This window comes from Saccostrea cucullata, unplaced genomic scaffold, assembly GCF_032062105.1.
Source record: "Saccostrea cucullata isolate Sc308-1 unplaced genomic scaffold, CSIRO_AGI_Scuc_v1 ctg456, whole genome shotgun sequence".
NCBI lineage: Eukaryota > Metazoa > Mollusca > Bivalvia > Ostreida > Ostreidae > Saccostrea > Saccostrea cuccullata.
In genome coordinates, this window is record NW_026927684.1 from 122,439 (window position 1) to 194,527 (window position 72,089).

The following is a 72,089-nucleotide window of genomic DNA, read 5'->3' on the forward strand; positions in this document are numbered from 1 at the left end:
TGTTTCGGTATAATAAACAATTTATTGCATAATAGTGAGGGAAATATGAAGACTTATTCAGCCAAGAAATATCATATTCCCCTCGGGCGAAGCCCTCGGGGAATATGATTTTTCTTGGCTGAATAAGTCTTCATATTTCCCTCACTATCATGCAATAAATGTATAATATCCACAGAATTTGCTTTTGAATTCGTCCGTTAATTACGAGCATTTGTATGTTATATTTGTGGTAGGGTAAAAAAGACATACAACTCCTGTTTTCTTTTCCATTAAGTATCAAACCATCCTTTAAAAAACAAACAAAAAATGAAGTAAAGAAAAAGTTCAAATATCGCTTAAGAAAACCTGGTTATGTCAATAAAGTAAGAGCTTCACTATGTAAACAATACTTCAACTTTCTAAACAAATATACCGGCCACGTATGGATTTTTATTGTTTGTTTGTTTTTTTGTTTTTTTTGGGGGGGGGGGGGGGACACAAGTATGCTTATTTACAGCTTTCCATTTTTTCGTCAGTATATTGCTATACATACGTATTATAGTGATTGAAATACACTACATCTGATTTATTTAGATTGCTTTCACGGTATACCTGTTATCCAAATACAACATCCTAGCTGAATCGGATTTGATATAAAATGTGTCACAAGACCTTTTAGGTGGGCATTTTCTGTTGTGACGATACATGTATATACCAAAATGTGTCCTCGTAAATATTAAAATGATAAGCGGCTTATGTATGAAGAAAATGTATGCTAATATATATTAACCGGGTATAACGAAATCGATTCAGTCTGAGTTTAACTGGCGATTTATTGAAACGTGGTCTCTTTAATTGATTATCCCTGACAAACTTCGTAAAAATTGCTGGCAATGTCTGTACCAGATAATAATTGGCTAAAATAGCGATTCAATCAAGGATATCGCAGACATTGATCGGTCACAATCAGGAAGATAGGAGGAATTGCATTGCTGAACGGCGTTTTCAACTCATGCGAATGAAGGTTGTCAAATATGACAGAAATCATCGTTTAAGATGAAAAATGTCTATACATATCTATTATTCAGAGCATGATCTTTATTTTCTGAGCGCAATAATAATTTTGATAGAAATATTGTAAATTGAGACTATTTTTAAAGACAAAAATACCCCAAATAGCTTTTTTGCTCACACAAGAAAAAAAAATTCAAAAGTCTGCATTTTTTTCGCTCATAAAAAGCTTATATCGATGCTTTTTAAAAATAAATGCTGCTCACAGATACTTGAATGAATTTAGCGACTTAGATTTTGAAAACATTAAATCTATTTAGATGAGGTTATTTTGAAATTTAAACCTTGTAAAGTAAAGTTATTGTTAATTTTTTTTATAATGGACTTTGTTACATAGCATAGCCCCGTAAGTTTAGTTGTACACCATGAATATGCTAAAAATAAACATGTGGTCACTTTGTGTGTACATAGAAAAGTGACCGCTAAACAATGGATGTGCTGGGTGTTGTGGACATCAACGCCTGGATTTTACTTATTGTTTTTGCATTGATTGCTGTTTACATGTAAGTACAGTATAAGTTAATGCAATATTTACTTTGCTTATATCAGATAATTTAACCTGCATATTGAACCCACGTTGATTCAACACTGGCACAAAAGTGAACTTGCATAGTGTACGATGGAAACATTGAATCTACCTGTAATATAACGTCTTACTTTTTAATTTTTGGTCATGGATGCATTTGTTTGAAATATTTAGCTGATTCACTATTCATTGCTATGGATAATGTCTGCATTAATCTGCATTTTTATACACAGAATCTAAAATTGTGGGCAAGGGCTTGGTATGGAACGCCATAGATGCCTTATGTCGTTATTTAAATGATGGTTGAGCTGTTAAGCTGATGCAGAAAAAAGTAATATTCTGCGTAAACGTAATTACATTCTTGAAGAGGTAACATTCATTCCAGAAATGGGATTTAAATGTCCCATGCCAGTCTTTATCTTATTTGATTTCTGCATAAAGATTAACTGAGATCCTGTTTAATGTTTGTTTTCTAGATACATAAGATGGAAATTTGGAATTTGGCGTCGTCTTGGAGTCCCTGGTCCTAATCATTTTCCATACATTGGAGGAATTAATGAAATGAAAGAATTAGTAAGAAAAAATACTTTAATAAAAACGTTTTTAAAAATATAATTTGAAAATGTTTTGCATTTCTAATAAAATTATAAAAGCCACTCATTTATCACCCCTTTTTTCTTATATTGCCCATATGTATAATAGTGTCTTTTATTCATTTTCAATCTGAAGTTGAAAATGATTCAATGACAAATTAACTTCAGATTGAAAATTAATAAAAGGCAATATGTTCGGCCTTTTTAATTAATTATTCCATGGAATACCATAAACCACTTTCGTATTTTGACCGAATAAATTCAAACCATGGTATTTCGATATCCATGCTACTTACCCGAATAAGTCAACGCTGAGAAACATGTATATTGATGTCCATAATGAAAATAATTGATATAATTCTCCCAATCTCTCACCAGAGGGCGCGCTCCGCTTACACCTCTGTTGTCGTCTAAAAAGTAGCGCAGATTGTCAAATAATCATATTTGTCGACAAAAATTGTATAAACATTGATTAATTGTTTTGTATGATTTCTCAACGATGTTACGTGTTTGAAGCTCTTTGGTAGTAAATATTTCCTGATTTTGTCTCCTTGGTTTCAGAATGAAAATATGTGTAAAAATTCAGAACAAAATAGTGCAGTATATATTATATATTGAAGCTATTTCAATATATATCCAAATTTTGAAAGAACAAAAGAAATACTACAGATTGATAGATCTAATTTCATTTTAAAAAATTGCCAAGTTGGTAGAAATCTATAATTTATTTTCGTTTTACAAGATTCTTGTAATTTAGACGATAACAGAGGTGTTGGAGCGGACGCGTAAAACGCCCTCTGGTGAGAGATTGATAATTCTCCTATAAATAATTGATTTTGAGTTTAGGTAAGGGCACCCTAAAGGCCGGTTTACACTATGCATATTGACACATACATCTAAACTCAAGCTTCTATTTTGCCTCATATGTCTTCTTACACTATGTTTCTTGACACATGCATTTTAGAATACTTTATAATGAAAGATGAAATTTATCTACTTAAAAAAATAACGAAACCTTCAAATTTCCTTTCCAGATGTGTTTTAGCTGAACAAATCATTCCCAATTTCCCTTTCGTGATAATTCTTTGAAGATATTATTTATATATATTCCAAAAAAGCCTCCTCTTTATAACAATAAACAAAGAAGTTTTTCTAATTGTAGTTTTGATCAGTATTTTCTTTGTTTTGTGTATCTTGGGATGCACTTTTTGCAACCATATGGAGGAAAATAAGGCTTATGACTCAATCTCAACTCTGACCTTTCTTTTCATTGGTCAGTTCTATGCATCTTGACACACGGAATATAGAACAAGTTCTATTCGATCTGTCAAGATGCAACACCTATAAAATCTGACACAAGTGGTATTTACACTGTGAATCCAAGATGCATGTGTCAAGAGGCATAGTGTGAACCGGCCTTAAGGCTTGCTGTACATTGTTAAATTGGAATTCAGGACTGGAATTAAATTCAATATAAGCTATAATAGTAAAAATGATAGCGTTAATAAATTAACATCATATTTGTCCTTCTTTAACAAACAGTGCCATAATTGTTGATTCAATACGAACACATATTGCCAGTAAATTTTACTGGTTTAATACATTAAAATAAACCATGTTTGGGTACATGTAAAGATTCGGTTAAAAGGGAATAATTTAAATGAACATTTTATATTGAAAAAAAAAAATAGATTGATTTTAAATTTCTACTGTTTCTTATCTTATCTACATTAAATAAGATTTTAAAAAATACCACTGGCTTTAAAAAAAAACATTTTCCACATACCTGACACACTATTGAAACTTTGCGGAAACTTACTTTTAAACATACCTATAGTTTCCAAAAAGTTTCTGTACTGAAACGTCAAGTGTCCATAGTGCGGAAATCTAAGGTATCCATGAATACAAATGATTTCCGCAACTGAAACGTGATGAAACTTACGATTGTTCCTCTTAAAAGAAAAACACTACTCTTTTTTTGCCCATTGACATGCATTTTTGCTCGCCTGAGTTCAAGGCTGAAGAAAACATTGCTTATTAAAATTTGTCCGTTGTCTGTGATATCGTTGTCGAGATTCAGTAATGCTGAAATAAAGGGCTATAATCTCTTCCAAGGTTGTATCATTTAGAAATACCGGTAGTAAAAATATTTTGTTGGGTAATAATACGATCAGTAGGGTAGGGCTACAATCGGAAAAGTTTTATCTTGTAATGTCTGGAGAAAAAAAGACTCTGCTGATGAAGAACAAGAAGGGACATATTTACTGAGGTGAGCTTGTGGTCCATAGGCCTCTTGTTTTACACATTATTCCTTTTTCTTACACAGTTCTTTCAGCATAGTACGTATGTATGTGTTTGCTGTAAAACATCGTATACATGTACTAGCAAGTAATTAAATATAATAACGGTGGTGATCATGATAAACGGTCTTTTTTAATTAAAAAAATTATGAAATTGCAATTATGTACTTTTAGGGAGTCCATGGATTTGACCAAAAGATGATCCAATCTTATGGAGGACTTGTCGGGTAAGACTAAGTTTTGGTATTTTACATTTTAACATGTCTTGTGTACATTATGCAGCTAAAATATAAACAAATCAATATCTTGATTTCCAGAAATATGATACAGTTTACATGCATATATTCTGGATTTCTAAGCCTTTTTATTAACGTTGAAAACCTTTGAATTGTAGTCTCTACTTAGGGTCTATTCCTTCTCTACTGATAGCAGACCCCGATATAATCAAGAAAATAACAACTAAAGACTTCTCAAAGGCTCCAAACAGATTGGTAAATATTATCAATATCTATAGAAGAACAAATAATTTTCACATAAATTTAATTTAAATTGTAGTAATGATTAATGCTATTTATTTGAAATGCAATACAAATTTAATTTTTGATTGGCAAATGTAATAAAATTAAATAGAGTTGAGGTATCCTTTCTGCGTTTCACGGAAAAGGGGTTTACATAGACTAAAACTGAGTTAAATTTGTCTGCAGTTAAAGTGAAAATATTTGAAATATAATCAATCGTGTAGTCATTTCACAATTTCGTTTCTGTCTTTACCAATATAATGTACACATATGTAAAAAACAAAAGATATTCCATGCTTTGCTCAAATTTTCCACGTAGTTTAATTCTTAATAGTCTGTGAGCCACCCCAAAATTTCGCTCATTAATCTCTCAGTTGAATTGTATTATGCTAAATTGTTGATAGACTGGGCTCGCAAGGTTACATGTATTTATGTTTTAACCATGGACTTTCTGTCGACAACACATGTACGAGGGTCATTCAAAAAGTTCGTAGACTTTTGTCGTAATTCTTAATTTAACATTATATTACATCCATATTTGATACACCTATTTTAACAACAAATTCGAATAATTTGAGTTAAAAACATGGAAAATATTTTCATATTTGATAAAACTATCAAAGATTTAGAACAGCAAAAATGGGGTCACGGAGCAACGTCAAAACTGAGTAATTTACTAATTTTTTTAGAGCAGCTATAGCAACAACTCTAATGAATGGAGCTGAAACGAAATAAAATTTACATTATGTGTGTATAAATTAAGTGTTTCTGTACTACTTAAGGTGCTATCAGGTAATGTAATATATTGCTCCGTTTAAAAGATATCAAAAAAAGATTTTAAAAAGGCAACCAAAAAAAAACCCTGACGTTGTATGACGTCACGGAGCAGCGAGTGGCAATAAAAGTTTGCTTTGCATTCGGGCAAGGGTCTCTAACAAACCTTAAAAATTCTGTATAAACCAGGAAATGTATGAAAATTAAGTCGTGTTTTTGTATAAAATGGAAAATACAATTTTTGATTGGTAGCGAGTTTGAATCGGACGATGGGTGGTCGGCAAAGAAACAAGTTAAAGCTCTTGCCAAAAGAGTTAGGAACGTCATTAAACGTGATGCGCGCCTTACTGTTGCGGAACTAATAGAGTAACGTGAAACACTGACAATCTAGTTCAAGCTATTGGCACAATTGTTTGCAAACTAGGTATCAAATGTTATGGATACTTTTTAGCTCACCTCAACGAAGTTGGGGGAGCTTATGTGATACCCTCGGCGTCGGTGTCGGCGTCGGCGTCCCAGGTTAAGGTTAAGTTTTTTGGAGCAGTTTTCTTTTTAATTACTTCTGTGTCCTACACTGATTAGACATGCATGGAAGATGGTTTTAGTGTATTTTATTGTACCAGACAAAGTTTCAGATGCTGCAATTTCAGCAAAGGAATTACCAGGTTAATGTTTTTGGAGCAGGTTAACATTTTTGGTGCAGTTTTTGGTGTGGGTTTCATTTCCAAGTAACTATAAGCCCTATGTTGACCAAACTTGCATGGATGATACATCTAAGGATGCATACTACCGGGCTTGCTTCGGATGCTGAATCTGACCTACATTTTCCGGTTGAGTGAACAGGTTAAAGTTTTTGGTGCAGGTTTCATTTCCAAGTAACTATAAGCCCTATGTTGACCAAACTTGCATGGATGATACATCTAAGGATGCATACTACCGGGCTTGCTTCGGATGCTGAATCTGACCTACATTTTCCGGTTGAGTGAACAGGTTAAAGTTTTTGGTACAGGTTTCATTTCCAAGTAACTATAAGCCCTATGTTGACCAAACTTGCATGGATGATACATCTACGGATTCACTTTACAGGGCTTGCTTCGGATGCTGAATCTGACCTACGTTTTCCTGTTGAGTGAACAGGTTAAAGTTTTTGGTGTAGGTTTCATTTCCAAGTAACCATAAGCCCTATGTTGACCAAACTTGCATGGATGATACATCTAAGGATGCATACTACCGGGCTTGCTTCGGATGCTGAATCTGACCTACACTTTCCAGTTGAGCGAACAGGTTAATGTTTTTGGTGCAGGTTTCATTTGCAAGTAACTTTAAGCCCTATGTTGACCAAACTTGCATGGATGATACATCTAAGGATGCACACTACCAGGCTTGCTTCGTATGCTGAATCTGACCTACATTTTCCGGTTGAGTGAATAGTTAAAAGTTTTTGGTGCAGGTTTCATTTCCAAGGAACTATGAGTTCTTTAATGACCAATCTTGCATAGATGATACATCTAAGGATGCATACTTCCAGGCTTGCTTCGGATGCTGAATCTGACCTACTTTTTGTGGATGAGTGAATATGTTAGTTTTGATGCATGTTTCATTTCCAATAAACTATGAGCCCTATAATGAGCAAACTTGCATGGATGATACATCTAAGGATGCACACTAATGGACTTGCTTCGGATGCTGAATTGGACATACATTTTTCAGATAATAGACAAGGTAAAAGTTATGGTTACAGGTCTATTACCAAAAACTATAAGGCTTATATAACATTGTATAAACCAAACTTGCACAAATGCTGCATCAAGAGATGAAAACTCTCAAATTTGCTTCAGATGCTGGATTTTCATTACATTTTCATGAAGAAGAAGTAGTTTAAATTTTTTATGTAGGTCTATTTCAAAGTATCAGATCAAAATTGCTTTTAAAAATATTTTCATTTTTGGAATATACTTTTTGTTGGTTAATTGTGTGACTTTGCCTTACTTAAAGACGACATTCGTTGAGGTGAGCTCTGTAATCTCTGATTACCTATCGCAGTGGCGGATTTAAGGGGCGGCGCACCCGGCGCGCGCCCCCCCCCTAAAATTGTCAAAGTTAACGTAAATCACAGTTTCGGCTAGAAAATGTGAATATGTATACTTGGTAGACCTCATTTTTACCCTACAAAATCTCTAGAATCTAGGAGCTTCCGGGGGCTTCGCCCCCTGGGCCCCCACCAGGGCTTTGCCCTGGACCCACTGGGGGCCTCAAGGCGGCCCCCAGACCCCTTGCCTACTTTTGGCGCCCCCTCTAACTTCAATTCCTGGATCCGCGCCTGTATCGTCCTATGTTTTATGAATGAAGAAGACGCTACACACCGTGTATGAAATTGAAAAGCAGAGTTATTTTGAGAAACTTTCTCGACGTTGTTTTTGACGTTACAGTGTTATTTAACCGTGCTCCTTGGCAAAAAAATGTTGCTTTAAAAATTCACTAACATGAGTTCTATTTAATCGAATTGAATGAAACTTCACACTTTAACAAAATAAATGTTTTTATTTACAAAAATGTGTTGATCTATACGATGGGGAACACTGTGTAGTGTGTACTGTTATGGGTCAGAATTACCCGAAATGCCAGCAAAGATCAATAACAAAATTTAAACTTAACAATAATTTATTTACAGTAATATATAATAAGTATATGAAACATAAAGTACAAACTTAGCAAGAATCTAAAAAAATACATACATCAGAGTGTCCGTTGCTGCACACAATGTCCCAGTGAAATTATATCCCAGTAATACCTCAATGATGCTTATACGACAAATTATCCACCATTCTTTATGCATCGAATTGACTGGGTATTTATACAGTATCATAAATCTAGAATATTCTAGAAATTGTTAAAACATGATATTACTGGAACAATCTGGACATACACAAAATTCAGGAATGTTCTAGAAACAATGACCGAACATATTGACCACTCTGGAATGTTCAAGAAACATAATGTTACTAATTATATACATAATGAAACAATACACATCTCACAACACCTCCCCCCTTAAAAAGTTTGAATGTCAATGAAAACTTATATTATTAAAATAAAAGTTATGTACATTAATACAAAATCTAATATGTTTACGATACTCTTGACAAGGCGTCTGCAATAACATTGTCTTTGCCTTTGATATGCTTAATTGTTATGTTGTATTCTTGTAAGAACAAACTCCATCTAGTCAGTCTTTGATTCTTGTTTGACAATTTATGCAAAAATGTCAGGGGGTTGTGATCCGTATATACAAGAATTGGATGCAAAGTAACATTCAGATAAACATAAAATGTTGTAAGGCTAACAACAAAGCAAGGCATTCCTTTTCAATGGTGGAATACTTTTGTTGACATTTTGTAAGTTTCTTTGAAAAATAAGAAACAACTCTATCTACCTTATCACTATGTTCTTGAAACAAAGCTGCCCCGATTCCAACATCACTAGCGTCAACAGTAAGCTTAAATTGCTTAGAAAAATCTGGAGTTGACAGAACTGGGTTGCTCATAAGGACAGATTTGATTTTTTGAAATGATTTTTCACAGTCCTTTGTCCATTCAAAGTTAACCCTCTTCTGCAAAAGATTTGTAAGTGGACTTACAACTGAGGAAAAATTTGGACAAAATTTTCTGTAAAACCCAGCCATGCCCAAAAACCTCATTAACTCTTTCTTGTTTGTAGGAATCGGGAACTTTGCAATAGCTTCCACTTTAGCCGTAATTGGTGTAACATAACCTTGACCTACTTTATGACCTAAATACTCTACATAAGCATGACAAAATTCGCTCTTCTCAAGATTCACAGTTAAGTTTGCTTTAGCTAAAATGTCAAATAAAGCACGCATGATTCGAAGATGTTCGTCCCATGTGTCACTGTATATGATGACATCATCAATGTACGCCTCGCATCCCTCAAGGTCTTGAAGAAGGGAGTGAATCATTCTTTGGAATGTAGCTGGTGCGTTTTTCATGCCAAAAGGCATTACTTTATACTGGTAAAGTCCATCTGGTGTAGCAAAAGCAGATATTTCTTTTGCTCTTTCTGTTAACGGCACTTGCCAGTAGCCTTTCAACAGGTCAAATTTACTGACAAATTTCGCGTTTCCAATATTGTCAATACAGTCATCGATTCTAGGTATTGGATATGAATCAGTTTTGGTAACAGAATTCACCTTTCTAAAGTCTGTACATAATCGGTAGGAACCGTCCTGTTTTGGTACAAGAATACACGGTGAGCTCCAATTACTTTTACTAGGTTCAACAATGTCATTGTCCAACATATACTGCACTTCCCTTGTTAGGTACTGCAATTTTATTGGATTGAGACGGTATGGATGTTGTTTGATAGGCAGAGCGTCGCCAACTATAACATCATGACAAGCTGCATTAGTTTTCTTTGGAACATCCGAGAAGATTTGATGATACTCATTCATCAAGTTTTTAACTTGTTCTTTTTGGTGAATGTTCAAATGTCCAAGTTTGGCATCAAAATCAGCCAAAATATCTGAGTTTTTCAAGCGGACACTCTGATTACAATCTTTCTCATTCATCTCTACACTCGTATCACTCTCAATACAATTTTGAACAGTCTTAGCGTTGGCTAAAGTGGAAACTGGTTTTACAGAATTTCGGTCACACCTTTCAAAATACTCTTTTAACATGTTAATGTGACAAACCCGTTTCTCTTTACGTCGACCTGGTGTCTTAACTACATAGTTTACATCACTGATCTTGCTTTCAATTTCATAAGGGCCATAAAATCTGGCCTGTAAAGGATGACCAGGAATAGGTAAAAATACAAGAACCTTATCACCTGGCTTAAATACCCTATTTCTGGCATCTTTGTCATACCACATTTTCATTTTCATCTGAGAATTCTTCAAATTTTCTTGTGCTAATTTACAAGCATTGTAAAGTTTTTCTTTGAAATCAGACACATAATCTAAAAGATTAAGATCACTAGTCTCAGTCAGCCACTTTTCCTTCAACAATTTCAAAGGACCTCTAACTGTATGACCGAACACCAATTCAAAAGGACTGAACCCAAGAGACTCCTGGACTGCTTCTCGTGCAGCAAATAGTACAAGATGAACCCCTTCATCCCAGTCTTTTTCATACTGGTAACAATAGGTCTTCAGCATTGTTTTTAGGGTTTGATGAAAACGTTCTAGCGCTCCCTGAGACTCAGGATGATAAGCAGTTGATCGATACTGCCTAATACCCAACTCATGCATGACTTGCTGGAACAACCCCGACATAAAATTTGAGCCTTGATCCGACTGAATTGCCTTGGGTGCTCCTACAAAACTGAAAAACTTGGTTAGGGCCTTAACTATGCTCTTTGCCTTTATATTCCTAAGAGGTATGGCTTCAGGAAACCGAGTGGATGTACACATAATGGTAAGTAAATACTGGTTTCCAGATCTAGTCCTAGGCAAAGGTCCTACACAATCCACCAACACTCGACTAAACGGTTCTTCAAAAGCTGGAATGGGTTGGAGAGGAGCAGATGGTATCTTCTGAGTTGGTTTACCTACCATCTGACAGACATGGCATGACTTGCAAAACTTCGAAACATCCTTTCTTAGCTTAGGCCAATAAAAATGACTCAAAATCCTATTATAAGTCTTATTGATACCTAAATGACCAGCCATAGGTGTATCGTGAGCTAAACTCATGACATCTCGACGATAAGCAGCTGGGACCACTATCTGGTGAACAACACGCCACACTTCATCTGGAGAAGCGTCAGGTGGTCGCCATTTTCGCATAAGGATGCCATCTTTCATATAGAAGCATTCTCCAACTTTAATAGCCTCTTCTGGTGGAAGTGCCCTCTTACTAAGTTGAATGATATCTGGGTCTTTATGTTGTTCAGAGAGTAAACGTTCTCGGCTGAGGATGTCCTTGCCTTGGTTAACTAGTGGATGCAACTCATCATCCTCACCACCAAATTTTGGTAAAAGTTCTTTCTTCTCTTGCTTCTTGATATTGTGTGGTTCCATGCTTGTTTGAGTGCCATCAAGGTCAGATAAGAAAGTGTCATTCAAATCAATATCAACAGAGGAATCTGTCTCGTCAAAGGCTTGAGTATGGTCTGCCTCCATTTCTCGTCTTCTGGCCATCGCTCTAGTAACAGCACAGGCTGGATAAATGTCATCATCTTCATCATCGCACATGACTTTGGAAGTGATTTTCTCACAAACTATAGGATCAGGTACAACCTTCCCACCAGCTAAATCGTTGCCTAACAACAAAGAAATGCCTGGAACGGGAAGAGTAGGTCGAACACCTACGATAACAGGTCCAGTAACTAAATCTGACTTCAAACTAATTCTATGCAAGGGAACATCAATGACGCCTAGCTCCACACCCTGTAATAAAACTGACCCACCAGCAGAAGTCTGCTCAGACAAAGGAAGCACGCCCTCTAACAATAACGTCTGTGCAGCACCAGTATCTCTCAAAATCTGGACAGGTTTAATTTCGCTAGAGTCACCGAGTGAAACAAATCCCTGAGACATAAAGGGCTTATAATCCTCCATAGAATCAATAGAACTGGACTGTGAACCCTGGACATCAGGAGTGTCAGAACAAATCGAAACTAAGGCTTCTCTATCACCTCTAACTGCCGCACAAGCATTTGGTTGAGTTTTATCAAAGTCATTTTTTCTCTTAAGTTTAAAGCATTCACTGATCAGATGACCTTTTTTCTTACAATAACTACAAGTAGGAAGCGACCCTATTCCAGAAGATCCTTCAAAACGTCCTGGACCGGACTTAGAACCACCTTGGGATGGAGACTGGGAACTTGTGAAAGACTGAGACCCTGAACCACTCTTTTTATATGTGTCTGAATTGGTAGAATTACTGCTAGTCTGAGATCTTGATACAAAATTCTTTTTATGAGACAGAGCATAAGTATCAGATATGACTGCTGCCTACGAAAGCCATGAAAGGACACGGCGATTTTTCAAAAAAGTAAATATTAATTTGAGATCTCGATTTACACAATCCGTTCCCACGGATTATCAATTCGTTCTCTCGGTTTATAATTCGAGATCTCGAATTACACAATCCGATCCCACGGATTACTAATTCGTTCCCTCGATTTATGATTCGAGATCTCGAATTACACAATCCGATCCCACGGATTACTAATTCGTTCCCTCGATTTATGATTCGAGATCTCGAATTACACAATCCGATCCCACGGATTACTAATTCGTTCCCTCGATTTATAATTCGAGATCTCAAATTACACAATCCGATCCCACGGATTAATAATAATTCGAGATCTCGATTTGTAACATAAGTCTTATGATTTTGGCAATCAAAGCTCGCGAATTTTATTACATGTACTCTATATATGTATACATGTAATGTTGGATACCTTCAAATCCAACGATTTGAATCAATTAATGCGATTCATGTAATTTGTTTTAGCAACCGCGGTCGTTCCGAACCTCTTTTATAACTAATTCAACATATATTTATTCAGATAAAAAATAATTACACAGGAGCCATATTTACTTTTACTATATAGGACTTTCAATTATTCTAATATACACGTAAAACAAAACCCAGGACTTTTTTGTATAAATATCAGTTCTAGAATATGGATTTGAGTCATGTTCATGTAATTTTCTCATTTTGGACCGTAATATATAATAAAAGGTAGGATGTAAACAGCTACAATATTCTAATCATTAAACACGTATTGCCATATCCGATATGTACAGATAGCTGATATTAATGAAATCATGAGAAGGGTTTACATTCCGAGGGAACGAATTGTTTAAACTGAGAGAATGAATTACAATCCGAGATAACGGATTGTGTTATTTGAAGGAACGAATTGATAATCTGTGAGAACGAATTAATAACCCATGGGTACGGATTGTGTATTTCGAGATCTCGAATTATAAATCGAGGGAACGGATTGTGTAATTCGAGATCTCAAATTAATATTTACTATTAGTAATCCGTGGGATCGGATTGTGTAATTCGAGATCTCGAATTATAAACCGAGAGAACGAATTGATAATCCGTGGGAACGGATTGTGTAATTCGAGATCTCAAATTAATATTTACTTTTTTGAAAAATCGCCGTGTCCTTTCATGGCTTTCGTAGCTGCCTCTTCAAGAGTTTTCACATTCTTATCTTCTAAATGTGTTTTCAAATCTTGAGAAACACATTCCTTAAACTCTTCTACCAGGATGACTTGGCGCAGATTATCAAAAGTTTTATCAAGTTTCTTAGATCTAAACCAGTGATCGAATAAATCTTCTTTCTCTCGTGAAAATTCAACAAATGTTTGATTATCAAACTTTCTATACTTTCTGAACTTTTGTCTATACGCTTCAGGTACTAATTCATAGGCTTTTAATATTGCTGCTTTGACCTTCTCATAGTCTGAACTCTCAACTACCCCTAGTGCAGAGTATACCTCAGCCGCTTTTCCAACAAGTACACTTTGTAACATTGTTGACCAAACATGTTGTGGCCATTTAAGATTCTCTGCGACCTTTTCAAATTGGGGAAAATATTTGTCTACAGATTTTTTTTGAAATTTTGGAACTAATCTGATATTTTTTGCTGCGTCAAATTCAGTTTTGACAACTGACGGTCCTGGTTTGTTCTGTAATTTTAATTTCTCTAATTCAAAGTTCATTTCACGCTCTCTTTCTCGCTCTTGTCTTTCTCTTTCTCGCTCTTCTCTTTCTCTTTCTAATTTGTCTAATTCAAATTTCCGTTCACGCTCTCGTTCTTCAAATCTCATTTTTTCCAACTCTACTTGATACTGAAATTCTGACATATTAGAAGATTCTGATTTAAGTGTATAATCTGGAAGATCATATTTTCCAAAGATGTTTTCTTCAACTAGTTTGTTTGCAACCTTTATTCTAATGTCTTGCTTTCTCTGTGAAGATTTAACCTCTAACCCAAGATGCAAACCTAACGCGATCAAGTCATCCTTTTTTAATGTATCTAAAACCTGAACACTTGGCGAATTAAGAAAGTCTGTGACCGAAAATACCATGTTGATTTCTGCTGGCTTATAATCAAATTTAACGGTTTAATTAACAAAATTTTGACAATAAACTGCAAAAGTGCAAGAAATTCTTTATCCCGGACGAGCCCCCAATTCTGTTATGGGTCAGAATTACCCGAAATGCCAGCAAAGATCAATAACAAAATTTAAACTTAACAATAATTTATTTACAGTAATATATAATAAGTATATGAAACATAAAGTACAAACTTAGCAAGAATCTAAAAAAATACATACATCAGAGTGTCCGTTGCTGCACACAATGTCCCAGTGAAATTATATCCCAGTAATACCTCAATGATGCTTATACGACAAATTATCCACCATTCTTTATGCATCGAATTGACTGGGTATTTATACAGTATCATAAATCTAGAATATTCTAGAAATTGTTAAAACATGATATTACTGGAACAATCTGGACATACACAAAATTCAGGAATGTTCTAGAAACAATGACCGAACATATTGACCACTCTGGAATGTTCAAGAAACATAATGTTACTAATTATATACATAATGAAACAATACACATCTCACAACAGTACGTATTTTTTGAATGACCCTCGTACACGCATAATAAGATTTATTTGCAGAACGTCGTTCGAAACAATAGTGAGCTCCAACATGGCTTGTCTCTGGTTGAAGATGACCACTGGAGATTCATGAGAAATACTCTCTTACCAACATTTTCAAGTGGGAAAATGAGAAAGGTACAACTCTTTAACTTTAGCTCAATTAAGCTTTAACCAATTAAATTATCAGTATATTGTATGAAATTATTATTTTAGATAGAAGTGACGCTTTGATTTATAGCTCATCTCAACCAAGTAAGGGTGTGTGTGTGTGGGGGGGGGGGGGGGGGGGGTGTTATGTAATACAGCTAGCGTTCCAGGTTAAAGTATTTGGAGCAAATTTCATTTCAAATATGTCTATGTTCTAAATGAACATTAATCAGAGATGAATGAAAGATGCTCTCCAGCATAATTCATTGTAATAGTCAAGGTTTCAGATGCTGCAATTGTAGCAGAAGAATGACCAAATGAATGTTTTGAGCAGGTTAATGATTTGGGAACAGGTTAAAGAATTTTTAGCAGATCTCATTTCCCAGTAACTATACATAAGCCCTATATTGACCAAGCTTGCATGAATGATACACTACTATAATTTCTTTATATGTTGGATTTGACCTACATTTTCTATTTTACGGATGAGTAATCAGGTTTAAGCTTTTGGGGCAGATGCAATTTCCAAGTACTTTACAAAGCCCTGTATTTATAAAACTTTTGTAATACATGTTCGTTTTTGGAGTAGATCCATTAGTAAGATATTATAAGGCCTTTCTGAATCAACCTTGCATGGATGATGCATCAAGGGATGCACACTAAAACTTGATAAAGATGCTAGTTTTGACTTACATTATTGTTTGAGTGATCATGACTAGTTTAAAGTGTTTGAAATAAATCCCTTCCCAAGTAACTAGTTACTTCTAGATTATTAGTTTCATGTGTGAATTTGACTTATTTAAAGACAACGTTCGTTGCAGTGAGCTCTGTCATCATATCGAGACCGCTGATATTCTTGTTTCATCAATTTGTCAATAATTATCCTCGTTTTGTGAATTGTACATACGTAGAGTACGCTCTTGCGTATTGAATCAACTGAGAGATATAAACTCCGTATGCAGGTGATGAAGATATATTGCTGCATACAATTAAGGGAAGTTGACAATTGAAAAGTTAAAGTCATCACATTTGGTCATAGAGCTTGGTTGTTAGATTACAATTAACGTCTTTTTCAAGTAAAATATCCAAATAAGAAACAGGTGTGTCAGACTCTGAAGTATCTTTTATCTGAAGCTCACCAGGATATATCGTATCGACATTGGAATGGAAATAAGCATTGTTAATTGACAATACGTCGTCGATATATCTAAATGTCGAGTTGAAGTATAGAAACGTCATAACCGGTATGTAGACAGTACATGTACCGTACATGTATATCGATGAAGGGCTTCAATTCAAACCTGAGTCTCCCAATCAGAAAGCGAACGCCCTACTACTAGTCTTCCGTGACCGTTCTGTGCAAAGTGATTTATATTTGTTTAATATGCATGTAGCAGGGAGGGTAGACACGGTCGGTCACATAAATGAATGAAAGCGTTACATTGGAATAAAGTAGTTGTTGGTTTTTACATAGACATTGTTTAGTTGTTGTTGTAGAAAATAGTTGTTGTTTGTTTGAATGTTGTTTAACGTCCCTTTTGACAATTTTTCTCTCGTATGGAGACGCCACCACTTGCCGGTGAAGAGCTGCAAATTTTGTCTTATACTCGGCACTTACGGACATTGATCTTTTTCGTGCCAGACCTTCTGCGACACGGGACCTCGGTTTATATTGTCTTATCCAAAGGAACGGTCTCCATATCTACAGTGGGATTCGAACTCATGTCGTAAGGATCAACTCCTTACTCCGTGACTCTAGAGAATACGTTCTAACCACTGCGCCATGCGGGCGACAAAATAGTTTCACATGTGTATTTCTTGTGGCACGACCTTCCATTGGGTACCAAAAAATTCCACTTATTGACCTTGAACTTGGAATTAAAGTTGCATTTGAGAAGTTTCAACCCTCGCCAATAGCTACCATACGAGGGTAAAACTGTTTATTTTCTGATATTTATTGCAGATGAATCCCATTCTAAGAAAAAAATATCAGTTATTGCTGGAAAGTCTTAAAAGAGAGTCAGATAAAGGAAACTCCATAGAGTTTAAAGAGTAAGTATCGGATAGGTAAAAATAGCCGTCAGAGCCCCAAAAAATTAAACCATGATTTACATCTTATTTTTTTGTTTACTATAAAAAATAATAGACATTCTATACCATTCAGATGACTAAATTTATTTACAGAATGTTTGGTAGATACACTATGGACGTTATAGCCGCTCTTGGGTTCGGAATGGACATAGACTCGCAGATGGAACAAGATAATACATTTGTGAAATATGCCAAAGAGCTGTTCGACAACAAGATATCGTTGCGTTTACTCCTGATTTGTATGTATGCTGTTTTTTTCTGCGAGTGCAACTTTCTATTTTTTTTAATTATATACAAGCCTAACACTTTTATATTTGTGAATTTAATTGTGAAGAGGTTTTCGGAAGGGATAATCCATTTATTGAAGTTGTTCAATTAGTGGACTGGAACGACTGCCAGAAGGATACATTAAAATTATCAGATAAATTTACGAGAAAAGAGTCATTTTATGCGAAATATTGCATGTCGAGTAGATCTTTGTCTTGATAACTTCTCCAACATGCAGATTGCAAGATATCTGTTGTTCATACCTCAGTGATGTGAATAGTTTATTTTTATTTTTAAGCCCCCGGATTGAAAGAACCCGGGGTATATTGATTTTGTCCTGTCTGTCTGATTGTGCGTTTGTCTGTTTTTCTGTCTGTGTCAACATTAATCTAGCCCATTACTATTGAGTGGATGGGTCTATGGCATTCATATTTCATAGGTGTATTCCTTGTTCATAATGTTTTAGCAAATTACCAGTTATTGAACTACGTCTGAGTCATTATCATGTCAGAGTAATGATATAGGGATCATATTGTCCGAATAACAACGCGTATTTGAATAATTTTCAAGAGCTGCAAATCATATACAAAAGATATGCATGGCTGTTCCTGGATATTGATTTTCGATAATACCAGTACCATAGGGTACATCGATATTGTTAGTATATAACCTTCAAGAGTTTTCAAAATGAATGTTTTTATGATTTCTGTTAGAAATACCATAAAAAATCAATTAAAAAGAAAACAATACCGCTTTTTCCTTTACTTTGAAATTTGATTAAAGATTGAAAACATAAAAGGCTAAATTAAGGTAAAACTGTTGTGAACATCTGTAGCATATCAGTTACTGTTACAGTAGTAATAGAAACATACTAATATGTAACTTCAATATATACGTTTACACGTCATTCTAAAAAGACGATTCGACATTGTGGAATATCACATTTCATTTGGAATTGTATATTTTAAATCAGATTTTTTTTTTTTACATTTTCAGTTGTTTTACCATTTGTTGACCGTGTGTTGGACTACTTTGAGTTATCACCGTTAAATAATCGAAAAGTGATGAACTTTTTTAAATCGGCTGTACATCAGGCAGTTAAAATGCGAGATGAAGGAGATCAGGTAAATGGCACCAGTAAATAAATAAATTTTCTGCTTTTTGTTTAAATATTTCTTGTCCATGATTGGGTTAAAAAATATTTTATATTTATTTTCAAACTGTGCATTTGATATCTTCAGAAATACGAGGGGTGATCAAAAAGTTCGCGAACTATCTCTATATTTACAAATTGGATTGATTGTTTAAGTGAAGGAAGGGAAATGCTTAAAATGATCTTTGTTTTGTTGCCCAGTGAAATCAAATTGGGAAAGAGACGTATTATTTGTTAAAAAAATTAATAAGAAAGATTGCCAACTTTTAGTTAGAAAAATAGATGAATGTCTTTACAATAATATAATTAACAATTCCCTAAAATATCGTTCACTTTAGACTTTAAACACATCAGATATGATAAAGTGAAGGCACCCGTACTTTATCCACATGAATTAAACGACGCTCAAAAGACAGAGGACTTGGGTTTTGATGATCACCATATGCATGCTCATTGTGCAAAAGGATAGATCTATCATTATCCACCCATACTATTGCCGAGATAAGGCCATTTCTGACAAATAGACTGTTTTTGTTGTAAAAAATAACTTGCATGGTTAGAAATATAGGAGTGGGAAAAAAATTCAAGCTTCTGTGAGCGTGTTACGTGTCCGCGCATGGACAGAACGGTTGCAGATGCGCATAAAAATTAGAGAGTACTACTTTGAAAAATTGTCAAACTGAAACCCTATATCATTTCATTTTTGGAAGTTATTTAATTTGTTCGTGAACTTTTTGATCACCCCTCGTATTACTAGAAAACTTATGAAACTGATTTCTTTCACAATTCATTTTGGCTAGGTCAAATTTTAAGTAGGATTCTCATTTGGGATAAATCTATAAATTATAAATTAACTTACCAATACTTAACAAAAATGAAGAATAAAAAGCATTTTAAGCCCTATATGCATCATTGTTGAGAAAAATCTACATGTAAGCGTGTCAGTGTTTTAAAATCTCAGTTGTGAAAGAGACGTTATATACATGTATCTGGAAGTGGAAGATTTCTTAAACTTTGATCATTTACATGTACAAAATTATTAGCTTGAACAAAATGGCATGAATTAATTTCTTACATATTTACATGCATTGTATTGACTTCTGTTTTAATTTGCTTTCATTATGCCATGCATGGTTTTATAGTAGTTATTAATCATTACATCTTTAGGTTAAAATAGTTGGGTTTTTTAAGCAGATAGTAAATTTCAATTTTTTTTTTTTTTTGTGACGTAGAATAGAACAGATATGCTACAGTTAATGTTGAATGCTCACAAAGACACCGACAAGAATGAAATAGAGAGTGAACACAGCTATGAAGAGGATCCTAACAAATGGAAAAAGCGAGGTAATCTCTCTCTCTTTCTCTCTCTCTCATAAATACTAGTAAGTAATTTTAAGAGAGGCGAAATTTAAAAAAAACGAACAAATGAGCGTGCGATACGTTTTCTTTTGTTCAAAATTGTACGTTCTAAACTGTCTTTTTATACCAGGTTTGACTGAAGATGAAGTGACCGGGAATGCTATATTTTTTATACTTGCTGGGTTTGATACAACGGCAAGCAGCATGACTTTTATGGCATATTGTCTGGCAACGAACCCAGATTGCCAAGAAAAACTCATTGACGAAATCGATTCAATTCTAGGAAAGGTAAAATTGACTTGTTTCTTTTTCTTTTTTTTAAAGAAATCTCTTTGATAATATTCTATATTCATAATTAATAACATTCTCACATTGAAAAAAATCAGAACTCTTCCAGCAAATGATATGCCTAGCCCTAATCCTTACTCTTAACGAAAATATTAACTACTATAAAGGAGAAATTTTATAAGTATCATGCTACAGCATATTCTAGAAGTGATGTAAATCAGATGTGGATCCTTAGAATCTCTAAAACACATGATTAAAAAACGGAAAAATACACAATTTTTCAAGTCTGTAACTTTACAACTTTCGATTTTTGAAAAACTTTTTACAGTTCCTCACGATAAATTAAAATCTAGACTTTTCAATATCAGCTTCTTGAACTCCGGAAATTTTCACATCTTGTGATTGGTCAACTGCAAAATTACTCCGTTAAGAACCACTCTGCATGTCGGAATCTCGTAAATTCTATGGTCGTTATAATGGCCTTGTTAGAGAATACAGCCTGATATTGGGTCGTATTTTTGCTGACCTGTTTCAATTGTCATTTTTAGCTCTACTGGTCAGAGACCAGAAGAGCTTATGCGATAGTAATGCGTCCGGCGTCCGTCTGTCCGTCTGTCTGTCTGTCTGTCCGTCTGTCTGTAAACAATTTTTCAAAATGCTACTCCTCCTACAGTTTTGGTCTAATTTCAGTATAACTTGGCACACAAGTAGACTACACTAAGATACATAATTCTTTGTATCGGTTTTTGATTTCGATGAACGGTGTTGCCGTGGTTACTAAAAGTAGAAATTTCTGTGAAATTCTTTCAAAATGCTACTCCTCCTACAGTTTTAGTCTGATTTCAGTATAACTTGGCACACAGGTAGACTACACTAAGATACATAATTCTGTATATCGGTTTTTGATTTCGATGAACGGTGTTGCCGTGGTTACTAAAAATAGAAATTTCTGTGAAATTCTTTCAAAATGCTACTCCTCCTACAGTTTTGGTCTGATTTCAGTATAACTTGGCACACAAGTAGAATACACTAAGATACATAATTCTGTGTATCGGTTTTTGATTTCGATGAACGGTGTTGCCGTGGTTACTAAAAATAGAAATTTCTGTGAAATTCTTTCAAAATGCTACTCCTCCTACAGTTTTGGTCTGATTTCAATATAACTTGGCACACAAGTAGAATACACTAAGATACATAATTCTGTGTATCGGTTTTTGATTTCGATGAACGGTGTTGCCGTGGTTACTAAAAATAGAAATTTCTGTGAAATTCTTTCAAAATGCTACTCCTCCTACAGTTTTAGTCTGATTTCAGTATAACTTGGCACACAGGTAGACTACACTAAGATACATAATTCTGTGTATCAAATTTTAATTTTGATGAACTGTGTTGCCATGGTTACTAAAAATTGAAATGTCTGTAAAATTGTTTCAAAATGCTACTCCTCCTACAGTTTTGGTCTGATTTCAATATAACTTGGCACACAAGTAGACTACACTAAGAACATAAAGAGACTTTATCAACGATCATTATTCTATATATTGCTGTTGTAAAGTTTCAAATCCCAGCTGCTTAAGTACTCTTCTCTTCCTTTGCTATAAGTTCAAACCAGTAGAGCTTCAGTCTCGACAGAGACTTCTGGTTTGTTTTTATACTGAATTTACGTACGGAAAGTTCCATCTGCCTGATCAATACGTAGGACTCTTAGCGAATATGACGTGTCAACAGGTCGACAGGGGATGCTTACTCTTCATAGGCACCTGAGCCCACCTCTGGTATTTCCAGGGACCCGTGCTCTCTCCACACATTTATATTGTTTATACAATGTAATTGTTTTAGATCATCCACGGTTCCTTATATTCATCTTTTATATTCATTATCAAATATAAGCAGCATGATAATTATCAACATTTCTAGGAGTTACCAACTTATGACAATGTACAGAAGATTGACTACATGGACTGGGTTTTCAATGAGACACTTAGACTCTATCCGCCAGCTGTAAGGTATTTTATCTGCAAAAGATTCACTCCCTCCCCCAAACAACCATACACGCATGTTTTCACGCACTCAAGTGTAAAATTTGCGATTTAAAATTGTTTAATCTTTTATTTTTAGGAATGACATTTACATAACACAACCATTTAATCAAGTAATATTATGAAGCAATTCTGTTCGAACTTTTCTCTTAACAGCCAAAGGATGCGACTCTTAACAACACGCATGTACATGTACACTACTAAATTTTTTTCTTTAATTTCCTGAGTTGTCACAATAATAGCATTTTGTAGTTTAAAATGAGTACTAGCAAATGCATTTTATTAATAAAAGCCATTTTCATATTGCATGAAGCAACGAACATTGCATGAAGTTGGTGATAATACTTAACTTCCTGAATAAAAAATAATGTCTCTTTGGCTTGCAACAACATCTATCGCTTTCCAATACATGGCATTTGATTTTATATCTATCCCGAATTTGTATCAAGAATTTTAGATTTCTTAGATAATATATCTTTTTTATTAAATTTAGAACAAATCGGGTGAGCAAAGTTGAGATGGACATAGGCGGGTATAAGATTCCTAAGGGCGTTGATCTGTCGTTTGCTATTTATGCACTTCATAAAGATCCTAAATACTGGCCAGAACCTGACAAATTTGAACCAGAAAGGTATAATATCTAAAGAACTATAACTACATGTACCTAATATATTTATTTATTCAAGAAACATTAAGTTAACATTTACATTTATCAGCTACATTTAAAAAAAAAATATGACTAACTTTAAAGCAGCTGTTGATTTGAAAATTAATTTTTTAAGTTAAGCTGGTTTGTGAGACAAATAATTCTCCAAATTTTTCAGGTTTTCTCCTGAAAACAAGGCTGGGCGTCACCCATACGCCTTTCTTCCATTTGGCCATGGTCCTAGAAACTGTATAGGACAACGCCTAGCTGCCATGGAAGCTAAATGTGCCATTATCTACATACTTCAGCATTACCGCTTTGTTACATGTAGTGAAACAGAGGTATACTTTTTATACCACATTTATAACTTTAATGGACATTCATTTGCACCAAATCTCATCACAGTTGTATATTTTTACATTAAAGGTTATTATTCCCCGCAAGAAAGTTACTTTTTGACTTTTTCTTGTAGATCCCCGTGAAGCTTAACAATTCAGGCTTATTAAAACCTCTAAATGGGATCAAGTTAAAATTAGAAGAAAGAACAAAGGACTCTTAGATGGATGAAGCACTGTGAACAAATCTTTACTTATCTTGAAGTAGATATATCATTGATACATATGTATCTGAAGGATATTGACAGTTATAGAAATTACTGAGTGATATACATGTACATGTAGAAAGAATCACAAAAGAAATTTTTCCAATGCAGTTTTGAAAATTAAATACTGTAGAATCATTTTAATTCGTGGGGTTCAATGTTCGCGGGTAATCAAAATTTTGTTGGTTTGTTGAGATATAATTTCGTGGGTAACTCATACAGAAAATTCAGTAAATATGTTGTCAAGATAAATGTTCGTGGGGATGTAAATTCGTGGATAGGCGTGACCCACGAAGTCCACGAACATCGGTCCCCCACGAACATTGATGATTTCACAGTATTTGAAGTGGTGTGTGTGGTGGTGTGCTATTTGATATTTTGTTAATTAAGTATTCAAACCCAATTTCAGTAAAAGACCTAAACTGGGCCTATTTTTACTGATTCTGTTAGTGGTTTTCGGTCTTATGAATTTGAATTCGATTAATTTTGGAGCATGTATGTTAATATTCATTTATTAATAATTTACTTGTGAACACAAGAAATAAACATTTTTTTTCTACTGATTTTTCGTTAACCCTCCCATATAAACATACAAAGTATACAATAGGTGTTACCTGTTACCAGAGGATGCTAATTTCTCTATGGCATGCACCTGATCCAACGCCTGATTTTTAAAGGTCAGTAAAGGCTCTGCTCACAATTATCTTAAGACGTGATTTTTAGCTTACATGTAATTACTGTTCTTTATCCCGAGCTCCCTATTTTTAGAGTGAACTATTCCTAAACATTATAACTTGCATTATAAACTCGTGAGAAAAAAAAATCGACTTTGAAGTACTGATTGCTTTGAATTTTTGCAAGACGTGTTACTTGTTACATGTAACTCTGTTCAGTCACATTAAAGATCTCAACCCCCCTTCTATTTGTTTAAAATTCATTGCCTATGAATCAAATTCTTTTGATATGATATGTTTAGCCACAAAATGACTTATATATACCGGTAATAATTTTGATTTACTGGACCGGGCGAAATGCATGAAACCCGAAGAACAAAATAACAAACAAATAAAACAAACACTCTCAAACATTTCTAACGAAAAAATAATAAAAATTAAAAAATAATAAGTTCTTTAAACGAGCAAAATCCAAATCATGACAGGGCCAATAATCTTTTACATGTATTTCTGACCGGTTAAAGATCTCAACCCCCCTTCTATTTGTTTAAAATTCATTGCCTATGAATCAAATTCTTTTGATATGATATGTTTAGCCACAAAATGACTTATATATACCGGTAATAATTTTGATTTACTGGACCGGGCGAAATGCATGAAACCCGAAGAACAAAATAACAAACAAATAAAACAAACACTCTCAAATATTTCTAACGAAAAAATAATAAAAATTAAAAAATAATAAGTTCTTTAAACGAGCAAAATCCAAATCATGACAAGGCCAATAATCTTTTACATGTATTTCTGACCGTTAAAGATCTCAACCCCCCTTCTATTTGTTTAAAATTCATTGCCTATGAATCAAATTCTTTTGATATGATATGTTTAGACACAAAATGACTTATACACTGTAAAAACAGTGTTTAGAATCTAAACACATTTTTTGTATCACTTTTTTTACACGTTTAGCCCTAAACATGTCTCATTTCTAAACACGTTAGACTTCATGTGTTTAGTTGCTAAACATGTTTAACCCCTAAACACTTAAATCTAAACACATTTTTTGTTTCACTTTTTTTTTTACACGTTTAGCCCTAAACACGTCTCATTTCTAAACACATCAATATTTAAGTGTTAAGTTGCTAAACATGTTTAGTTTCACAACATTAGATCCATCACAATGGTTTAAATTCTAAACTATCACAGGAAAACATATTTTTGGGGGGGAAAAATTATTAAATTAGTTTCCTAGAAATACCATAACATTATTGAATGTTCAAACAAAGATTTATTTTGAAGAATTTTAAATTCAATATACATATAGGTTTAAACATAAAAATATTATTTTGCTCTAGTCAATATCAATCAGATCAGCAAGCATGCAATTATTCCTCATGTCTGTAACAAAAATTAATCAAGTTTATAAATTTCCTGCAAGTCTTTCACTAGAAACACACGATCATTTGTTTTCGTCCATAACTGCCAGAAAGAAATCCATTTCCATTTCACGAATGTTTTGGGGCTGTTTAAAAATACAGCGAACAGTAGACTTCACAAAATTCAGTTTCCTCTGAAATGCTAAAAGTGCTGAAGATGTACCAACAAATTTGTGGACTTGGAAATCGCACCCGCTACTCTGATACGTGATTTTTTTGCTTCGATCTGGACCAAATCCTGTAAGAAAGAAATGAAATTATACTAAAAATATGCCCCTTGCTGACTGATATAGCTAACTGGCTAATATTATGTAACGTTTATTGAAATCCATTTACCAATTATGTATATAAAATACTGATACGGATGTAAATATTTTCAATGACATTCTATAATATAAACTCCTTTCTAGATTTCAGGAATGCAAACATAAAAGAAGGGAATCTTGATCTACAACATTGTCTAACTGCAACGTTTCTAATTCTTGTCAATTTATGTAAAATAATAAAAGAAAGCAGACCTTTTATTGTAGTAATGTTGCCTTCCAAATGCATTCCACAATCCCTTCCTGGTTATCACTTTGGTTATGATTCGCTTCCTTTAATCCATCTTCTTTAGCTTACACTGGAATTTTCTTTGTTTCGGTAACCGCCCTATTTACGTTCAAATATATTACGCGTCATTTCCGGGAAGATAACTCTGTTTGTCACAGAAAGTGTTCAATTTCTAAACACTTAAATCTAAACACGTCTTAAATCTAAACATGTTTAGATATAATACATGTACATACATAAGTGTTTAGCCATTAAACACAATCTTAAACATGTTTAGGTCTAAACACGTAAAGGAAATGTTTATTTTCTAAACGCAGTTTTTACAGTGTATATACCGGTAATAATTTTGATTTACTGGACCGGGCGAAATGCATGAAACCCGAAGAACAAAATAACAAACAAATAAAACAAACACTCTCAAATATTTCTAACGAAAAAATAATAAAAATTAAAAAATAATAAGTTCTTTAAACGAGCAAAATCCAAATCATGACAAGGCCAATAATCTTTTACATGTATTTCTGACCGTAATAAATCTTCAATGGTGCAGAGGTACATATGCTATACAGTACTCGTCATCGACAAAAATAACGGAATATACTTCTTCTAATGCATGGAAGTAAGAAATTTTCAGTAGTTGCACTGGTCAGTACAGTATACAAACAAACACAAATACACATTGTATTGCATTGTAACTGCAATACAATGGAAACAAAGGCAATGCAAGGTAACCAGCACAAACACAGGTCGCTATTCCACGCTAATATCCGTGAAAATAAAGCAGTAAGGTTTAACGAATGCAAAGAGTATACCCTGGTGCTGATATCTTAATTGTAGATAATAATATCGGAAAAAAATACCGTATGCCTATTTACGAGTCATGTCCAGCTTTTAAATAATTGATATTTCGCAGAGTTTCTCGAAATAAAATCATGGTTATGTGTTTGTGTTCAGCTTTGTAAAGCCTCTCAATTGGGTAAAATTAAAATTGAAAGAGAGAAAATAGAAGAAAGGGACAAAAGTTTCAAAATATATTAAATTACATGTAATATGATTTTTCAAACAAACTAGAACTATGTTAGCTTTTAAAAGCTTCCACTTTAAGTACAGATTTGAGCCAAAAATCCTAAAAAAATGTTTTTTCTCTTTTAGTAAACGATCAAAACTTTTTGTTTTTGTATCATTTTGTATTTTTATGTGACAACTTTAACTTATGTGAAAATAAGAAAACTTTAGATATAGAAAGCATATAAAAATAACTAAATAAATGTACCTTAAAATTTAGAAAAGTAGAGAAAATTCGGATTATCCAATATCCATTGTAGTTCAATTAAATTTATGTCAATTTGGTAATATCAACTTATAGGCCCTATATGGTAGTTTCTTTATATGCAAAAAGAAAACATTCAGTTTTTTGAAATACAAGTAAGGATCGCATGATTGGCAACAGTGATTTTTTTATTCTTAATGTCCAGGGAAAAGTGTAACGTTTTTACAAAGAACAAATGATTAACTATTGGGTCCGCTTAGGATTCCTTCCTAAGAATCACGTTTATAATATAAATCAAACTTCTATAACAATGGCGAACAACTGACTGAATTCACTATATATATTTTTCCTAGGTCCTATCTGGATAATGATTAGAAAACTAACTATAAAACAAATTCTGTTGTTTCCCGACACAGTCTGCAACTACCTAAAGAGCACACCCTAAAAGTCACTGAGACACCTTTCTTAAAAGTCACCAAGACACTATATTAATTAAGTCACCAAGACACTATAGTCACTGAGACACTAATAAGGAACTAGATTCTTGAGCTGAGTGGTCTAACGAACAATTCTGTTGTTTCCCGACACAAACCAAGAAGGTGTTACTCCAACGATGAGTAACGACCAAGTAACCAATTGTTACATGGGTGTCTATATCTATACTCTTTCTACTTACAAATGATTGGATAATAATTTGCAAACTCTGATTGGCTACAATGTAAACGTTGATTGGTTAATTATCAGATTTCAAAAGCATTTCAATCCACTATGATTATTCTATTTCATTACAAAAGTTAATGACCTTGAACTGACCTTGCCTCTAATATAAAACAGCCAAACTTATTCTCATTGATACCATCACTTTGTGATATTGTCTTCTTGATTATGAAAATTTCATTAATTCTTAAATACAAGAAATTTGAGAAAAATCCTACCTTAGCTAAAAAAAAAAACTTGGAATCTTACAGTTTGGGAGCAGAGCAAATACGGACCTATAACAACTTCAGAGGTAGAATCAGGTACAAAGGAGGAGTGAGCATCCCCTGTCAACTGGTCATAAACGCTTTATGCTCCTTGTTATAATCAGGCAAACGGAATAAAACAAGACAGTTTAGTGTGAAAATTATGCCTTTACAGCTTGTATGAAAAACTACACTCCACTTTGTATTTGCTAAACCCATTATTTGGTGGCTGAAGAAGTGTTGAAAAATTTAAAGATTTTATTTCGTTGTGCACATTTACATTTGCTCTTGCATGGTTGATATAAATTTGTGGCCTTCTTTACACAACAAAACAGCTAAAAATATAATTCGCAAGAAAAATGATTTCACAGTGGGTGTTTGTTTACGCTAGAATGAGATGGAAATTTAACCCGATATACTACTCATTCGTAAGAAGACATAAATCAATTTCATTCGTTTTATACAAGCATTGCAATACTGAAGTACATAGATCTTAATAAATGTTCTCAACAAAAACCAGCTTACACCTGACAATCACTGTTATCTAGACTTTGACGCGTCCTCGGTAGATAAAGATTCTACCTGTTCGAAACATGAAAAAAGTATTACACCATTGAAAGAAACGATTTTAAGGTCAATAATTAGTATTTTTACCTTTTCGTTTGCCTTCATATAGACATGATTATCAGGAGCAGAGTTATCCATGACTCAACAAAAGATAACTGCTATATATCTTAAAATAAAAATGTCGTCAAATGAGGTTTGTTTGTATTAGTCATTTCTCGGTCACAGAGCTGTTTTATATATAAATACGTGGACCGTTCAAATAGTGTGAGGTACACTATGGATGTCCTTGGTATTGTGGAAATTAATGGGTGGATTTTACTCATTGTCTTTGCTCTAGTTGCTGTTTACATGTAAGTACAGACACAGCTTGTTTTTTTTGTATTTGTATTTCTGAATATTTAAATATTCCTTATCAATTTATCACGTTTCAGAGAATATTGCACTTCCGTCAAGGAAAACTAGTTTGTTGATTAGGTTTTACCATGTTTACAATTCACATATAACTTATGAACAGGAACCCATGCAATCAAACGATTTTTCATAAATTATTGTTCTGAGGCAAAAACAAATTCAAAATTGTAATAAAACAAGCAATATACCAGTATATAACGTTAAATATATGTGAAGGTATTTCACTCCTTTTGTTTACATCGGGGGCTCACGTGCACGTGTTATCGTGCAGCTTGCATTTAATCTGTATGTTCCCGTGCGTATTGTCTTCATTTTCTTTCGTCTCTGCACTGTTTTGCGAGTCGTCAATTCATTTCTCCATAAAAGTCAATAAACTCATTTCAATAAAACTTAATAAAAAATTTAACATTCAGTTGTTATGATATGTAAGTACATGTTGGTTTTGTAAAAATACTGTTGTTACTGAAAACCTTTTCTCATGACTTTTTTTACTGTTTGATCACATTTTAATTAATGTTGTTTTTTTTTTTTTTGCGACGAAAAAAGTTCTTGAAACACGATAAGATACAGATGCAGGTCTTATTATTATTTTGTAGACGTGTGAAATGGAAGTTTGGATTATGGCGTCGTCTTGGTGTTCCAGGTCCTGAATATTTTCCTTATATTGGGTCGCTTAGAGAGTTAAAGAAAATTGTAAGTTCAGGCATGTCTTTTATTTATAATAAATTAGTAAAATGGCCACGTCTTATTTTTTACTTCAAAGTCATCACTCAGTAAACAAAACCCTCCCCTTTTTTGTGTTTATAAGTTGTGCTGTTTCTTCCAGTTTTATAAGTCATGATGTTCTTATTTAAAGGGTGTCCATGGATTTGATATGAAACAGATCGACAAATACGGTAGAGTCGTCGGGTAAGATTATACAGGTACTTCCGTGTTTTACATTTTAACAATCTTAATATCAAACTCTTATACTCAAACACCCTAACACACACGAAATGGAAGTTTTGGGGCAGCTGAGATTTTTTGGTTAACCGGTTTACCTTTGCAATGATTTTATACTAAGGAAATATTGACGGTTGCAACAATTGCTTACGCTGGTTGTGCTTATTTTCTTGAATGAATGCAACCTTTACTTCCTATACTAAAAAAGAGCATTTACATAATTGATTAATATACTTTTTTTATTCCAGCACCTTCATAGGTGGAGTGCCTTCACTCTTGATAGCGGATCCTGAAATTATTAAAACTATTTCAGTTAAAGATTTCTCTTACGCCCCAAACAGAGCTGTGAGTAAATTTTCCATAACAAATTGCAAATTTTAATTTCTATTCTTGAAAAAATGAGAATTATAGTACACATATAGTATTTTAAACAAGAATTCCTGTATACAAATATACAAAATTTACATTACTTTACAAATTCTTTTTAGAATAGTTTTCAGATCAGGAGTGAATTGCGACATGGCTTGACTGCTGTTGAAGATGACCACTGGAGATTTATGAGAAACACACTTTTACCAACATTTTCAAGTGGGAAAATGAGAAAGGTACATCTTTTCATTTTCTTTTGTTCACAAAATTTAAACTGAATAATATTATTTTTAAAATATCGTATGCGAAGAAAAACTTGCTGGAGAATAAAAAAAAATCATTCAAATAAACTTATAAGGAAAATTTGTAAATAGGTCAAAGTTCAGTTTGTACATGTAAAAATACATAGGTAAGAATTGAATGATTTCGCTTGCCTATAATATTTTTTAGATGGATCCACTTTTAAGAAAGAAGTATCAGTTGTTACTCGAAGGTTTGAAAAAGGAAGCGGATCAGGGAAAAACCATAGAGTTTAAAGAGTTGGTATACACTGTAAACCAACTTTTATTCGCGTTGCGAAAAATTTTTGCGAGAGCCTCATCATCGCGAATATTTCTCGCCGCGAACCGATCCTCAAAGTCTCTTTGTCTATTAACAACAGATCCAAAAAGGCTTTATCGCAAAAATTAATCGTCGCGAACTAGTTTACCTTTATAAAATCGCGAAATAAAGTCGTCGCTGCTAAAAGTTGGTTTACAGTATTTGATTTTTTTAAAAAAAAAAAAAAGAAGAAATCGTAAACATGTGCAGTATATATATGCAAAAATAACTGTATTTATCAGAAAGTTTATAATAAAACTATACATTTACAGAATGTTTGGTAGATACACGATGGACGTTATAGCCTCGCTTGGATTCGGAATGGATATAGACTCACAGACAAACCCAGATAATACATTTGTGAAATATGCCAAGGAACTTTTTGCGCCAAGAATTAATTTTCTTATTTTCCTTATTGGTACAAAAAATTAAACACTGCAACGATACTAGTGTTTAATTCAAGTTATATTTTAACAGATATTAACTTCTAAGTAATCTTCTTTTCATAAAGAGCAAAAACATTTAATTTTTTTTATTTGATCAGCTAAAACTTTTAAATTAGAAGCAAAAATTCATAATTTTTATAACAGCATTTAATTTGTACTATATCATTATTATGATATTTTTCAGTTATTTTTCCACCACTTGATGGGATATTGAACTATTTTAACAAATCTCCAACGAATAATCGCAGAGTTATGAACTTCTTCAAATCGGCGGTCCACCAGGCCATAGAAATGCGGGATGAGGGTGATAAGGTACAGTATGTTTAAGGTTTCACCAAAGGTCAGCATGTCCAAAAATTTATTTTTACAATACCTCCAAAACTATGTGAGTTATAAAGTTGGAACTTTTACGGTGTATGAATATATCATTGATTAACAGATAGGAAGTATCATTTGAAAACAAATATTTTTAAAAATATATTTTTTGAGAAAAAAAAAATATTGCAATTTTTTTTAAATGCACCTCAGTCTTTAATGCTGAACTTTTAGTGAAAACCATCATTGTAGAAATAATATATTTTTACCAATGAAGGGCAAGTTGGACGTGAATGGTCTCTGAAAGGCTGTTATTGAAAGCATGATATGTATAAAGACAAGACCCTTATAAAATCCTCCATTTGCATTGTACTTTCGGTTTCAAGTCTTAACATTTGGACAAAATAAACATGCAGGGAAAACACTTTTCCTAGGCTTATCAAAAGCCTACATACACTTCATTGATAAACATATTTTGTTTCTGCTTTGATGAATTTCACTAAAAGTTTGGATGTACTTAGGTTATTTTGAAAAATATATGCATTTTTTAAAAGAATTTTTCTCGATAAATATTCTTTTTTAAGAATATATTATCAAGTGATACTTTCTATCTGTTGATCAATGATACATTTATAAACTATATAAGTTTTTACTTTATAAACCACATAGTATTGGTGGTATTGCAAAAATAAATTTTTGGACATGCTGACCTTTGGTGAAACCTTAAAATAAGTAAATGCGAGACAAGTCTTCAATTTTTACGGTTTCAAAATATTTTGGAACGAGTTTTGATTTTGTTATTTGTCGACATCTACATACACTTTAATGACAAATATGTGTTGATAAAAATCACAAATTAATTCAATCATAGACCTAAAGTGACTTAAGGTAGGATTCTTCTCACAAAAAAAACTGTATTTCTTGTAATTATAAACTGATGAAATTTTCACAGAATCAAGAAGACAATATTACTAAGTGATGTTATCAGTTAGATTAGTTTTGACCATTTTATATTAGAGTGAAGGTCAGGTCAAGGTCATTACCTTTTCCCTGGACATTAAGAATAAAAAATGACTGCATTCAACCATGCGATACGGTCTTCTATTTCAAAAGATTAAATGTTCTTCTTTTTACGTAAAAAGATATTACAATATGGTCTATAAGATGATATAACCAAATTGACACAGATAGTTTAACAAAAATGGATTTTGGCTAATCCGAATTTTCTCTATCTTTCTTAAATTTTTAGGATATTTAGGTTATTTTCATATGCACCCTATATTTAAATTTTTCTTATTTTCACATATGGTAAAGAAGTCAGACACAGATACAAAATGATACAAAAACGAAAAGTTTTGATCGTTTACAACGAAAGAGAGCAAAAATTACTTTTACAGATTTTTGGCTCAAATCTGTACTTAGATGGTAGCTTTTAAACGCTTACATGATTGTAGTTTGTGTGGAAATTCATATTTATTTGATATACGTATTTTAAAACTTGAGTCCCGTATTATTAATTTAGCTAACATTTGAAAAATTCTTTAAGTCTTTGATGGTGTAAAAATTATAACTACATTCATTGTTCTATAATAATTTTGAGAGGCAGAAAAGAATTTAAGATATTTTCATATGCCACCATTCCACCAAAAGTATAGTCCCTGCTAGTTTTCGAACACAGTTTACCATTTCTATTTAAAGTTGTACAATTGAGATAAGGAAAGAAAAATATGGTCCTTTAAATGTTTTTCATGTAAATATATATTAAGACATATAAGCAAATATACATTGAATATTTCATCTAGTCAGAAACCAGAGAAGAATCGTACTTTAAGCTCTATGATTCAATTTATTATTTTCTTCAAAATTAAAGGAAAACCAAATTTCCTGTCTCTTTACAAATGTTTTTTGTCTAATAGATGATTGTTCGTTTTGTTTGTATTAGAATAGGAAAGATTTGCTGCAGATGATGCTAAATGCCCACAAGGACACCGAGAAGAATGAGATTGAGGACGTGCACAGCTATGAAGGAGACCCAAACAAATGGAAAAAACGAGGTCTCACTCTCTCTCATTAGTAAAGAGTTTTATTAAGCAACAAATCCGACAGTATTGAAATTTAATTGAGAGCTTTATGTTCTAAATTAATTTTTGAAAATTATCTGATACAAATGTAATTATAGTGATTTTGCCACATTTGTGATAGGTCTGACGGAGGATGAAGTCACAGGCAATGCTATACTCTTCCTTCTCGCGGGATTTGATACAACGGCTAGCACCATGACCTTTCTGGTATATTGTCTGGCAACGAACCCAGATTGTCAGGAAAAACTTATAAACCAAATTGACTCAACTTTAGGGAACGTAAGAAATTTTATATAAATTATATATTAAGATGTATTTGTAGATTTAATTAAGCATTCAATATTCAAAGTATTAGTAAATGTATTTGATTTTGATTTAGTTATCGATTTTTCATATCTATTTGTAAACACCATTATAGATATTTCACTTATTGACAGAAGTCCACATCATCTTCACAAACTTAAACATTGTTCGAGTTACCTTTCTTTTGTTCAGAAGGTTGTAAAAAGTGAATCTCCCATTCCCTTCACAAACAGAGTTTTGATTCTGTGGTATTTTATGAAATAAGAGTAAAATGGATATATATTATAAAATAATATTTTTTTTCCAAATCAAAAACATTTTTCTTCAGAGTATCCAGGATCATTAATTACATGTCTTGATCTGTACCTATTAATATTTGTAATGCTTTAATTATCCGCACTGAAATCAGACAAGTGGATTCAATATATGTCACAGTAGTTATCCTTTTGGGTTTTTTTCTGTTTAGAAAAGATGGCTATATTAAAACAAGAGGCCCATGGGCCACATCGCTCACCTGAGCAATGTAGCTAAGAAAAAAGCATAAATCAGTTTATTTTTGAAAAGTTAAAACCCAAAAGTGGTCCCAACCATTCCTTAAAAGGGAGAGGGTATGACTTGAACTAACTTGAATCTACACTAACTAAGGATGCTTGCATATTTATTTCTTTGACTACCTGTGGATTTATTGCCCTTTACATTTGAACTTACATTGTGGCCCCATCTGCCCCCAGGGGCCATGACTTGAACAAAATTGAATCTACACTATGAATAGGACTAAACATGGCTTTGCTATTCCTGAAAAGAAGAATTTTAAAGATTTTTTTTCTACATGTTTCTATGTAAATCTTGGATTCTATGTTATGGCCCTGCCCTACCCCCAGGGGTGATGATTTGAATAAACATGAATGTCCACTCTGAGGATGCTTCCATAAAATATGATAATTTATGCCTTTGCTATTCCAGAGAAGATTTTTAAAGAATTTTCCTATATATTTCAATGTAAAACTTTGATCAGCCAGTGCGGCCCCGCCCTTCCCCAGGGGGTCATGATTTGAACAAACTTGAATCTACACTACCTGAGGATGCTTCTCTATAAGTTTCATCTTTCCTGGCACAGTGGTTCTTGAGGAGAAGATTTTAAAGAATTTTCCTATATATTTCTATGTAAAACTTTGATCCACCAGTGTGGCACCGCCCTACCCCCGGGGGTCCTGATTTGAACAAACTTGAATCAACACTACCTGAGGATGCTTCCCTATAAGTTTCATCTTTCCTGGCACAGTGGTTCTTGAGAAGAAGATTTTTAAAACATAGCATCAATTTTTCATTATTTCTGAATTATCTCCCCTTGAATAAGGGCGTGGCCCTTCATTTGAACAAACTTGAATCTCCTTTACCAAAGGATACTTTGTGGCAAGTTTGGTTGAAATCGGCCCAGTGGTTCTTGAGGAGAAGAAGAAAAATGTGAAAAGTTTACGACAACAACGACAACAACAACGACAGACGACAGACAAATTTTGATCAGAAAAGCTCACTTGAGCCTTCGGCTCAGGTGAGCTAAAAATCTAGAGGTAGTGAGCAATGAGATCACTAAATGATACCCCCGATTCCCATATGATTATAATGGCAAAAGTCCATGTTTTGCTCTGGGGAACCCGAATAATTTTCAGATCAAAATGTATAATAGGAGGTGCACAATGGCATTATGTAATAAAAAATCTGTGAAAGTATTAAATTTTATTCAGTGGTATAGGAGAAGTTGCGGATAAGATAATGGACACCTTCTATATTATAGAAGAAAGGGTCGTGCTCATTATTTGTTCTGGGAAACCCAAAAATATGTCTCCAATCAAAAGTAAAATTACAGGAGATGCACAATGGAACTATACACATGTATAACAAAGATTCTGTTAAAGTCTCAATAAATTTCATTCAATGGTACTAGAGGAGTTGCGTATAAGAGATGGGTACTCCAAAGCGTAAAAGACGGTCATACAGACGGACATCCCGATCACTGTATACCCTCCCGCTTTTCAAGCGGGGATATAATCATGAATATTTGACATACTTTGACAAAGATGATGAAATGCTAACAGCTAACAAAAAAGGGGGGGTTCCTCTATTTATTATAAGAACAGATAAATTGTAAATACAAAAAATCACCAATGTCTCAACCTTGTTGTTTATCGTATACTGTAATAAACAGAAGTCGTTCTGCAGTATATTTTCAATTATAAGCTACACATAACCTTTTTCAATTTTCCAGGACCTTCCTACATACGACAACGTCCAGAAGTTGGAGTATTTAGACTGGGTCTTCAATGAGACTCTGAGGTTATACCCTCCCGCCGTCAGGTATACAATCCTTCCTAAAAAAATAAGTTACCTCCATTCAGATACCCACTCGATATATCCCGGTGAGCTTGAACTGAAGAATTCCACAGAGTCTGACACATCTATTTCTTAAATTTAAGAAAAAAAAACTTAATGATTAAAGTGACGATTTTAATTTTCTAAAGTCAACTTACCTGATTGTTTTTAAAAATAAACCCTTTTCACCAGCTGCATACCGGGTTTAGGAATATCCCCTGGTTGATTCGATAACAAAGATACATGTAAGGCTCTTTGTATTTATAATTTTTACAATGATGCAAAGCTATTGAAGAACAAGTTCATTCAACAAGGGTGTCAGTAGTCTCTGTTTAGTCATCGTTTTGCGAATTTCTATGGTATATGCAATGACCTTGTCAGCAAGTATAGAAGTACAAACTATTATTTAAAGAGCAAATGCTGTCTGACGTTTTTCATACCACTTATATTGTTAAACCTGATTTTCATACCGAATTTTTCCGTTTGACAATCATAACAAGGAGCACGCGGCGGGTGTGACCGATCAATAAGGAATGCTCACCCCTTCATGGCACCTGATCCCTCCTCTGTTGTTTCAGAGTTCCGTGTTTGCATTGCTCCCATTTTGTATAGTTTTAAATTTTTAATGGATTTTTGAGTTGGAATAATTACTGTTGTTATCTACGTATTTCATATGCATATATCTCAACAAAAGAACACAAACTTGACGTAAATTTTTTTCTGATCTCTTGTTAAGGTCACATATTCAAAAAAAATCAGCAAATTTTTATATAGACAATTTCTTATTGTTTAATATGTGTCATTTTTTGAAATACTAGAACCAATCGAAAAAGTAAAGTGGAAATGGAAATCGGTGGTCACAAGATTCCGAAAGACATGGATCTGTCCTTTGCAATTTTTGCAGTACAAAGAGACCCTGAATACTGGCCGGATCCGGAGAAATTTGATCCGGAAAGGTAGGTGATATTTATAATATAAACGTGATCAGCCAAAATTTATCTTTAAAAAGGATCATGCATGCTCATGAAAATGCATAAAAACTTGTTTCTACACTGTAAAAAATGCGCTTAGAAAATAAACACTTCCGTTACGTGTTTTGACCTAAACATGTATAAGATTGTATTTAACGGCTAAACACTTAGGTCTAAACATGTGTTAGATTGTGTTTAACGTCTAAACACTTAGGTCTAAACGTGTGTTATATCTAAATGATGTTAAGATTTAACACATGTTTAGATATAAGTGTTTAGAAATTGAACACTTTTCTGTGAAGTGCAGAGTTATCTTCCCGGAAATGACGCATATATATTCGAATGATAAATAGAGCGGTTATCGAAACAAAGGAAATCCCAATGTTAGCTAAAGAAGATGGATTAAAGGAAGTGAATGCTAATCAAAGTGATAACCATGAAGAGATTGTGAAATGCATTTAAACTGCAACATTACTGCGATAAAAGGTATGTTAACTATTATTTTTATTTTACATAAATCGACCATGATGGGCTACGTAAATAGACATGCGTTTGCACATGTAGCTGTAGATCAAGATTACCTTCGGTTATATTTTGTATTCCTGAAATCTAGAAAGGAGTACATTATATAGAATATCAATAATATCTACAACAGTATCAATACTTAATAGTGGTTATATAGACGAGGTTCAATAAAAGTAGCACAATAATAGCTATCAAACATGTAAAAAAAACAAAAAAAAAAGTTCATACAAATCCAGCCAGTGAAAAGCATATTTTGATAAAATTTGAATTTTTTTCTTACAGGATATGGTCCACATCGAACTTGAAAGCAAAAATACACGTATCAGAGAAACTGTTGCCATATCCAAGTCCACAATGGCATACCATCGTTCTTACATTTTTCAACACTTCTTACTTTCTAGGGGAAACTGAGTTTTGTGAAGTCTGCTGTTCGTTATAGCTTTGAACAACCTAAAAATATTCTCAAATAATGACAGTGGATTACCTACTGACGGTCACAGATGAAAACAAATTATGCGTGTGTTGCTCAGTGAATATTGCTGGAAGTTAAACTTGATACAGACATGAAAAATAACTGCTTGCTAATCTGGTTAGAATTAAAACCAGCGTGTAAAAATATAATGTATATTTAATTTAAAATTCTTTATAAAAAATCCATGTTTGAATGTTCATTGAATAAAATTTAAAATGTAAACAATTGTTATTTTTTCAGTTTTCTTGCAGGAAGACAACGAAAACATCCAAGTGTTTAATTTGTAAACATGTATCATAACATGTTTTGTAACGTGTTTAAAGTCTAAACATGTAAGTATTTAGGCTCTAAACACTTTCCGTTACACGTAATGAAATTAAATGTGTTTAGAATTTCAACGCATCAAAAAAAGTGTGACAAGAAAGTGCTTAGGAAAGTGTCTATCGTCTAAACACATTTTTTACAGTGTAGTGATTTGACCAGCTATACATGTGTAGTTGTGCGAATGATGTCAAATTATTTAAGAAGAGCTTTTTTTCATTTAATGAAGGTTTTCTCCTGAAAACAAGGCTGGGCGTCACCCATACGCCTTCCTTCCTTTTGGCCATGGACCTAGAAACTGTATAGGACAACGCCTAGCTGCCATGGAAGCTAAATGTGCCATTGTCTACATACTTCAGCATTATCGCTTTGTTACATGTAGTGAAACAGAGGTGAGAAACAAAATGAAAATTTGTTTTGTATTCAGATAAATTGAATATACATTTACAATGTATATTAATTTTTTGCATTAAAAAATAATTGTTTCAATTTCTTTTTTCAAGCATAATTTAGAGGTACATGTATTTATATGAGGTGATACTGTGGATGCTTTATTAATATTTTTGTTTAAATGCGAAATATTTCCTAAACTTGTTTCAGATTCCACTGCAGCTTGACAAATCAGGTTTATTAAAACCACTTAATGGAGTAAAATTAAAACTAGAAGAGAGAGCTACGAGTTGAATATGTGATAAAATCATTGACAATTTACTAGTATGCACAAAATTTTTCTATTGAGACAAACGCGTTCATGTTTGTTTTACTAAGCAGATATAAAGTATTATGAAAAATAAAAGATGTATAATAACAAAATATATATGTACATGTACTGAATTATAACAATGATTTCATTAAAAATGATTTAACCATGTATTTTGTTGTCAATTTTATTAATTTCTTTATTTATTGTGCTAATTTGTCGCAATAAAATAAAGACCTGCTTTAATTTATAATATTTAATTAGAAGCTCGCATCCACAATAGGCTGATGTATAACTATTTACGCGTAAACGTCTAATAAATGGCGGGGAAAGCTAGTGTATGAAAATGAAAAAGCGATGTTATCGCATCCAAGTCATCATGCCTTCAAAATTGACCGTTTCTTACAAAATTTAAATAAATATTAATTAAAAAGGAAATGTGTTAAACATACTTCTATAGCAAACTACTTAATTATGTACATATCCATCCCAACACACAAATTAAAAATGAAATTTCAACGTGTAAATCACAGATTATGAACTCTTAACGAATATTATATGATAGATAGCCGTTTTTCTATCTCTCAAATAACTTCTAACAGCAAATAAATATTATTTGGTCCAGCATAGTTTTTTAACCTATTTCGAGTATGCTGAATCCGAAAAAATATGCTGGCCTTCATGAAAATGGCGCTAAAGAGGTCAAAATGGCGATTCAAAATGGTGGACATCAATTTTTTTTGTAATTTTCTCTTAATGTCGTTCAAAATGGAGAAGTAATGAGTGAATATCTAACTGAGTGTAATAAAACTGTAAAAAAAAAAAAATAATAATAGAATGCTAACATCATTAGTTTAACTCATAAAATTTAATCTTTTCTACACTTAATTCGAATTTTCTCTGATTTATTTGTCTGTTGTTTCTCTATTCTTCTTTGTTCAGGATTTTACATTTGCAAACATCCATACACTGCAGATTTGAATTTTTTCCCTTACATTTCCCTATTCTACAATTGAATGATGGTGCAGCTGTAAGTTAAAAGTCAAAATGGCGATTCAAAATTGCGGATATTCCTTTTTTTTCAAATCATTTCTTAATATTGTTTACATAGGAGAAAGGATTTGTGAATATCTTATTGAGCGAAGTACAACTATGCAAAATTCCAATAAAACACTAATTTGATCACGTTATAGCTGCAGCGTTATGGTTTTATATATTTTGTCTTTGACCATAACGCTACAGATCCCGTAGTGCAAAAAAGATGCAAATTACGGCGCAATATTTTTTGCGCTCTTTTGGGGAGAATTTCTCCACTTTCTAGCAGCATTGGTCAATCAACTACCTTTCAACCCCTAATTCTAGAAGACACATTATTTAACTACAGTGTAATCTGTATATTTTATCCATCTCCCAACCCTTTATACTCGTCTCTATATACAAGTGATAAACTCGCTTGATTAAAATTATTTGTTATATTACTGAAAATTCACTTCAAGTAAGTTTATTGCCTGTAGAGACAACTATAGATGGTTGGGAGGTGGATAAACTATACATACTGGCTACAGAATGTGTCTAGAATTAGGGAATGAAAGGTAGTCGATTGACCAATGCTAGAAAGTGGAGAAATTCTCCCCAAAAGAGCGCAAAAAATATTGCGCCGTAAATTGCATCTTTTTTGCTCTACGGGATCTGTAGCGTTATGGTCAAAGACAAATATATAAAACCATAACGCTACAGATCTGCAGCTAATCACGTTAAATCGGGAAATTTAGTCGTTTAAATTTAAAATGTGTTATTTAGCTCAAAATGGCAATTCAAATGACGTTTTATACACTCGATTTCGTAAAATACCCACACTGCTTAATTCTGATTCGTTTTGCAGAAAATAAATGACAGGTTTTTCTTTATTCCTGAAATAATGTTTATATATGTAATGAACGTTAAAGGATATTTTTGATAATGACTTAGGATTTTTATAACACGGATTTTTGTTAAATTACTTCTATTATTAAGATAAATATTTGACGACAGTTCCGAAGACATTTTACCTATTACCCGTCTTATCATGCTTCTTCATATAAAAAGTTAATAATATCATACAATAATTGCTGTTTTGAGGACAATATGAAAATTAAGCTACCCCAAGAGCAGTATTCCACGAGCATTAAAGCGAGGGAACATTGTAGTTCTAGGGCTGCTATATCATATCAGTTGTTGGAAATTCTTGATCTATTTTTAGTCCAGTATAGATGTTTATATTCATGTGGAAGGTCTGGTGTAACATTCCTTAGTATGATTTTTAAAATGATGAACCACGACCAATTAGAGGGCTAGTAATTGTTACATCATATAAATCTGAATACATTATAATATCCAAATATAAACATATTTATTAAGAATTATCAGTATAATATACGTAAACCATAAATTTTCTTGATTGTCCAGCTCTGATATTGTGTCCCTACATTTGCATTTTGTTATTCTCAGTCAAAAATTTAACTACATTCTCAAATACTAGTATTTCATGTTGTGAACGGATAATTTTGTATTGAACAGTGTATATAAATTAAAAAATTTTGAGATTTACAAAATCTGAAAGAAGAAATGTTTTCAATCCTCCCTCGATTTTTGATACAACTTTACACTATTCTAACAAAGAAGTGTGGATCAAGTTGCCTTGTAAAGTTCTTGGAGTGTTCTACAAGAAAATTATGTTGTCAAGAGAAGTGTTGACTAGATCGAAGTCAAGAATGGCTTAGGCCTATTGTTACGAAAGCTTGTAAGTGTTAGGAATCACGAGGAATCTGCAGGCGCACTTAAATTGCATAATTATACAACTTTTCTCACCAAAATATGCACACAATGTGATTCCAGATGATAAAGTTTGAGAATTTTCTTGCTAATAGAATGACCTTTCTACCCTAAAAGACAACAAATCTATACGAAATGAAGAAGTACATGTCTTGAATATCAGAGATTTTTTTATTTATACCCCCCCCCCCCCGCTTGAAAAGCTGGAGGGTATAGAGTAATCTGTATGTCCGTCCGTCCGTCTTTTATGCTTTGGGGTACCCATCTCTTATCCACAACTCCTCTCATACCACTGAATGAAATTTGATGAAACTTTCACAGAATCTTTATTACATATTGCCATTGTGCACTTCCTATTTTACTTTTTGATCCAACATATATTTTGGGTTTCACATAGCAAAACATGGACACTGGCATTATTATATTCATATGGGAGACAGGGGGTATCATTTAGTGAGGTAATTGCTCACAGTACCTCTACTTCATTTTGCATAAGGTTTTGGAAACCAAAATAGACTTTTCACATATGAACATAAATGTGTTGTTCCTTGAGTGTTGATTGATTGATTTTTATATTGTTTAACGCCGAGTCGGCAATTTTTCAGCCATGTTTCGGCGGACTATCAGTTTAAATAATCGGTTTTTGAAAGATTTTGGTTTCTCTAGCGGCCCCAAGTGAGCTTACTCTTTTTCGAACTCCAGAGAAACGATCTTTACGTGCCAAGTGGGTAATCATCCTTGACACGGGGCACCATTTTACTTGAGTGTTGAAAATACTAAAATTCCGAAGACAGACTGAAACATATAACAAATAAAGCTGGAATAGAAGATGTTAGGGGATATAAATACTAAGTTCTTATAAGTGCTAAAAAGCTATAACAAAGTATTTGATGAAATCGGACAAGAATTTCTTCAGTTATATTTGATGGTGTGCTGAGGGATGTTGAGGTAGAAATGTGAGTTGATAAACACAGGATTCAGGAGTGATTTTAGGTGGACGGGGGTTCAAAGACTTTGGAACACGGTCAAATACGAGGGGGAATATTTGGAAACTCTTTAGTCGAGTTTGTTTTAACTATTTCCAGAAAAAAATGAATCTTTTCTAGTATTTTGTGCTTGTTTATATTTAATGGACTAATCAATATACTAGTACTATATATATAAAAACAAAATGTAATTTATTTTCTGCAAAACGGCTCAAAATTAAGCAGTTTGAGTATTTTACGAAAATCGAGTGAATATCACGTCATTTTGAATTGCCATTTTGAGCCAATTAACACATTTTAAATTTAAACAACTAAATTTCCCGATTTAAAGTGATCATATTAGTGTTCTATTGGAATTTTACATAGTTAATTGTACTCGCTCAGTAACATATTCACAAATCCTTTCTCCTATTAGAAGAAATAATTTTTAAAAAGGAATATCCGCAATTTTGAATCGCCATTTTGACTTTTGACTTACAGCTGCACCATCATTCAATTGTAGAATGATGCGATGTAGAGGAAAAAATACAAATCTGCAGTGTATGGATGTTTGCAAATGTAAAATCCTAAACAAGGCAGAAAATGGAAGAATAGACAAATAAATCAGAGAAAATTCGAATTAAGTGTAGAAACGACTAAATTTTCTGAGTTAAAGTAATAATGTTTGCATTCTTTTATCATTTTTTATAGTTTTATTACACTCAGTAAGATATTTACACATTATTTCTCCTTTTTGAACGATATTGAGAGAAAATTAGAAAAATTTGATGTCCGCCATTTTGACCTCTTTAATGCCATTTCCAAGAAGGCCAGCATATTTTTTCGGATTCAGCATACTCGAAATAGGTAAAAAAAAACTATGCTAGACCAAATAATAATTATTTGCTGTTAGAAGTATTTTTTTTCTATAAATCGGACCAGACTAATAATGGCAAAAATCTTTTCAACACGTTTTTCATTTTCAACTCATAGACATAGTCTTAGTTCTTGACAAATAACGCTCAAAAAATTGAACAATGAAAACTTAAGACAATCAATTCAATCATTAAAAATTTAAAAAATCGGAGTTGAATAAAGATATTTTTACACCTCAATTTTTTTGTAAGTGGAATTAAAGCTATCTAAAGGCCTGTGGCACAAAGTAGACAGTTGTGTATGACTATAATGTCATAAAAACACAACAATGAAGGTTTTTTTTATAACACAGAGCAGTTTCAAAACTAGAAAATTTGCCAAAGAATAGCTGCTGTCTGACAAGTTAGACCCTTTAGGCCACCAGGTCTCTTGCTAGCATAAAAACAAAAGTTCTAGTAATGTTAACGTTGACACAGTTGTCATTTGAAGAAATTGAATCCGAAGGACAGCTGGATTAACTTTTGCCAATGTGACCCGTATTTCTGTCATTCTTGTTGAAAAGTAACATGTACTTAAAAATGAAATAAATTTACAAGTATAGATGAACTTCTGTATTTTGAACATCAATATCTTAAATCAATATGAGTATGTCATAGTTTAATGTAGTATGTAAAAGTAGCCCTGTTCAGAAGTTCCTGCCATTTTTATCCTCAATATCTTAGAATCCGCATCCAAAACGAATGCCATGAGATCAAAAACATGGAACTGAGTATAAGGGGGTTGGGTAGGCGAACTTCAAAAACTACAGCCAGTGCTAAAGTTTCTAAAAGGTTGGTCAAACTCCAAGAAGACGATAAAGTCAAAAAATGTTTGTAACTATAATTAAGGGAAGGTACATGTAATGGCAAGAGTAATATACACGTGAGTGAAAAAAAAAGCCCTATGGCTTCAATCGATAAAAATATTCTCAAAGTTTTCTTTTGTTGTATTTAAAAAATTGTTCCTGTACAAATTTGTACGAAAAAAGTATAACATTTCTAATGTTATTATAAGTGGCCATGAAAAATGTCTATGTTTGACCGCTGCAGTGAGATGCTGAACCTGTTGATGAGATATTAGACCGCTAAAATGAACGTCACACAATGGAAGTCTCATTTGCATTTGTTGGTGTTCGACAGTGACGGAACTGACCGAGCTTAACCTCAGGTCATATTACGAAAGACAGTAAATTATACATGCATCCAAAAAGTAATAAATAAAAGATAACTAAATATTGACTGTGTTCTCGAGCATCTTCCATTTTGTCGACCCTCGAACAATACTGCTTGTCTTCGGTCTAACGACTTCAGGAAAATGGCTTGGTTCCTAGGTACAACTAAACGCAAGTTGCCCACGAACCCAGTCGATCTATGTGGTTTTTGGAGACCAGGTCCTCCAGCAATCCATCGGAATTCCCATGGATACAAAGTGAGCCCCGTTGTTAGCATTCTAAATTTTTGTATTCATATGAAGCAGAATTAATTGTTCAAAATATTTAATGTGAAAAGAAGAAAGTACTGTGACATTAAGATATATCGATGACGTACGTATTGTCAATTAACAATAGTTATTTCCATGCTTATGTTGACACGATGTATCCCAATGAGCTTGAAATATTAAACGATACCAAAGAGTCTGACATCTGTTTCCTATTTGGATCTTTTCCTAGAAAAAGTCGTTTAGGTTTCACCAAAGGTCAGCATATCCAAAAATCTATTTTTACAACAGCTCCAAACCTATGTTATGTATAAAGTTAAAACTTTTACGCGTACAGTGTATAAATATATTCGTTGATTATCAGTTGAAAGTATCATTTGAGAACAAATAATATAAAAAATACATATTTTGAGAAAAAATATATCAAAAATTTTGCAGATTTTTTTAAATGCATCTGTACTTGTAGTGAAAAATATCATTGTAAAAACAAGATGTGTTTGTGAAACACTATGCGCCCGGCGGCAACAAAGTTCGAAAAAAGCTATTTTTAGCATGTAGGTCACAGTCAAGGTCACAAGATCATTGAACTTGGTGTCATTTCAAAGAACTTGATTAGTAGAATATGCATACCAAATATAAAGTCTCTATCTTTCATGGTTCAAAACTAATGGCAAAGGTTAAAGTTTTGCAGAAAAAAACTATATTTAGCATATAAGCCACAGTCAAGGTCACAAGGTTATTGACCTTGGTGTCATTTAAAAGGGCTTAATTAGTGGAGTATGCTTATCAAATATGAAGTCTATATCTTTCATGGTTCAAAAGTTATGGCGAAGGTTCAAGTTTGCAGACAAACAAACAAACAAACAAACAAGGGCACCGCAAAGCGGAGCATCCCCTCGCGACAAGAACTTTACTGGGAATGGCAATATCTCATAAGAGATAAATTCTCTCGAGGGACGTTAAACATGTTAAAGATTGATAGTACAATGTATTTTGTTTAATGTCCCTCTCAGGAATTTTTGGCTCGTATGAAGGCTTGCTGATGGAGAGCTGCACATTCTTTCCTGTAATATGAACTGACAACCATTAAGCAGTGAGGGATCTTTTTATGCCAGCATCTATTGGGTCATGGGCCCTTGGTTTACATAGTCTAATTCGAAGGACCAGTCTCCATGTCCCACAAAGGGATTCCAACCCGTTTTCAAAACATTAGGATCAACTCCCTTACTTTTGACAAAATTATTGCGTTGTTGTTGATCACAAAATGCAAAGTCTTGGTTGGGGGGGGCATAACAGGGAAACCTAATTTGGGGTAGTACAGTTTAATATAAGATATTAAATTGTTTTTCAGCACTATGTATATTTTAAACAAAATTATCGGGAGTGGAGGATGTCTATTTTTAACAAAAAATCAAATAGCATAGCATTTCAGTGGGGGGGGGGGGGGGCATAATATGCATACGTAATTGGGCAGTTTACCTTATACCAAGCAGAAACATATCACGTATGCTATATGTAAAAGTTTCAGTAATTTTTAATTATTTACCGCCCCATGGGGATCCGGGTTAGAATAGATCCTCAGTACCCCCCTGTTTGTCGTAAAAGGCGACTAAATGGGGCGGTCCTTCGGATGAGACCGTAAAAACCGAGGCCCCGTGTCACAGCAGGTGTGGCACGATAAAGATCCCTCCCTGCTCAAAGGCCGTGAGTGCCGAGCATAGGCCTAAATTTGCAGCCCTTCATCGGCAATGGTGACGTCTCCATATCAGTGAAATATTCTGGAGAGGGACGTTAAACAGTATACAATCAATCAATCAATTATTTACCTACCTAAGTATATCTCACAGTTCCAGGCAATATGCATTTTTTTCGTAATGAAAAATAACAAAATGTACATCGAGAGGTTAATTGAACTTGTGGATTGTATTTACAGCTTTCAGGAATAACGTGCATCCCAAATTCCCAGACACCTGTTGGAATTCGGTAATGAAACCGCGACGTTCATCAAATTCTTTTAATCTGGTTCCTGCAGACTCGACATGCCTTTTAAACTGATTCCCTAGCGGAAATGATTATTGTCAACTCGTACATAAAATGTCAGGGTTTCGAGACAGTGAAAACTCGGTATCCGAAGAAATATTTCAACAATGAACTGGAAAATGAATAGGCTTTATCTTTTTATACTGCAACACAAGTATGTAAACGCTGAGAGTGTTTAATGCGAAGGTTCTCAGTCAATCTTGCCCACAAATGATTATTGTCAACTCGTACATAAAATGTCAGGGATTCGAGGCAGTAAAAACGCGATATCTGAAGAAATATTTCACCAATGAACTTGAAAATAAATAGGCTTCGTCCTTTTATTCTGCCACACAAGTATGTAAACGCTGAGAATGGTTAATGCAAAGGTTTTCTGTCAATCTTGCCCACAAGGTGTAACGAACACACTAACACACACACATAAATACGCACATTCGCGATGCTATACTGTAAACCAATTATTATACGCGTCATTTTTTATTCGCGACTGACCGCTGGAGAACTAATCCGCGACGATTTATTTCCGCGAACAAGTGGTCATTTTTTTTTTATTTCCACAAGTATTTTATTTTTTGCATCAAAATTTCATATCCGCTCATAAACTAGGTAAAATGCTACCGTAAGTACTGCTTATGTATTATTTAAGACATTCTGTGGATTGCGTCTATTTAAAATCTTATATCCGCACCTAAAGTAGGTAAAATGTTACCATGAGTATACTTCTTACGCATTATTCACGACGCTCGAATGAAAATCGGTAAAAAAAAAATCGAGGAGATTTAAGTTGGTTTAAAACTCTCAAGTGTAAAAGTACCTCGTGCTAATTGGGTAATTGATGCTTTATAAGATCTACATAGCCAAAGGGCAATTATTATAAATGGTTGGGACGGAGCAGGACTGGGCCATAATTAGTTGTAATTAACCAGGCTATCTCCATCTCGTCTGTGACAATAAATGAACAATAATAACACAAGCTGAAATATTTATTGACATTTTAATCGTTTTAGACAAATATTTTTAGATTTTCCATTCGTTTATATATTTTTTCTGAATGTTTGTAATAAAACTTCAACTGCTTCTAGAACACTGAAATTCTTCCGTGATTACTTATTGAACCGTCGGGATCGGTACTCAAAAAAGGGCAAATAACTCTAATCATAACATGGGAAAATGAACAACTGGTTCGCGACGATAAATATCCGCGAGCAGAGGTTACTCGCGGAACTCGCGGATATTTATCGCACGCGTATAATACTTGGTTTACAGTATTCCCTCCGCAACTAGTTGGGCGAGGGGATAACAAACAAACAGACAGACAGACAGACAGGACAAAAACAATATACGCCTCGGATCTATCGATCCGGGTGCATTATAATATACTTTTATTAATGAAGAGCAAGTTGGATGTGAATGGTCCCTGAAAGGCTGTTATTGAAAGCATGATTATGTATAAAGACAAGACCCCTATAAAATCCATCATTTGCATTGTAATTTCGGTTTCAAGTCTTAACATTTGGACAAAATAAACAGGGAAAACAACTTTCCAGAGGCTATCAAAGTGCTACTTGCCCTTCATTGATAAACATATTTTGTTTCTGCAGTGATGAATTTCACTAAAAGTTAGGATGTACTTAGATGCCTTTTATAAAAGTATATGCATTTGTAAAAAGATTTTTTCTCGATAAATATTCTTTTTAAGTATTTGTTATTTGTAAGTGATACTTTCTATCTCTATATGATTGATATATTTATAAACTGTAAAAGTTTTAACTTTATAAACCACATAGTTTTTTGGCTATTGTAAAGATAATTTTTACGCATGTTGACCTTTGGTGAAACCTTAATGGTTATCTAACAACAAAACTTTATGATAAACGTGATGAATTGAACTTTTCAATCGTCAACTTCCGTTAATTACCGGTATGCAGCAAAATACCTTTGTCACTTGCATACGAAGTTTACATCTCTCAGTTGACTCGATACGCAAGAGCATGTTCTACGTAAGAAGAATTTCTAAAACAAGGTAAGTTATTGACAAACAAGTTGAGGAAGCAAGAATATCAGCAATTTCGTTTCTTTGTTATATACAATGACCTTATTTATCATTATATATTAAGTCAAACGCTGACTGACTTTTTCCTTAGTTACTGATTGTAAGGCCATTATTTACACAACATGTTGTCTACGGGTTTTTCCGTTATTTCCTGATCATGACAATGAGCAAACGGCGGATGTGGCCTTTTGCAGGAGATGTTCACTCCTCCGTGGCACCTGATCCAATCTCTGATGTTTTGGAGGTCTGTGTTTTCTACTATCCTAATTTGTAATGTTTAATAGATTTTCGATCTCAAATACTCTTCGTTATCTCCATATATTTTATTGATAATTCTTCTCCAAACGCCAGGCATTTGAAGTAAGAGTCACCAAACTGTCTGATGAGGCCTTTGAAATCGAGGTTCCGTGTCACAGTAGGCGTTGGCATCATGAAGAACCTTCACTGTTTTGTGGCTTTGAGTGCCAAGTATAGATCTATAAATTGAACGCCCTTAACCATATGCTTTCAGCTCGGGAGAGCTTACAATATACAGTAAATAAATGCATGGATTTTTCAAAAGCCAAATAATACAAACTGATCGAAAAAGTTTTTGGAGTCGGTCTTGCAGTTAGATTAGAAAATTGTTAATTTAATTGTTTCAAAATCATGAAGACTGTTTAAAGTTAATTCAAATATTGTTGTAATTAAATTAGATAAATTAAAGTTCACAAGTACTCTGAAGTTGACATCAAAAAGATGCTTGAGTTTCTGATTGACAATATATATGGTTTTTGGAGACCAGGTCTTCCAACAATCTATTGGAATTCCCATGGGTACCAATTGCGCTCCGTAATTAGAAGAGTTATTTTTGTATTCTTATGAAGCAGAATTTATGCAAAATCTTACGCGTGAAAAGAAGAAAACACTTGCTGTGGCCTTCAGCTCAACATTTACATATATCGACGACATATTGTCCTTTAACAATGGTCATTTCTATTCCTATGTCGATACGATATATCCTGGTGAGCTTGAGATAAAAGATACCACAGTCTGATACATCTGTTGCATCCGTGGATATTTTACTTGAAAAAGACGTTAATGGTAATATAACAACCAAGCTCTATGATAAACGTCATGACTTTAACTTTTCTAAAGTCAACTTCACTTACTTACATGAATGCAGCAATTAATCCTTCATCACCTGCATACGGACTTTATATATCTCAGTTGATTCGATACGCAAGAGCATGCTCTACGTATGAACAATTTCTAAAACGAGGTAAATTATTGACAAACAAGTTGATGAAACAAGACTATCAGAAGTCTCGTTGAAAGTCATCATTTTGTAAGTTCTATGGTGATACAATGACCTTGTCAGCAAATACAATTTATCATTGCGTCAAATACTGACTGACGTTTTTCATACTAATTGTTAGTCCATTACTTATACACTGAATTGACGGATTTTCCCGTTATTTCCCGATCATGACATGGAGCACAGGCAGGTGTGACCGGTCAGCAGGGGATACTCACTCCTCCATGGCACCTGATCCCATCTCTGATGTTTTGGAGGTCCGTGTTTGCTTTGCTCCTATTTTGTATTGTTTTATGGACTTTGATATTTAATAATATTATACTTTCATGTAAATTAGTTGAATCTGATTGGTCGAGAAACATTTGTTAAAAAACACTATTACCCGCTGAATAATGAAGCCACGTCCTCCAGCGTAGCAACAGTCAACAGTGCTTGACGACGGGTGATATAGCGACTGCGCAGAATTTAAGCGCACACGGTTCACTGTTATATGTATTTGTATAAAACATTCAGTATAATATAATAAAGATTGCATGTAGTTGAGTGTAACATTGAAAATTTTCACCCCTCGAAAACCATTGTCAACCTCGGCTGCGCCTCGGGAGAATTCTTCACTCATATGAAGACGCCACCACTTGCCGGTGGAAAGCTGCAAATTTTGAGCTATTCTCGGAACTTACACTATTGAGCAGTGAGGGGTCTTTTTCATGCCAGCACCTACTGCGACACAGGGCCTCGGTTTATACAGTCTCATCCGAAGGACCTGTCTCCACGTCCGGCAGTGGGATTCGCACCCACAACGTAAAGATCAACTCCTTATCAAACATAATTGATTTTGAAATTCTAACTTAACACATATAGGGAGGACACATTTGCCATCATTACATGTAAGATGTAAAAAGGGTGTAACACTATGCATATTTTGTTTTTGACGTTTCGTGAAGGATCTCACTGCCTGTGTAAGTTAATTTGTCGCAAACGTCGGGAACAAAATCGAACCTGAGACACCCTACATATGTCACTGCGATCAGTCATTTGAAATAAGAAAGTATTTCTATACTAATTTTATTCAATATTTAAAGATAATCTGTTTTGCATTTTCTTCACACTCCACATTAGGAGTATCAATCTAATGCTCCTAAATATTGCAAATTTCTGGGATTTCTGGGGCTTACCTTGGGAGTGGGGTAGGTGGGTGGGGATTGACTTTTATATTGAATACTGTTCGTTATCTCCATATCCTTCAGGCAGCCTCATAACCCTTCAGTCAGAAATGTGATTTATAGTACATGTTTTAGGTCTGGTATACTAAATACAATCATTACTGCTTGTTCTTCTCAATATAATTGATTGTAATCATTAGCGATTTAGTTTCTATATATTTACACGTACCTGGAAACGAAGAAAGAACTGAACAAAGGGTGTAATTCAACTCGCCCTATCAGTACGGAAGTCGTGAGTATACACGTTATATCAATGGAATACGGTACAGCTGTATATGTTTTATTAAATTAAAACACGGGTTTTCCATTCCCCGGCAGGCACGAAATCGTATATTAAGTGCAATAATAAATTAAAGTTTAAATAAATGCTCATCACGGGAACACTAGAAGCAGGGTGTGGACGGTAACCCTTCTTTGTTTCCTATCGATTTCCTGCACTCTCGGTAGGGCGTTACCTTCAACAATTCAGGGTGTTCTTTAACGAGTTTGGATCTAACAATGAAGGAACATTATACGACAATTTGTTGATAAAAATGATCGAATGAAACAAGCACGTGCCAGAGAAGTTCTGACACCGTCTACACTGTTTGTCTTATATATTTGACACGTAATTATTCGATCTACAAATGAGATTAATTTTGTACATAGAGATCACAAGCGATCCCACCTCTGAAAACTTAAAATATATGTTTTTTTAAAATAAATTTTCTTTTAAAAATTGGGGAAAAAAACAAGACAGAGTAAAAATGATTTGTTTCAAATTGTAAAATGTTGCTTATGTATTAAATTAACGTGTATGCAATATGTCCATCTCCAGGGTATTTTTTAGCGCTACTTTTTATTTATTTAACTGACATTTACTTTCTTTTAACTATCAATTGTTACAGTTAAATAAAAATCAACAATCGGATGGGACTAGAGATTAAAAAAAAATCACCGCAGACAGGCTGTTTCGATCTGTTTTAAATGTTTTCATTTTTTACGTTAAATTCGAGTATTAATGTAACAGATTTTTTGCTTTTGCAATTCCTGACTGTAAAAGGGTGGGAAAAGGGTATCATAAAATTCTATAAATGAATCATTTATATACAAAACATACCACGGTAAAAAAAAAAACAAATACTTTTTAAGAGCATTTATTGGTTGATGGACCGTGTAAATCTTCTGTTTTATTTGGGAGGGGGTTTCATTTATTTTCAAATCTTTTAAATTATTCTTACGTCAGACACTTCATGTGTTCGTACAGATTTTAACAAAATTCCATGTTCAAACAAGAGAACACCGCAATCCAATCTAATTCTACGAGAGAATCATACATCAGAAACAATCAGACGTGGGGAATACTGAGATTGTTGTGTTATATATCCTATAGATTAACGTTTTAAGCGGGATATAGCCACTGAGGGTGGTTACTATAATCCCCATTTCTTAGCGTCCGCAGAGGTTAATGTCTGTAATCCTGAATGAAAGATGGAAGAAGCTGAAGGTCGTGGATCACGCTTAGTTTAGACTCCCCCAGTGTATTTCCATTGAAAAAAAATCCACCTGTCTGACAGGTTAAAGTTTGAAAGCTCTAGAGGAAACCATTTGCGCTCGTCTTCCGGGACCTAAATTTTGGGTCAAATTAACTTCTATTATATATAATCAAATGATTTTGATTTCGTCTTTGGATTATTGAAACGTGATATGATTAAAGAAAAAAAAAATGTTACGAAACCTTAGATTAATAATGAATAGATCAGATCAAAGAAATGTTAAAGTACAGCTTTCGACTCTCAGACTTAAAGCTTATATTTCCAATAATTTACTGCTCTTTATATCAGATGAAGTAGGCTAACCTGCTAAGAGAACTCAATACTTGCTTTTTTATTGCTGCCCCACATCCTTACAGAAAAACAATAGATGCACGGAAAGGAGAATAACATGCCATGAAATCAGAATTCTGGCACTTGGTCGATTTTTTGTTGCTTTTTTTATAAAAATTGTTTTAAATTAATTTCGCGAAAAAGTCTGAGGAAAACATAAACCAAGTACCATTCTTAAAAACAAAGATGCATCAGGACCCTCGACCTTTAAATTGCAAATTAATTTTTACGACGGAACTCTATAGGTACTCCATCTGGGTTAGAATCTAAGATGTAAAATACAATTGCATTTCTTTTTTCATAAAAGAAAATCTCTTTAATGACGAATGTGCAAAATTTGAACTAACTCTCTTTTTTCCTATCATTTATTTTATCAAGATTAAAAGCACTTTCAATCTCATAATGTTGACTATTCTGATAACTCTACTAATTTCGCATATCTAATCCAGCCTTTGATTAACCGAGAACTTCCTAAAGATTGGAATGGAGCATTGTTTCGTCATCTTTTACGTCACTCCTGTCACCCCGGCCTTGACGAGCGCTTAATGAAAACAAAGCTTTATTAAATTGAGTAAAATTGATAAGATATTTCTAAAATAGTCCATATTTTCCATACAGATCCACTTTTCTCTGGTATCAAAGCAGACTTAGTAACTAAAATAGGGCTAAAACATTGACAGAGTTTTTAAAAAGCTTCAGACATGGCAGTACCATAAAAAAACATCAAAGGTAAATTAAAATTAAAACCATGTTATTGTCTGTCATTATAAGAGATATGTTAAAATTCTAAATTTTAGCAAATTTACTTGCTTTGATAGTTTGTTATGAGATAGGCTTGTGTTCAGACGTATTAATTAGCCAATAAAAATAGATAAGACTGCCATACGCAAAACAATACAACACAATAAATCGTCGTTAGTAACATTCAATCCTCCCACGACTTGAGTGTTAATTTACTGCTAATTCAGCAAGTTCAAACCTCAAAAGCTGCCCTAATCCCACGGAGGCCTCTCATAGACTACAAAGCTAATGGAAACCATTTCATTAATAAAGTTGTACGTTTAAACACAACGATACATAGACCAGACTCACGCATCTACCTATGTAGCTTTAAATATTTTCAGTTTGTCGCAAATCTAATATCGGTATCTGGGAATTTTGCTTTTGTGTCGAATACATTTTGTTTTCCGTATTGCGTGTAATTTCGTAAGTTAAGAGACTACCCTATGCAATTAGAGAAGTGATAAATAAATATATTTTTATTTACACCAAATTAATATTTGTTTCTCAAACTTTAGTCACGGATTAAGGAAAACAGAATCGTTCTGCTCCAGTAAACACGGTAGGGTTTTGAGAAGTGAGTACATGTTTTATGAATGAACGTTCGCGTGCCACAAGTCGTTCTGGAACCAGAATCAAAGTCTCCGTATTATTCCGGCCATTGACTTCGAGTGATGCATTGCGATGTTTACAAAGTATAATGATCTTGGTTATAGTTAATTGAGAGATTTATGGAGACATTAAAATTTACCCGAGATTATAGGATTTAATAAAACCATCATTTTAAAACTATACACTATCCTGAAGTAAACAGATGTCCTTAGTTTATAAATACAAACACGTCATACCAATGGTTAATTTTTATTCTTTTTAAATTCGTTGAGAGCTTTTGATAATTAAAAAAAAGAGACGAATGGGGCATATTTCCCAAAGTTTTATTAATACTCAAACATATTTTATCCCTTTTGAATTAAATTTAACAAGCTGAATTAATAAATACATGCATCTAATAAACTTAGATATATATTTAGTTTTGCCTAATTTTCAGCAGTGGTTTAATTAATAAGAGGTTTCTTTAGAGATATATTCTACTAACTTTTCTCGAATAATAACTAGAATTATTGTTTTGAATAACATATAGACTTCGTTTTTTTTTAATTACTCTGATCTTCCGTTCCCATGATAAATATTTTATACAACGGAAGTACATTTGCTGGTAGGTAATGGGGTAATATTCATATGGTTTAATTATAACATTACTAGTATATCATGCCAGTGTCATATGACTATCTCCCACGCTCGTATTTTACCAGAATCTCAACAGGAGAAAATTCTCCCATGAATAAAATTTCTACTTGATCATAGACCTTGCTTATTATTGCCATTCTTTATAATGAAACTGAATTTTTCATTCTTCAAATTCTTTCTATTTACATGCCATACCAAAAAATGTATTTCTTTTCTTTTTCAATTTTGAATATGTGAGTTTTCTTAAATACAGATTTGAGAAAATAAATAAATTGATAGGTAACACCGATGTTTTTATCAAGCATAAATTTATTTGTAAAAAAAAAAACAAAAACAAAAAACACAACAAAAAACCCCAATGATATTAAGTTGTTAAAATATCGAAAGAAAACAGGACAGATGCATTCTTTATAGTAAACTGTTTACATGTAAAACACATTTTCTGCACTGCGTTGAATTTCGCTAAAATACCGGTAGTAGTGTTGTTATACCCTCGCAATGGAATTGGAGCGGATATTGTAACACGCGTCTGCGTCAGTTTGTCCTTGCGCGAAACGGAAATGACGTAATTTGGACAGATGATTTGGATCGGGATCGATGTTGCATGCGCTCTTGATCTTATCGAGGGAATGTTCTCCTTTTCGGTGCCCTTGTATTTGTTTGCCTATACATGTACCTATTCAATTAGGTTTGCATTAAGGGAAATTAACACAAACAAAAAATTGATGCATGGATTGATATATATTTTCGACTAATTTTGATTTGAAATGACAAAAATAATAGATCCCTGAAATATAAAGAAATCGTAGGTTTTCCTCGGTGCTTAGATATGAGATTGGCCTTGCTTTCTATATAATTCCATACAAAATTTTGCACATATTTTTAACCTTATGACAAAATCTTATAAAATTTTCCCACTGTACATGGTAAACATTATTCAAGTTACCAATTTAAATGTAAATATATGAGAAATATTGCTGATTTCTGAAAAAAGGTTTGTTTGTGTTTGTGTTAATTACTTGCACTGCAGACAAAAAAACTTATGGTCTTTTTTTATCTTTAAAATTGTATTCGTCTTTTCACCCTTCGATATCATTTAATTTTCAACACTTGAATTTAAATCAATTAAGTCTTAGATCATGTAAATTAATTTGATAAAAGCGCCAATATTTAACATAATATCCAACTTTAAGAAACTAGATTTAATTCAACACGTGCGCTAGCATATAAAGTTGATATAACTTTATCAAAGTAGTTCATGACTTTGGAGTATGATAATCGAATACAGTTGTAAAGGAATCCTTGCAGTCTTCTGAACAAGCTTTGAAACTAAATCTGTCGTTGGCTGAGTGTCGTGACAACGAGTCTACGAATCTTCCTGAAATAACAGGACATTTATTGCCCAGCTTTATAATCCGGCTGTGATCAGACATGTTATTTTCGTAGACGATCTATGATACGGTGGGGTTTTATTTTATATAGATATTTGCTAAACTGAGATGATAATTGCTTATATGTAACAAGAATGCACGAAGATTGACCTACACTAAACAAAAGGAAATATCTTACCCCAGGCTCCCATAAATATTAGAAATGTTATCGAACTTTGCGACCTTTCATCAACTGTTGAACAGTTTTGGCATATGAAGTATCAACACTTCTCATTTAAGCGAAGAACAAGAGATAGGGGCCTGTTTATGGCTTCCTTTATGAATTCTGTTATATAAATACAATTTACTTGTGTTTCAATATTCAGTTTCTTTTTGTGAACATCAGTGTTTAGTAGCATTTGGGAGCCTGTATAAATCAAAATCCCACCCATCTTGTTCTCTTGTAGCACTTTGTAAATATGGAGATTTTACAAAAGTTTTAAGGTTAAATCTGGTTTCCCATTTAAATTTAATGCAAACCTCTTAACCGAATAACAAAAACATAATTGCTGATCTTCAACATTTTTCCTGATCTAAATTTAGTGTTAATCAAGAGATTTCCTTTTTCAATTTGAAAATTTAAACTACTTAACCGAACAACCATTTAACGTCCTGTTGATGTTTCTTAATTGGGACAATCCCAAAATAGAGACAAGCTTATTGATGGTTATAAAGGGTGCATACCGGTATCTGCATGTATACTCCAAAGAAATATTTTTAAAGATTGTTAAATAAGGGTGAACGAATTTTCAGTAAATTGTGATTTTTTTAATAGATATCAAAGTTTTACTTATGCTTTAATTCATTTAAAAACACCTTTCTGAGCACAATACAATTTTTATGAGGTACGTATGTTCGAGAGTACGTAATTTTAAAATAAGAATAGATATGTTTTCAAAAGTTATATCTAATACATGTAATTCGTAAATTAAATTTAAAGAAAATTGATATCGCTTAAAATCAGCATCTAGACATGCATGACCTACATTATTCCTATTATACATTGTTACCATTCTACCAATGATTATATTTCTCTTCCACATCCAGCCTACAAAATACTTTCATGTATTACAATGATAGGGACTGACACCTTGTGGAATAATCTGTGTTATTGTATTAAACTTTGACACCCTGCAAAAGCGATTATTTTTTTATAAATACATCCGAGTATCACATAATATAGCCTAGAGAAATATATCACTATTTCAATTAAATTTTCATGGATAAAGCCTGATTATTCGTACACATCAAATGACTGGTTATCTCCTGAAGGAGAACTTATTGACAAATTTAAAGTTAGCAATGCGAGTGTCATATTGATGTGAAAATCATTCGCAGGTGAATTTTTCTGTATACCCGGCGACTTTTTGCGCGCCTGAGTCGCTCAGTTCAGCAGGTGGACACACCTCCATCGGTACTGTCCAGCCAGGGGCGGCATAACGCGGAACACTCATTGAAGACACTTATCAGACGCAGAGTAAAGAAGACTTCTTGTCTTCTGCTATAACGTAAACAACCAACAGCTTCTTAGCGTGCCGAAAAATTGTGCAGCGTTTATTATTAATGTCAAAGCCCGAGAGAACATATAGCAAATATTTTTGTATTGAATTCCGGATGAAGTTAATTTGGGAATGTTTGTGATATATCATAATTATTAGTATGGAACCAAGTCAAGCTATCATCATGAAGAGTGAGAAAAAAAATTATTTCCATCTGGCATGTTCTTCGGTGTGAATGGGCTTTTTATAACAACTGTAGAAGTTTGAACTGACGACGTCACATGGTCGGCGTGCGACGCACGTGCTGGCACGGCGCACTTTATGAAAATTTAGACCTGCAGGATAGTTATATTGGTTACTCGCTCAGAGAAAACTCCCTCTATGCTTGTTTCTATATTAAAGTAATTCAGGTTTTGAATATTAATCAGGATGTGTACGACTTTGACTGAAAATTCCATTTCTTAGACTTCTTTGAACATATTTGTTGATATAGCGTGAAAATGACCAGGATCCTCTCTGTCTCTATAGTTTTTATGATTGTTGTTTTCACGTCGGAATTGTCAATGGTGAACGGGAAAAAGGTATGTTTTAATTTTATTTTATATAAATAACTACATGTTATAGCTGTTTTCTTCAATTTTTCACAACAGAGTGAACACAATGACCAGGATAGTAAAAAATGAACTAAGCAATAAATTGCAATAATGCTTTCAATTCTAAACGTAGTAAATTAAATTAGGATGAAAAGTAACACGCTTGCAGTACCATTCGAAGCCTTATTTCCGCTTGCAATGACCCTTGTTAAATAATGCATGCTGAAAGCAGCGTTTATCTTTTTTCTAATTCGAGTAATTCTTTTCTATTTTTATTATTTTGTCTACACAATCTCTGTTTTCCCTTCGTACAAGGATGGGCATCAGGATGAGTTAAATAAGTAATGGCTTTGGGGAAATCTTAACATGACACAAGTTTGGCATAATTTTGTTCTCTTTTCTCTGCGCTAAGTATTCAAAAAACAAAAGCAGAATGGATGTCTCTGTTTATCCGACACAATTCAAAGAGACATAACTAGAGCAGGCAAAGTAAGTGCAACAAGAAATAAATTTCAGAGTTAAAAAGTGGAATCCTCGGTCTTCATTGATACTTTGGTGAACAAACAGACAGCATATTAATATAAACAAGCATGTGTACGTCTGATATAAACGTTGTACAGGCCCCTGAGTGTTTACCAAGCCACCTCAGGTGTTCTCCAGACGAGGAAATTCGTTTAGGAAATACGGCTGTTTCAAGAAGTCGTTTCTGGAATACAGTTGAAGGTCGACTTTGTAATGATTACCTTCAAAAAAGTGTTTACTTTTAGCATTTGTTTCATGCAGTTGGTGGCATTTCTACAGAAAATCGGTCATATATAAATTTTTAACAGAAAATCTAGGAGAAAGCATTTGTATAAGATTGATACAATAGATATCGGGACACCTGTTTTTGCGGCGCGGCTTTTCTCACAAAGCTATGGATGAGAAATCTTTGACATCAGAATGGGATAAGAGATCTACCCTTGGGGCAACATATTTTAACGGGTAACGCCACGTTCATTATTACAGTAACCCAATCTAACGGATAAAAGCAAGCATTTAGCATTACCCTAAATCGCCAATATATTAAATACCCCAACAGAAAGGCAGCATCTTTTAGTATCAGTTTATTCTTATGTTCCGCCAGTGTATATAGGACCCTTCAATCTACAGATTTGTGTGATTGCCCTGCCCTAAACGAACCCGAGGTGATATCGTCAAATAATCTAATTTTTACCCTGAGAGTGTTTAAGTCCGTGCGATTCATACATTCATACCCTTAAGTTAAAGGTACAAGGAAAGAAAATGAAGGTAATTATTTTCTGTTAAGGTGGAAAGTCACTCTAAATCCCTCTTTACAAATCTTTGTTAGAGAGCTTCTATGTGTCACCAAAGTATGCTACATTTGACTTTGAGCATTCTTTCACAAACCTTAGACTTAAGGGGGTTGATTTTACTATTTGGCCCCAATAAATCTGGGAACTTGTTTGTATTATTTCTAATTTAGACAACACACTTAGGAAAGTTTTTGAAAAGTGTGAGATTAAAGCAAATCACGTTTTATTCGCGCTGGCATCCATTTTATTGTCATCGACTAATTGTCTCGTAATTTTTTTTTTTATTATTTTCCTTGAATCAAAATTAAATGTAAGGTGTGAAAATTACAATAAATTATATTATGAATAAAAACATCTATACAATAAATTAAAATATTAAAACCTTTTCTTTTCCATAAAAGTGTTCATCATGTGTTGCGCGTTATTTATGCAAATCTGTATACACCCGATTTGAAAAATAATGAAAGAGATATACATATATACCGAACTTTGAATTAATATTATGAATTTAAATCAGGCAATATTAATATCAAAACATTAGTGCGCTTAAGTTAAATTTAAGATGGTTGTAACGATGTTTATGACAATGATCCAGCAAAAGAATATATTTGAATTTTTCTTTACAGAAAAAGAGTAGAAAATTAGAATCAAGAAATTCGACACACGGCCTTTCCTCAAAAACAGGAATACTTTCAAAAGACCATGAAAATAGGATTCTGTGTGAGTACTACACGAAGTGGTCAGATTGGACGCGTTGCAACCGGAAGTGTGAGCAGACGCGAGTAAGACGATGCAACCAGCCAGAAAACTGCGGGACTAGCGTTCTCAAGGAAAAGCAAAATTGCAAAAGACGGAAAGGAAGATGCTCCACATTATCTTATAAAGTGATAGGATTCCGCCGTGGAAACAGGTTAATAGAGGAACTTTTATACGATTTACTGTATGATGGATGGTCGCAATGGGGGCATTGCACTCGCTCCTGTCGCAAAAGGAGATTTCGCAAGTGTAAAGAACACAAAATTTGTGGTAACAGTTACATACAGGAGGAGCGGAAGTGTCGTTTAGCGGGGACAGTCTGTGGTAAAAAATACACATTTAACACTTTTGAACCAGACACACACTCGCCTTCAGTCAGTGAACTATCACCTCGGGAGTCGGGTAAGAGATCAATTGCATGTCGGGAATTTTAATGATATCAAATTAACTGCGGTCTTATCACTAACCTAAATCAATTTGGTGGCTATTAAATGGACGCTCTTTATCTTTTTGCACTTTTTTCAGAATTTAGTTAATTTTCATAGAGTCCTCTTTACGCTTATTTCACAATTTCCGATAATCATTTAGTCGACGCCAGTATTACCCACCCTCTAATGAAGTTAATATGTCTGTCTTAAATTTAAAAATCTTAATTACAAATATCAAGATTGTTCTAAATTCGTATTTTTTTAAATTCAGAATGTAACTTTAGACAGCGCCGCCCATCAGTATAAAATAATAACATACATGTATATATTGAATAAAATATTAAAACAACATTATAGAGTAATAAAGACGCTCAAGAAGTATAAAATGGGGGAGGGGTGAACACTGATGCCCCTGATCACGTGTTTCTCAGTCCCACAGTTCCAGATTATTAATAATATATGACATTTTATAAATCACGTACGGAATATATTGTACCAGGAGGATAGCACAGTCATTTACGACTTAGTCTTATTCGATACATTCAAAGTCACATGAAATTGTCTCTAAATAATTAAAGATGTGTCTCTTAGAACCCATTATTCCGTTAGCCTGAAGAGCAAAGATTAATATGAAAGACAGAGAGAGCATATATTTCATTTGATACAATTTGTGCTTTCGTTACTTCGCTTTACATGAAAACTGCAACTGTTCTGTCAGTGACAATAGAACGATTAATGAAGTGATGCTCTCACATGTTGGGTTGAAGAGCCGTTGATCCTTTCATTGGCAACACATATACTTGGTATTATTTGCTTTGTATATATATTAATGTGAGTATACACGCAATCTGGTTCAATTTTAAAGTTTGGAAATAAATTAATTATCTACATACTAGTATTCTTTCCATAAAAAGAAATGGAGAAAATAAGAGAAATTATTAGAGTAAATATGCAACCAGAAGTCTCTGTCGAGACTGTAGCTCTACTGGTTTGTACTTATAACAAAGGATGAGAAAAGAAGCCATTGCCATCAGACCAAAACTGTAGGATGACTAGCGTTTTAAAGGAATTTCAAAGAAAATTCAATTTTGAGTACCCATGGCAACATCGTTCATCGAAATTAAAATCCAATGCACTATTTTATGTACCTTAGTGTAGTCTACTTGTGTGCCAAGTAATATTGAAATCAAATCAAAACTGTAGGAGGAGTAGCTTTTTCAAGAAATTTCAAAGAAAATTCTATTTTTAGTAACCATGGCAACACCGTTCACCGAAATCAAAAACCGATGCACTATTTTATGTATCTAAGTGTAGTCTACTTGTGTACCAAGTAATATTGAAATCAGACCAAAACTGTAGGAGGAGTAGCGTTTTAAAAGAATTTCAAAGAAAATTCTATTTTCAGTAACCATGGCAACAGCGTTTATTGAAATCAAAAACCGATGCACTATTTTATGTGTCTTAGTGTAGTCTACTTGTGTGCCAAGTAATATTGAAATCAGACCAAACCTGTAGGAGGAGTAGCGTTTTAAAGGAATTTCAAAGAAAATTCTATTTTTAGTAACGATGGCAACACCATTCACCGAAATCAAAAACCGATGCACTATTTTATGTATCTTAGTGTATTCTACTTGTGTGCCAAGTAATACTGAAATCAGACCAAAACTGTAGGAGGAGAAGCATTTTAAAAGAATTTCAAAGAAAATTCTATTTTTAGTAACCATGGCAACACCTTTCACCGAAATCAAAAACCGATGGCTTAGTGTATTCTTCTTGTGTGCCAAGTAATATTGAAATCAGACCAAAACTGTAGGAGGAGTAGCGTTTTGAAAAAGTACAGACGGACAGACAGACAGACGGACGGACGACGGACACCTTACTATCGCATAAGCTCTTCTGGTCTCTGACCAGTAGAGCTAAAAAAAGATGGTCAGCTCTAAGAAATTTACTGCCTAACTTCCGTTAAATTCACTTACATCCATAAATGACTCAAAATAAGTTATTGTACTGTATAAGGAAAAACAAATTCAGCAGTCCTTACAGATTTGGACCTTGAGGCTAGAACAATAGGTTATCTTCTGACAAGCAGCAGTAACACGAAATGTTAAATAAATAAGCTTAAGGAATGATTTAATTGTTTCCATTAAGTACACTTCTTCGGAAAATGTCGTGATACCAGTTTCTGTTTATGTGGAAAATTGAATTTATATCCAAAAATAAAAGAAGCAGTTTTGACATTTATGATTGTCATTATATTCCCCGGCCAAAAAGATATATCATGTCGATTAGCAATCGATTAATAAAGTATAATTACCACTGACAAGAGTGTTCTCCGATTCAGAATACTTGGGATTTTCAATGCTTTCAATTGTGATTTGTTGATAAAAAAAATCCTTATAAAATTATTGCATGGAAGATATATATGCATTTTAGCATTTCTATCGACATTCATGGGGAACGTAAATTAAATCTCCGGATTCGGTGTACTCTACGCAAACAATAATTGTTGCTTCACTTTTATATTATATGTATCAGAGCAGATATACATGGAATGCCAAATACCGGGGTATATGTTTATTACACTAAATGTACAGATGTACCTAGTAAATTACGTAAAGTAATTGGAATGGGTAAATCATAAAGTACTTTGTCAAAAATACCTAGGTTCTTTCACCTGTCTGTGCAGCGGAAACATTTTTAATTAATGATTTACACAGAGGTATCCAGGTGAGGGTTATAACCTCAGAGAGCCTGTTAATGTCTGAAAGGTTGGGCCTGCGTTATGTTACAATACAGAGTACAAGATTACTTTTACACATTACGGATATATCTGGAAAAAAGTCCAATGACACCATACTCATTTTAATATATATACATTCAAACGCGTTCACTTATCGTAAGCCAATCTCAATAGATGCTGAATTCCTGGCTCGTTCTATATGTATACAAATTCATGTCAGACACTGTTCATATAAACATGTGTCAGTGGGTCTGTCCGTGTAATATCACGTGGTTCTTATAAACCCACTTGACCTAATTTGTGTGGCACTCTTTTACCGCTTATTCCGTACAACTTTAATGTAATAGCTACAAAGTATCCGTACGCTATAATACTATATATATAGTGCCAGCACAAATTCAGGTTTTATTGGAATGAACATTTATATTGGGGATGAACTTGTCTGTCAGATGCCTTTATACGCAAGGAACATAACTCACGATCGGACAGATTTAGACTAGAAACCCTTCTTCAACACTAGCGAAATTTGCTTCCGTTTATCATAGCTACATGTGTATAAATCTTTGTAAAATATATCAAGTTGTACGAAGTAAATTTCATAAATTAGAGCAACAGTTTTCAAGTAAAATGAGGTTGTGTCGGATTTTCTCGGCAATGGAATTTTTGCACTAATATACATGTAATTAATGATAACCAAACTTTGTTTGGCTTGATTTGTGTTGTCTGTCCGTCAGTCTGTATATGTCAAAATATCCGATAAACTGTTGTTTAGCTTCGAGCTTCACACACGGATAAATCAAGACGAGGTACTACTATAGGTTTTGACTTTGTCATTGTCATTTTAGCTCGATATTAGTAAAATGAAAACTGAATTTTTTTAACGGAAAACCTTTCTATACCTACTTGCTTTCAAATCTGTCCAGGTCAAGCTCATAAGAATAAATTTGTTAACTTTACAGATAATCAGTGCACGGTTATGGTTATAAATACAAGTTATACCCATTGATCAAAGGTTTATCATTCAAAGTTTTCTATATAAAAAAAGGTTTGCATCGTTGAAGAGTCCCTAAGTGAGGAATAAATGCTTGTGCTGTGAGTTCGAATTCCAGGCGTGGTCTGGAGACCGATCTTTCAGACAATATTATAGCCCTTTCTCAGTAGAATCTGAAAAAATTCCCCATACTGCCTTCAGGCAAGAAGCATCAAATATGCAGCTCTTCCAATGAGTGAACCCTTTTCGAAGAGAAGCAAATACTAGTACATTACCAGTCTTACTCTGCGAATCACTATTGCGCTCATCACTGCATATTAAGGCGGGCAACCGAATATTCTTTTCTTATTGTGCTACCTACACAGTAAGTTTTATACTCGCTTCCAGATGAAGTTCCACCTCTCTCACTACCATGACTACCCCGAAATGGGTTCAGTAAACTTAACAGCTTCGCGTCGAAGCAGTTACTTTTTTCGATAAGATAATCGTCTGGACAGACTCATACATTAAATTCTTTGAATCTGAAAGTATATTTTAGTCGTCTTTTCATTATAACACAGTACAAAGTGTGAATTGCATGGCAAAAAATTGACCCTTGGAAACATCATAAGTAGGATCTGGCGCTTTGGAGTGGTAACAAACTTGTATCGTCTTTAGTAATGGCATTATAACCTTTCTTTCATATTAATTTTTACTTTGGCGCGTAAGGTTAGCATACATGTAGTACGTAAGTTTTACTCTTTTAAAGAAGACGGCCGAATGTACTATGACCTATATTGGCATACGGTCCCCGAGCGTATTGTGGCGCAGGGATCTCACCTACTGGTCTGGCGTATGAGAGCGTATTGTGGCTAGGGCTGTGTATTGAGCAAAAAATTTCGATACGATACGATACAATATTTTTTAAAGCGATATGCGATATATTGGATTCTTAAACAAGTCCATCAAAATAGTCTTATAAAGTCATTTAATGCATGAATTTCATAAAAACTAAATGTTTTATAATCTATTTCAAAGTTCTAGCCTCAATGCTACTACAAATAACACTTCAAATTAAAACTTTAAATGACTGAAAAATCAGCATATTAAAATAAAATTATCTATGTATTTTTTAATAATCATATAACTTGTGCTATGTCCTTAATGATTATAATTTTTTGGTCAGTTTCAATTTTAAAAAAGTTAAATTTAATGTTTAGTGATTAAAATTCCCATCTTTTTTCACAGAATTAGAAGAAAAATGTCTGCCCGATACGTATTGGAAGTTATTTTTCGATACCATATGCTCCTTGAATATCGATACGTATCGATATATTGATATATTGATACAGCCCTAATTGTGGTGCAGAGTTCTTACCTACTGGTCTAGCGTATGGGAGCGTATTGCGGCGCAGGGATCTTTCAGTGATACATTAATCATTCATAAATTCATATCCTCCTGGCAATTACAATCGTAAAATATTCATTTCAAGATGGATCTATTTTAAAAGTTATATTTTATACATTTTTGTCCTATGGGAAAAAAGGTGACATTTTTGTACCCACGGAAATCGATTTCTCGGATAATGAAATGCTGAATTTCATAATTTGCTTAAGGTATTGTTAAACAGAGTAATAAATTTGTAGACGAGTGTCTATTGTAGTAAACTATTACAGGTTGTTATGGTGTTAAAGAATTGGCGATACCTGCAGCTGAAGGGGTCTTTTTCAATAGACACTTAATCTCTAAAACAATTTCTTTCGATAAAATAATTGATATTCACAGATAGGTTCGATTTATTTTATTGATCGAGACACCCTGTGTGGGGACACGCAGCACTAAGGAATGTTGTTAACAAAAGTACCGATGCCGTCACCGATGTAAAAGGGCTGAAGATGATACGACAAAGAAATAAAAGTCATTGGAAAAGTCATTGTCTGAATCTGAAGAATCAGACGTTGGTACTACACACAGTTCAATGATCCTGTAGATCTAGATTATGGTCGTTTATCGAAGTACTGACTGCCGACGACCTGTTCAAAATTTAACCGTTATAGGTCCCCCATTAATATTGGCATCCTGATCTTTAAGGATAATTTCATTTTTTTGGTAAATTAGGCCGATTGATTTTTTTACATCATTTAAAATATATCTCTTTCAGTTTTAAGATTGTTTAAATTCAAAATACTGATTCGCTTTACAAAATTTTCAAGGTATGCACTTGAATTCCGTAGCTCTTTTAAGCTCTGTGCACTCGGGATCACTCATAAATCATCTAGAATTAAAATTTTTGTATTCGATGTTTAACTGTCAAGTCGTTTCTCTATTTCTAAAATAAGAAATGGTTTTAAAAAGTTGGTAATGCATTTAAAATGGTCATGTAATAGATTTGCCAGATCTGGGAAATTAAAATTCGGCCAAAAACCAAAACCAAGCATTTTGAGTCATGTGCTATCTATGTATCTACAAAGTACAATGCCAAAAAGTGGCATTGTCTAGCCGCTATTTTACACAATTTCACGATCATTAAAACATTCAACCAAACTAAATAAGATTGTCTTCTACGTATACGGTCGCCTTAATCTTGTTATTCCTTAAAACAAATCCATAAGGTTCTGCTAGTGTCAGCTGTAATCCTAGGTTCCCGTGCTATAGGTTAATCGAGATCAGGAAGGATATACAATGCTGCCTATTGTGGTATGTGCCTCCCTAGAAACTGAACAGAAGGTCGAATCAATGCTTAATTCGATAATTCCTCTTGACAATGCAATTAGCTTTTACGTAAAGTACATTGCAAAGTCAAGGTCATAAAGATGGCCTTGATTAGTAATATTTCTCGTAGAAAGAATTGCTAATATCATTTTTGGAATAGCGAGAGGCAACATAAATACACACACTGTCATAATCTCTACCTCTTTTCCATGCCTTTGTTCGTTTTAGATTACTAAAGCTATCTATACGTGACAATAAAAAAGAGTGTTATTTGGAGGGGAAATAAATGGGAAAGCATTTTGAAGAACAATATAATTGACGTTAAGTTATTTTAGTGGCTGTTCGTAAATCTGCCAGGGCAAGAACAAACACCTGTTCCTTAACTGAATGAGTCCCTGCATCACTTTGTTGTAAATCTCAATGAGAACGTTCAGTTTTAATGTGTTATTTTGCACTTTTCTTTCGAAGTGAATGAATGTTATTAAATCTCGATTTACTTTATATATCCAAACAAAGCCAGCAAGAGGACGAAAAAAAAATCTAGTTCTTTTATTAAGTCTCATCTCTTTGATTCTGTCACTTTCGTGGACTTGCTGTAAATTACTATCGATTTTATACAATCATTAACCTTGGAATTTCAATCTAGCGTTAGACAACACAAGGGCCGCCATGTTTATACAGTGAAGGAGACCTCCCATTGAGCGCACCTACTTTATATCTTCTAATAACGTTTGATAATGTCGTTAAAAAAATCTTGCATGGTCGTTTCTCAAGTTATAATATCTAGGGAGAACAGAAATAGAAATCAAAAAGCACCGTAAATTTCAAATTAGTGATTTCAAGTAATTTGCAAAGGTACACATATCATATCAAAGTCGTGATTATACCTTCAAGGACAGTATGGATTTTACGTCGCCTGCAGATCATGGGGGATCACTCTGTCTGTCCTTAAAGGTCACAATTTTCAGGCACACGTTTGTTTTAAGTAGCACTATAATAGTAACTTATATTTATCCCTTCGCAATGGAGTTGTAGGTGATATAGTAGCGCAATCGTGTGTGTTAGTTTGTGAGTTAGCGCTGTACAAAACGAAAGTTACCTAATATGCATCGGGATCGATATGCTACATGTATTTGCAATCGGATGTTCCGCCTCGCGGTCAATCGCATCAACTCGGGTCTTTCCGTCAGAGGTCGGAAAAACAACCTCGAATGTATTAACATCACCGGATGTTAAAAATTTATACATTTCCTGTTTATTCAAATATATGATAGACGGAGTTAGAAGTCCCTTCTATAGTATATTTTAGGTAATATCATTACATTGAATAAAGTTAAACTCAATATTCCACAGATAAAAGGTCTCCATGCATTTATTTCAATGATCGTGAAAAGAGAGGGTTGTCATGGCGTCTACCATATACATTCGAGGTCGTTTTTTCGCTATAGTCGGAAAGGCCCGAGAAGTTGCGATTGCCTCGCGGTGCCCTTGTTTCCCTAATATTATAGAGAGGGGGAAGAAAATCGGGTATTACATGCACATCGTTTTCAAATATATATTGCACATATTGAAATGAAATTTGATATAGAAATTAATCTTTAAAAAATACATGTATTTAGGTGAAGTTATGTTTTGGGTACAATCGAGTCATTTGGATAGAGTTAAGCCTCTTGGACCTAGAAAATTCCAATTATTTGCAGTTTCCCTTCATTTTCTTTGCAGTGGTTGCTCATATTGAAATGAAATTTGGTATACAGATTTATCATAAGAATATCTAGGTCACGTTCTGTTCTGGAATACGATCCGAGCAGTTTGGACAGAGTTATGCCCCTTGGACTTAGAAAAATTGCATTCATTCCGGAAGAGGGATGAGTGTTTTACAAACATCTATTTTTTTTTAAATTAGGCCATATTTCAAATGATATGTTTGTTTACGCCTTCCCGACTCAGGATAAAATTATTGATAAGAATGTGGGAATTTTTATTCTGTAGAAAAAGTTAACATATTTGCTGATGGGATTAGAGGAATAAAGAGGAAAAAATCGTGTCCTGGAATGTAAAAAAAGTTTTGAGTTGGGCTTAGTCAGTCAGTCGGGAGAGGGCAACCAAACAGTTTTTTTTAAAGATGGCCTTGTGATGGTCTCTTTTAAATTTTTATTGTAAACTGTTAATACAAGAAAATTGTAGCATTTGTTCATAAACTTTATGGACAGTCCTCGTGTATGTATATGTATAATATTTGTATTTTATCAAATTAATCAAAAGCGCGCTTCAACTTTATACACGAGTGAATCTCTTGCGTAAATGTAAATTCGGTATTGAGGTTATTTTTGTTTTGTTTTTTTAGCTCGCGATCGGAAAGCTTTTCTGTTGGAAACCACTCAGGGCACCTGTGGAGTTCGGCCTCGGGGAGGATACCGCATTGTCGGGGGGAGAGAAGCCATCCCCCACAGCTGGCCGTGGCAGGTTAGGAATAAAGGAATGCTTTTCCGAACTACATTAACAGAATTCAAAATATCAAAAGATCGATTAATGAAGGGTTTTTTTTTCTATGCCATTTTATAAACTTTATAATAACGTATTGCTGAAGGGTTTATTTGTAATCTTTTAATTCACATCTGACTCGTGTTTTTTTTTTTTTTTGGCTACATATGAATTTGTAAGATCAGAACCTATTCATATTGAATTATCTTTTAAGTAAA

The 72,089-nt window shown here is 33.7% G+C and overlaps 2 protein-coding genes and 1 long non-coding RNA gene across 3 annotated transcripts in view; all 3 read left to right on the forward strand.

Annotated features, from left to right (window-relative positions):
- The first annotated feature begins 1,479 nt into the window (after positions 1-1,479).
- Positions 1,480-38,279, forward strand: LOC134275212 (cytochrome P450 3A14-like). Its single transcript, XM_062757469.1, has 24 exons — positions 1,480-1,553; positions 2,053-2,149; positions 4,644-4,696; positions 4,864-4,960; positions 15,449-15,565; positions 17,541-17,629; positions 17,762-17,907; positions 18,932-19,059; positions 20,321-20,432; positions 20,578-20,735; positions 22,653-22,741; positions 23,268-23,405; positions 23,599-23,761; positions 30,470-30,586; positions 30,750-30,802; positions 31,084-31,180; positions 31,324-31,440; positions 31,655-31,743; positions 32,077-32,222; positions 32,435-32,562; positions 34,508-34,619; positions 34,768-34,925; positions 37,216-37,304; positions 38,138-38,279. The coding sequence occupies exons 1-24, from the start codon at positions 1,480-1,482 to the stop codon at positions 38,277-38,279; spliced, it is 2,709 nt and encodes a 902-aa protein (XP_062613453.1).
- A 122-nt stretch (positions 38,280-38,401) lies between these two features.
- On the forward strand, positions 38,402-39,512 carry LOC134275214 (uncharacterized). The gene is made up of 2 exons (XR_009993777.1): positions 38,402-38,776; positions 39,098-39,512. It is a non-coding gene; the product is annotated as an uncharacterized LOC134275214 (long non-coding RNA).
- A 20,334-nt stretch (positions 39,513-59,846) lies between these two features.
- The window catches only part of LOC134275206 (kallikrein-11-like), a 13,840-nt gene continuing 1,597 nt past the window's right edge, over positions 59,847-72,089 (forward strand). The window contains exons 1-3 of the mRNA XM_062757461.1: positions 59,847-60,452; positions 62,407-62,938; positions 71,735-71,853. Of these exons, the coding sequence (XP_062613445.1) occupies positions 60,372-60,452; positions 62,407-62,938; positions 71,735-71,853 (732 nt within the window). The 5' untranslated portion in view covers positions 59,847-60,371. The remainder of the gene's footprint in view (positions 60,453-62,406; positions 62,939-71,734; positions 71,854-72,089) is intronic.

Bases quoted from the DNA above. Each gene is read 5' to 3' on its own strand.
- LOC134275212 (XM_062757469.1), top strand. From the start codon at position 1,480: ATGGATGTGCTGGGTGTTGTGGACATCAACGCCTGGATTTTACTTATT. The intron at 20,736-22,652 runs GTAAAATTGACT...CAACATTTCTAG, and splicing joins TCGATTCAATTCTAGGAAAG to GAGTTACCAACTTATGACAA. The intron at 32,223-32,434 runs GTACAAAAAATT...GATATTTTTCAG, and splicing joins TTTTCTTATTTTCCTTATTG to TTATTTTTCCACCACTTGAT.